The sequence below is a fragment of the Mobula birostris genome, chromosome 7, assembly GCF_030028105.1.
Source record: "Mobula birostris isolate sMobBir1 chromosome 7, sMobBir1.hap1, whole genome shotgun sequence".
In the NCBI taxonomy this organism is placed as follows: domain Eukaryota; kingdom Metazoa; phylum Chordata; class Chondrichthyes; order Myliobatiformes; family Myliobatidae; genus Mobula; species Mobula birostris.
The window spans coordinates 58,330,167-58,402,255 of NC_092376.1; the positions used below are offsets into that span (position 1 = coordinate 58,330,167).

General features: G+C 41.2%; 1 protein-coding gene across 4 annotated transcripts; it reads right to left on the minus strand.

The window, feature by feature from the left end:
* Positions 1-13,220: 13,220 nt before the first annotated feature.
* Positions 13,221-60,248, minus strand: LOC140200229 (interleukin-18 receptor 1-like). Of its 4 annotated transcripts, none has more exons than XM_072263238.1 (12): positions 59,822-60,248; positions 58,192-58,350; positions 43,468-43,680; positions 41,142-41,421; positions 33,125-33,299; positions 31,276-31,423; positions 30,022-30,090; positions 23,113-23,245; positions 22,542-22,687; positions 19,459-19,602; positions 18,442-18,603; positions 13,221-14,000 (listed from the first exon to the last, which is right to left on the minus strand). In XM_072263238.1, exons 3-12 carry the CDS (start codon positions 43,523-43,525, stop codon positions 13,963-13,965), a joined length of 1,353 nt encoding a protein of 450 aa, XP_072119339.1. In that variant the 5' UTR covers positions 43,526-43,680; positions 58,192-58,350; positions 59,822-60,248; the 3' UTR covers positions 13,221-13,962. The 4 variants fall into 4 exon arrangements, with proteins under 4 accessions (XP_072119339.1, XP_072119335.1, XP_072119338.1 ...); XM_072263234.1 differs by having other exon boundaries at positions 13,221-15,073; XM_072263237.1 differs by lacking the exon at positions 59,822-60,248 and adding an exon at positions 58,935-58,976 and having other exon boundaries at positions 13,221-15,073.
* Positions 60,249-72,089: the final 11,841 nt, after the last annotated feature.

Consider the following 72,089-nt stretch of genomic DNA (forward strand, 5'->3'; position numbering starts at 1 on the left):
GGATTAACCTATGAGGAAGACTTGATGCTGGGCCTGCACCCACTGGAGTTTAGGAGAATGAGGGGGTATCCATTGTAACCTTTCAAATATCGAAACACCTGGATAGAGCAGACATGGAGAGGAAGTTTCCTCTCATGTGGATGTCTAGGACCAGAGGGCATAGCCTCAGAATAGAAGAAAGAATTTCTTTCATCAGGGGGTGATGAATCTGTGGAATCCATTGCCACAGACAGCTGTGGAGGCCAAATCATTGGGTATATTTAAAGCTGAGTTTGATGGATTCTTCATTACTGAGAGCGTCAAAGGTTATGTGGAGAAGGCAGCAGAATAAGGTTGAGAGGGATAATAAATCTGCCATAATGGAATGGAGGAGCAGACACAATGGGCTGAATTGCCTGTTTCTGCTCCTATGTCTCATTGACTTATGGTGACCTGCTGCAATGACTACCATCCAGTAGCATTTATATCCACTGCGATTAAGTATTTTCAAAAGCTGGTCTAGAAGCATATCAACTTCTGCCTGAGGAGTGACTTGGATCCATTCCAGTTTGCCCATTTTCACAACTGGTCAACAGCTGACGCCATTTCATTGGCTGTTCATTCAGCTCTGTCAGGAAAAAGAATGGGACGGTGAACCCCTCTAGTGGGATGATAGAGGATTTGGAAGCTTTTACAAACCTACAGAAATCAACTAGAAGAATCATTAGGAGGGAAAAGGTGAAATATGTAAGGAAGCTAGTGAACAATATCAAGGTGGATAGAAAAAGCTTTTTCTAAGTATATAAAAAAATAGAAGAGAGATGAGTGGATATAGGACCACGAGAAAATGAAGCTGGAGAAATAATAATGTGGAAGAAGAAGACTGCAGATGAACTAAATGAGTATTTTGCATCAGTCTTCACTGTGGAAGATACCAGCAGTGTGCCAGGTGTTGAAGGATGTGAGGGAAGAGAAGTGAGTGCGGTTACTATTACAAGGCAGAAAGTGCTCAAAAAGCTGAAAGACCTAAAGGTGCACAAGTCACCTGGACCAGATGAACTGCATCCTAGGGTTTTGAATGAGGTAGCAGTAGAGATTTTTGAGGCATTAGCAATGACCTTTCAAGAATCTTTGGACTCTGGCATGGATCCGGAGGACTGCAAAAATACAAATGTCACTCCAAACATTCAGAATGGAAGGAGACAGCAGAAAGGAAATAATAGAACAGTTAGCCTGACCTCAGAGACTGGAAAGATGTTGGAGCCAATTGTTAAGGATGAGGTTAATGAGTACTTGGTGACACAGGACAAGATAAGACAAAGTCAATATGGTTTCTTAAGGAAAAATCTTGCCTGACAAACCTTTTGGAATTCTTTGAGGAGATTAAAAGTAGGATAGATAAAGGGCATGTAGTGGATATTGTATATTTGGATTTTCTGAAGTCTTTTGACAAGGTGCCTTACTTGAGGCTGCTTATCAAGTTAAGAGCCCATGGTATTACAGGAAAGTTTCTAACATGGTTAGAGCATTAGCTGATTGCTAGGAGGCAGCAAGTGTGAATAAAAGGATCCTTGTCTGGTTGGCTGCCAGTGATAAGTGGTGTTCAGCAGCAATCGGAGTTGGGACTGTTTCTTATGCTGTATATCAATGATTAAGATGATGGAATAGATAGCTTTGTTGCGAAGTTTACAGATGACATGACAATTGGTAGAAGGGCAGGTCGTGTTGAGGAAACAGGAAGACTCCAGAAAGGCTTAAGCAGATTAGGAGAATGAGCAAGAAAGTGGCAAATGAAATACAATATTGGAAAATGCACGGTCATGCACTTTGGTAGAAGAAATAAACGTGCAGACTATTTTCTAAATGGGGAGAAAATCCAAAAATCCGAGCTGCAGAGGGTCTTGGGAGCCCTTGTGCGTAACACCCTAAAGGTTATCTTGCAGGTTGAGTCGGTGGTGAGGAAGGCAAATGCAATGGTAGCATTCGTTTAAAGAGGTATGGAATATCAGAGCAGCGTTATGATACTGAGGCTTTATAAGACACTGGTGAGGTCTCACCTTGAGTATTATGAACAGTTTTGGGCTCCTTATCAAAGAAAAGATGTGCTGACATTGGAGAAGGTTCGGAGGAAGTTTACAAGGATGATTCTAGGAATAAAAGGTTATCATATGAGAAACGTTTCATGGCCCCTGGATCTGTACTCACTGTAACTTAGAATGCTGAGGAGGGATCTCATTGAACCTTTCAAATGTTGAAAGGCCTAGACAGAGTAGATGTGGAAAGAATGTTTCCCTTGGTGGGGGACTCTCGGACAAGAGGGCACAGCCTCAGGATAAAAGGGCATTCATTTAAAGCAAAGATGCAGAGAAATTTCTTTCACCAGAGGGTGGTGAATTTGTGGAATTTATTACCACAGGCAGCTGTGGAGGCCAGATTGTTGGGTGTACTTCAGGCAGAGATTGATAGGTTCTTGACTGGCTATGGCATCAAAGTTTACAGGGAGAAGGCTGGGGAGTGGGGCTGAGGAGCTGAATAAAGGATCAGCTATGAGTGAATGATGTAGCAGACTTGATGAGCCAAATGGCCTAATTCTGCTCCTATGTCTTACGGTCTTATGGAAAATCTGGACTGAGAAGATGCATATATCACGATACTCTTCATTGATTACATCTCAGTATTCAACAATATCAACTCCTCAAACCTTATCAATAAGCTCCAAGACCTAGGCCTTGATACCTCCTTGTGCAAATGAATCCTTGATTTCCTCACTTGCAAACTTCATTTCAGATTGGCAACAACATCTCCTCCACAATCACCATCAGCACAGGTGCATCACAAGTCTGGGTGCCTAGCCCCCCCCCCCCCACTCTACTTGCTTTATACTTATGACTGTGAATGTCAACGGGGTTCGTATATGGCCCAAGTGCAGAGTGAGAGACACTGAAGCGGATTGATAGTTCACAAACTTTAATGCGAACAGTGTTCAAGGGAAAATAAAACAATAAATGTGAGGCCAAACAGGGCCATTAACTAAAATTCTCAAACAGGAAACGAAGCCTACACTGCGGCTGATAAGAACATGTAATTATTAAACAAATACCGTGAGTCTTCAGAGTCAGTTGACTCCACAGTCCAATTTCTCAGGCAAGGCCAATGCAAAACAAAGCGAAGCATTGCTGTGCTCTGTCCAAGTCTCGACAAGCACTACAACAATAAGTATGAAGTTAAATACTATCATGATTAAATAATAATTAGCTGACATGTGCAAATTCACAAGTGCTATTGCCATATCTACTGCGCTGCCGAATCCGCGGTTGTGACAGTGGGGCTAAGCCAGCTCCAATGTCATATTTAAGTTTGCTGACAACACCAGTGTTGTTGCCGGAATCAAAGGTGGTGAGACATTGGCTTATAGGAAGTCTGGTGGCACAGCAACAATCTTTCTCTCAACATCAGCGAAATTAAAGAGCTGATTGCTAGCTAGGGGAGAAGGAAATTGGTGGTCTCTCAGCCAGTCCTGATTATAGGATGACTTTACTGATTATAGATTACTAACTTCAAATTCTTCTGCGTTATCATTTCAGAAGATCTGTACACAAGCGTTGTTACATAGAGACCACTGCAGCACCTCTGCTTTCTCAGAATTTTGCGTAGATTTGTCATGTCATCTAAAAGTGTTACAGTGGAAATTATCCTGACAGATTGCATCATGACCCTGTGTGGAAACAGCAATGTCCAATATGGAAAAGCCTATATAAAGTAATGAATATAGCCCAGTCCATCACAGGCAAAGCTCTCCCCACCATTAAGCACATCTGCAAGGAGCACTGCCACGATAAAGCAGCATCCATCATCAAGGACCCCCACCATCTAGGCCATGCTCTCTTCTTGATGCTGTCATCCTGCTTAAGGTCCACATCCCACCAGGTTCAGGTATTACAATTCAACAATCAGGCTTCTGAATCAGAGTGGATAATTTCAATCACCTCAGCAACGAACTGATTCCACAGCCTATGGACTCACTTTCAAGGACTCTACAACTTGTTCTCAATTTATTTACTTATTTATTTGTTATTATCATTTTTATTATATTTGCATATTTCATCTTCGTTTACACATTGGTTGTTTGTCATTCTTTGTATGTAGTTTTTCATTGATTCTGTTGTATTTGTTTGTTCTACTGTGAACACCTGCAAAAATTTGAATCTCAGAGTAGTAAATGGTGACATAAAAGTACTTTGATAATAAATTTACTTTGAACTTTGAGCCTGAAACTAATTCAGTGCATGAATTAAAAAATAGAAATTTTCATTAAAATTAACAGAAATCTGAAATTTTGAGGAGAATATGGCATAATTTTGGTCAAAAATAATGTTCTGTAAGCTATAAAAACATATACTTGATGGAGATAGGCCTAGAAGAATAACAGATTTTTTTTTCACTCAGAGGGTGGTTGACATCAAGAGTAGACTGCCTGAGAGGGAGAAGAAGCAAAATATTGCACTATCAATATCTATCAAGCATAGATACATCATGTTTCCAATGCAGGGCTAATGATATCTTGATCTTGTAGAGAAATTGAATGCTTTGTTTAATCCAAGCATGTTAGAAATAGCTGAAACTAAAAATTTGAAAGCAGAAGCTGAGGGAGACAGTTTCCAAATGCTTCTCCCTCATTGTCAGCAGCCAGAAGACAAGCATTTCAATGATACAGTGGTTATATTGCATTTTTTCCAAGGTAGATAGGGCAGTGAAGAAGGTAAATGGGTGCAGTAATTAGACAATGTATAGAATGTAAATATGTAACATAAAGTCTTGGTACAACTTTGGAAAATGTTGTTCAGATCACAGCTAGAATATTGTGTATAGTTCCAGACACCTTACCTGAGGACTGACATGGTTGCACAGATGAGGATGCAGAAGAATTCACTAGGATGCTGCCTGGGATGGAACAGTTCAGTGACGAGGAGAGACTTAGATTCATCAGAATCCCAGAGCATTACAGCACAGAAATAGGCCATTCAGTCAACCTAGTCCATGCAGATGTTATTATTCTGCTTAGTCCCATCAACCTGCACCTGGACCATAGACCTCCATACTCCTCCCATCCATGTACTTATTCAAACTTCTCTTAAATGTTGCATTCAGCGAGACTATTTTCCCCAGACACAAAGAGGCTGGGTATGTGTGTGGGGGAACCAGACAGAGGAATACAAAATTATCTGAGGCAGATGAGTAGGAGAGATATTAAAAAAATATCCCCATGGCAGGGGCATGGGTATAGATTTAAGGTGAGAGTAGGTGGTTTACAGAGAATTGGAGAGAGATTCACTTCACCAAAAGAGTGGTTGACATCAGCAATGCACTGACATGGGGAAAGTGAAAGCAGGAACTGACCACAGTTAAGAAGTACAGAATGAGCACTTCAACAGCCAAGGCATGATATACTATGGACCAAGTGCTGGTAACTAGGAGTAGTACCTGTGTCTGTGCTGTATGACTCCGTAGTGTTTTAAGCACCTTTGAACTATTTGCCTGGTGATGCCTTGCTGTGAGAAAGCTTTGTATAGTGTACCTATTTTGGAAGTTTGTTGTCAGGGTAATAAGATGCTGGAGAGTAGAAGATATTGTCTGACAGCTCAGTTCCAGTGGGTAGGACTGGCAGGACATTCTTCCTCCAAAATCTTTACTGTAAGGTATTCCGATTCACTGAGTATTCATCCAAAACACTGGGACTGTCATAACAAAATCAGAAACCCTTACCCGCTCAATGACTTGGACAAAGTAAAAAATGAGAAAACGTAAAAACAGATAGGTTTGTGAGAGGAGAAACTCCGACAGGAAGAAATAAACTGTTTTTCACTGGCATTTTCAGTTATAAAATCTAAGTGAGAAAAATGAGTGGGATTGTGGTTGTTAACTAGTCAAGCAGATAGTGGTTGAATATTGTCAGACACTAAGGCTGCTATTAATGACAACATGATAAATCAAACTTAATATTATATGTTACTTAAAAAGAAAATCAAAAATTAAGGGGCATAGCTATTAAAGGAGTGGAAAATCTTCACTAGAGATGGCACATGTTTGAGAGTCATTGTGGTGGGGAGAAGCTGTATCACATCCAATGAGTGCACGCCTTCCGGGTTCTGATACTCTATCGGCACAAGGCTCATAGCATAACGTGTGGAAGGATAGTCTCTTTACTCAAAACCACAGTTATTTTCTCTGGACTTACATCCATTTTGGAGAGCTGGCTGTAGATTGAGAAGGGGAAGTGGAGAGACAAAGGAGGAATACACTGGGCAAAATGAACATTTGTGAGTTGCTGGGAAGATGATTGGTAGAGGGCTGAAGACCAATTATGTGTTAGGGAGTATTGGCTATGGAAATGGACAGGGGATGGCAAAGATATATTGACAGTGCTGATATGAGGACCAGGTGGAGACCTGAAAAAGTCAGGATGGTGGTTCAGGGACACACCTAAAGGAGAATGACTATACCTAGAAAGGCTAAGCAAGGCCACTCACAAAGTGTGAAAAGACTGAACCTAGCTCGCAGAAGGTCAATGCCTTGAATGTATGGATTTATATTGGCTAATGCCCCAGAATGTGTGGATAAATTGGCTATTTATCTAATTCAGGAGCAAGTTTTAGTCTTCCAGTGCATCAGTGAATGATGTATATGTAATTCACTGGCCTTTCCAGAGCACCAATTAGTGGTCTTCTTTGTCTTCACGTGCCCTGCGCGTTACACACTTGGGCGATCATGGCTCTCCACATCGAAAGATCCCTCACAGCATCAATGATATCTCGCACACTTAGATCTGTTAGTTCTTTCACAGTGTCCATATATTTTCTTCTTTGCCTTCCTCTTCTGCGTTTCCCAGGCATGTGGCCTTGTGATGTAAGGCATTCTAGTTCTCCCTTTCTGATGACATGGCCCAGGAATTTAAGTTTCCTCTCATTTAATGTTCTCATTAAAGATCTTTTTGTACGGCCATGTTGGAGTACTGTCTCATTAGTTACCCTATCTCTATATGATATTTTCAGCATTCTTCTAAGAAACCACATTTTTGTTGCTTCTAAGTTTCCTTGGAGTTCTGGTGTTATAGTCCATGTTTCAGAAGCATACAGCAAGATTGACCAGATGTAACATTTTAGTACCCTAAGCCTTGTTGTCATAGAAATGTGTCTGTTGGTAAAAATGGGTTTCATTTTTTGGAAGTTGGTTTTTGCAATGGCAATTCTTCTTTTTATTTCTACTTTACTTCTAGCATCTTGTGATATAAAACTACCAAGGTAATTAAAGCAGGTCTTTTGTTCAATCCCTTGGTTACCAATGTACAATTGGCCGTTGGGAGTATCCTGCTGTTTTGATATTAACAGACATTTTTTTTTACAGTTGATGGTTAGGCCAAAATCTGCACTTGTTTGTACTACTTTGTCTAGGAGGATTTGTAGGTCTTCTGCAGCACTTGCTATTAGGGTGGTATCGTCTGCATATCTTATATTGTTGACGTTAACACCTCCAATTTTTATCCCATCAAGGTCTTCTATTTCTCTGAGAATCATTTCACTATAGATATTAAATAATTCTGGTGAGGCAACACATCCCTGTTTAACTCCTCTTTGAATTTTAGTCCAACTGCTTATATTATCATCAATTCTTACCGCCGCCGTTTGATTCCAATATAAATTTTGAAGCAGTTGTTCGTCCCTTCCGTCAATGTTTAGTTTAGCGAGAATTTTAAATAATTTTTTATGTTGCACTTTGTCGAATGCTTTAGTGAAATCAATAAAACATAAAAAGACATCATTTTGATATTCAATTGCCCTTAGTGGTAGTAGTGATAATTGAGAGTTGAACACTGTTTGCCCTCACTGCACATGCCCTGCAGTTTCCACCCATATACAACCTTTCTGCATGTAGAATGCAGATCAAAATCCAGAATTTTGCTGTGTGCATGCAAAGTACTCAATCATACTTTGAGGTTGAGTTTTTGATGAAATTCCTTCCTAGAGAACACATAGCCTTCTACCTCCTCCAGTGTGTCCACCTTTACCCAGCCACATGTCCCGCACTGTGCCATCTTTGACCATTCCCTTTGTCAAGATGTTCTGCAGGCATAACAGAAGAATGGCTGGACCGACAGAAAGATAGTGCCAAGCGAAGGCATAAAACATGGGGGCAAAATCAAAAAGGATAAAGTATACAGGACTGAAGGTATTATATTTGATTGCACGCAGAATACAGAATAAGGTAGATGATCTTGTAGCGCAATTAGAGATTGCCTTGCGGGCATCTCTGAGATGTGGCTGGAAGAAGATCATAGTTAGGAGGATAACATGCATGGATACACAATGTATTGAAAGGACAGGCAGGTAGGCAGAGGGGTGGGTGGCCTCTTGTGGCAAAAAATGAAATCAAGGTCTTAGAAAGTGATATGCCAAAGGGTTTCGGCCCAAAATGTTGACTGTACTTTTTTCCATAGATACTGCTTGGCCTGTTGAGTTCCTTCAGCATTTTGTGTGTGCTGATGGGAGTTATATACAGGCTTCCAAACAGTAACTAGGATGTGGTATATAAATTACGATGATAGAAAAAACATGTAAGAAGAGAAATGTTACAAAGGGCATTGGGAATTTCAATATGCATGTGGATTGGGGAAATCATATTTTTGCTTGATCCCAAGAGAGGGAATCTGTAGAATGCCTGAAGTGTCTTTTTAGAGTAGCTTGTGGCTGTGCCCACTAGGAGAAAGGTAATTGTGTTGTACAATAATTAGATTTGATTTGTAAAGGAACCCTTAGGAGGAAGAGATCATGACATGATCGAATTCGCCCTGCTGTTTGGGAGGGAGAAGATAAAGTCAGATGTATCAGTATTACAGTGGAGTAAAGGGAATTAGACAGTCATGAGAGAGTAGCTGGCCAAAGTTTATTGGAAGAGGACAGTATCAGGGATGACAGCAGAACGGCAATGGCTGGAGTTTCTGGGGGAAATCTGGAAGGCACTGCATAGATACATTAGAAAGGTGAAGAAGTATTCTGAGGGGAGGATGAGGTAACTGTAGTTGACAAGGGAAGTCAAAGACAGCATAACAGCAAAAGAGAGGCCATATGACTGGGAAGTTAGAGAATTGGGAAGCTTTTAAATAATAGCAGAAGGCAACTAAAAGGCCATAAGGACAGAAACGATGAAATACATATGAAGTTAAGCTAGCCATTATTGTAAAAGAGGATGCCAGAGGTATTTTCAGGTACATAAAATGTGAGAGAGAGGTGAGAGTGAATATCGGACCACTGGGAAATAGACTATAAAACCATGACATGGGAGCAGAATTGCTCCGCTATTTCATCATGGCTGATCCAATGTTTCCTCTCAGCACCAGTCGCCTGCCTTCCTCCCCCCCCCCCCCCCCCATATCCCTTCAAGCCTGGACCAGTCAAGAATCTGTTAACCTCTGCCTTAAATATATGTAAAGACATAGCCTCCACAGCTGCCTGTGGTAATGAATTCCACAGATTCTCCACTCTCTAGTTAAAGAAATTCTTCCTCACCTCCGTTTTAAAAGGACACCCCTCCATTCTGAGGCCGCGTCTTCTGGTCTTAAACTCTCCGACCATAGGAAACATTCTCTCTGCATCCACTCTATCAAGGCCTTTCATCATTTGATAAGTTTCAATGAGGTCACCCCTCATTCTTCTGAATTCTAGTGAACGCAGTCCCAGAGACATCAAACATGCTTCATATGACGACCCATTCAATCCTGGAATCAGTGTTGTGAACCTCCTTTGAACCCTCTCCAGTGTCATCACATCCTTTCTAAGGGGCTGAAACTACTCACAGTACACTAAGTGAGGCCTCACCAGTGCTTTATAACACCTTAACATCACATACTTGCTTTTATATTAGTCCTCCTGAATTGAGTGCTAATGTGCTTCATGGAGCATAGGAGGTGTATTCACTTTGGTTACCTGGATAAATTGGTTGTAGCAGAATCTTGCATTCGCAATGGTCACAGGATTGATGTTGATGCCACAAAACTACTGTGCTGCGCCCATGATTCCAGGATTGAAGAAATAGCCATTGAAATAAAATTAGAGGAAAAGAGTTTTAACAAAGATGAAAACCTTGCTCTAAATAAGAACTGGAATTCAATTGTAAACAAGGTGGGACAGCAGAAACCCGATTGGTTAATTTTCAACCAATCAGAAGGGACAGATGATTGGCATCTAAATACCACTGGACTAGACATATCTAGGTATCATCCCTGATGAAGACTGCAGAGTTTATCACTGAAACACCAGTTAAAAATCAATATCTATACCCAGCTGGTAGCCTGAGAAGAATTCATTTGTTTTACAGCCATTTAAACATTTTGAAAAATTTCTGTTAAGATTATATATTCATGACAATATACATAAGTAGACTGGAATAATTTTATTTTTATTAAAAACATACAATGTTAAATCAAATAACTCTTCATAATGTGCTCCACAAATAATTAATAATAGAAATAAAGACTACTGTAAATGCACTTTTTGACCTCTCCATAACTTCAGGCAGATATTAAAAGCCCTGCATAACTATCCAGTGAAGAGTAACAATTACTCCTGATGTTATGTTTAATATTTCTCTGTCAGTTATTATATAAAATACAAATTAACCCCATTGCTGCTTTTGAGACTTGCTGAAGAATTAACAGTAAACAGACAATATTAATATCTCCATATATCTGAAAACGTTATCATTACAGGACATGCACATATCATTCCTTCTAAGCATACACATGTATAAATTGGGAGCAGGAAGAGCATTCTTCATCAATACATAAAGACACCATAGATGGTAATGTTAACTTCACACCCAAGCTGACTTTGGATAACTATTTATCCTTTTGCTCATCATGCACCGAAGGACCTGTATTGTGCTGTAGGTTTTCTAAGTTTCTATGCATCTTTGTTTTACAAATATTCAACTCTGTTTCTACTGCCACTTAAGGAAGACAATACCTGCTGAAAGACTTGCTAAGGAACTAAATGACTCATCTGTGTTTTAAATAGGCAAAACCTCACCTTTCAACAGTGATCATCCGACAGGAAGGAACACATTCCAGATTTACCCTAGGAATATGCTTCAGAATCTTACACATTTCAACAAAATCTTCTCCCAGTCTGGCATATTCAAGTGAATGCAACTTAGCCTGCTCAACATTTTGTCATATTAGCATTTGCAATCCTTCTCTGAATTACTTCAGATTTACATTCTTTATTAAATAAGACCAATACTGTACACAATATTCAAGACATGAAATCATCAATGCTTTACACAACCCCCCTTCTTGTGTTCAATTCTGCTAACAGTCAACAATAATATTCTGTTAGCTTTCTGCTTGCTTGGTCTACCAGCACGTTAGCCTTTTGTGAATCAGAATACGTCATTATCACTTTGCTTCTTAGAGTTTTGCAATTTCTCCCCTGAAAGATAATATGCCTGTAAAATTTATTTTTGATACTTCCATACTACCAAATTTAGCAACTACATTTTAATCTCTTTCATCCATTAGATGGAATACTTGTAAATTCTTGAGACTACAGTAATGTCCTGTGGCAAACTAGTCATTGCTTTAACCACGATTTCCTGTTATTCAATCATTCTTCAAATATGTTACCTCCTACACCATGAACTTTTATTTATCACAATCACATTTGGTATAGTGCCTCATCAAATGCCTGCTGATAGCCGAAGTACCATACAATCTGTCTTTAACATCAACTCACATATAATTTTCAAAGAATTCTGATTAATTGGTCAAATGTGATTTCCTTTTCAGAAGCACATTGGGCATTGCCAGGTAGCCTGAATTTCCCAAGAACCATAATATTTTCAAGAATAGCTTCTAACTTCCGCAGCTGCTGTGCTCTGTGCCCACTAATATGATGATCTGATAAGAGAGACTTTGGGCCTACTCCAGGGTTCCGATCAGAGGACACAATTTGGTTCAGGATGTTGTTGTTCACTTCAATTGTTTGCATTTTTTTTTCCCTATCTCTTGCGCATCGAGTGTTGGTCTTTAATCCACTACTACCAATCTCATAGTTCCCTCACCCCGCACCTCCCATTTCTACCTCCTACCCAAGATCAAAAACCTGCTTGTCCAGGTAGACTCATTGTTTGTGCCCCACTAAATTTATATTTGCACACCTTGGCTCCATTTATCCCCCGGTTCAGTCCCTTCCTACTTACATCCATATCACTTCACATGCTCTTGATTATTTCAATGATTTCAAGTTCCTTGGCCCCGATCATCTTATTTTCACTATTGATGTCTAGTTCCTAAACACCTCCATTCCCCACCAGGAAGGCCTCAAATCTCTCTATTTCTACCAGTCCCAGAAGTTCTCCATCACCACCCTCCTCCACCTAGCGGAACTTGTCCTCAATAATTTCTCCATCGGCTCCTCCTACTTCCTTCAAACAAAAGGTGTAGCCATGGGCACTCGCATGGGTCACAACTATGCCTGCCTGGTTGTCAGCTACATGGAGCAGCCTATGTTCCAAGGCTACACTGGTATCACTCCTGAACCTCTCCTACCCTACATTGACTGCATCAGCGCTGCTTCCTGCACCCACATGGAGCTCATTGACTTCAACTTTGCTTCCAACTTCCACTCTGCCTTCAAATTCACTTGATCCATTTCTGACTAATCCCTCCACTTTCTCTCTCTCTCTGTAGACAGCTTATCTATTGATGTCTGTTATAAACCCACTGACTCTCACAGCTACCTGGGCTATACCTCTTCCCACCCTGCTACTTGTGAGAACCCCATCCTCTTCTCTTAATTCCTCTGTCTCTGCTGCATCTCCTCTCAGGATGAGGCTTTTCATTCCAGAATGAAGGAGATATCCTCTTTCTTCAAAGGGGATTCACTTCCTCCACCATCAATGCTGCCCTCAACCACAGCCCTTCCATTTTGTGCACATCTGACCTCACCCCACCACGGATAGGGTTCCTCTTGTCCTCACCTACCACCCCACCAGCCTCCACATCCAGTACATAATTCTCTGTAATTTCCACCATCTCCAGCAGAATCCCACCACCATGCATATATCTCCCTCCACCCCTCCCACTTTCTGCTTTCCACAGGAATTGACCCCTACCGACTCCCTTGTCCATTTGTCTCACCCCACTGATTTCCCTCCTGACACTTATCCTTGCAAGTGGAACAAGTGCTACAACCACCCCTACGCCCCCTCCCTCACTACCATTCAGGGCCCCAAACAGACCTTCCAGGTGAGGCAACACCTGTGGCTCTGCAGGGGTCAGCTAATTTATCCGGTGCTCCTGGTGTGGCTTCCTCTGTATCGGCGAGATCCCACATAGTTTGGGAGACTGCTTCATGGAGCACCTCTGCTCCATCCACCAGATTTCTCGGCAACCACCCATTTTAATTCCATTTCCCACTCCCATTCGAACATGTCAGCGCATGCCCCTCTACTATCACGGTGAGGGCACTCAGGTTGGAGGAGCAACACCTTATATTCCATCTGGGTAGTATGAATATCAATTTCTCAAATTTCCAGTAATGCCCTCCCCTTCACCATTCCCTCTCTTCACCACTCTCTGCTGCTCCTTCCCCCTTTTCTTTCTTCCACGGTCTTCTATCCTCACCTATCAGACTGCCCCTTCTCCAGCTCTGTATCTCTTTCACCAATCAACTTCCCGGCTCTTTATTTATTTCACCACTCCCCCCACCTGGTTTCACCTATCACCGCGTGGTTCTTCCTCCCCTCCCTCCACTTTATTACTCTGACTCCTCATCTTTTCTTCTCCAGTCCTGACGAAGGGTCTCAGCCCTAAACGTCGACTGTACCCTTTCCCATGGATGCTGCCTGGCCTGCTGAGTTCCTCCAGCATTTTGTGTGTGTTGCTTGGATCTCCAGCATCTGCAGATATTCTCATTTTTTATTTTTTTTTCTTTAGTTGGGTTCTTTCAGGTTTCTTGCTATGTGGCTGCCTGTAAATAAACAAGGTTTTATAATTTATACATTCTTTGATAATAAATGTACTTTGACTTCGACTAATGTGTTCTGTATGATGGATAGTAAGCTAACTAACTAAGCTATAGCTTCTTGCTTTCTATCTCTCCTTTTCCCAATAAGGGGGGTTGCATTTACTATTTTCCAATTTATTGGAACCATCCCAGAATCAAGGAAATTTTGGGATATTAAAAATAACACTTCAGTTCCCTCACATACGACTTCTTTGAAATCTTAGGATGAAGTACATTAAAAAAAAATCCAATGACTTCTAAATTCATAGTTCCAAATACATTTCACCACTATCTCCTTGATGATCATAATTTTCTCTATGTTTGCCCACCCTTCCTGAATTCCTGACTCATATCTACGTCTAGAATGCGTAACCTATCCTCTATAGTTCTTTGTATAGGCTGGTTCAGTTGTTGACGAAATCAGATTAAATACTGAGGTGTGATATTGTAGATTGCAGATTAGAAGGGCAAAGATTTGTCACAATACAGTACTATTTCTTGTTCCATACTTGTGTTGTTTTTTTTCTATTTGGCAAAAATTTTGCAATTTCACTTCAAAATATTAAAGATTTCACCTAACTCAAAACTATTTATTCTACCAATCTATTTGTGCCACAGAACCACAAATTTTCCACGACTCAATACCAGTAAATGCATAATCACTTGATCTTCAGATTCTGGTGTCAAAATGCAAATTGTTCTTTCACCTCATGAGCGCTTGGCTGCTTTAGTGTATTTTGCTGGCATAAGGTATCTTATCTTTTTCCAAAAGTATGAATTCTGTGGTTGAGATTCATTTGTCCACTTCACTGTCCTGTCTGATTTCAGAATAAGCTGAAGTGACAGTGGTAAAAATGTAATGTCTCTTATTGGAATATATTCAATGAGTATTGGCTTTATTAACCCCTCGACCAAGGCTTGATGAAGACCTGTCATCAAGCCATACATAGAACTGTCATTTGCTATATATTCAGCACAGAGTATTATAATCAAGGTTCTGGATTTGTTGATGTAGTAAAGAATTTCATCGACAGAAGCTGCAAAGAGAAAAAAATTGATGATCAAATAATTTAATAAAATAATCACCAACCCTTGCTACTTTACAGATCACAAACACAAGAAAATCTGCAGATGCTGGAAATTCAAGCAATACACACAACATGCTGGTGGAACACAGCAGGCCAGGCAGCATCTATAGGAAGAAGTACAGTCGACGTTTCGGGCTGAGACCCTTCGTGAGGACTAACTGAAAGAAACACGCAGCAGGCCAGGCAGCATCTATAGAAAGAAGTACAGTCCACATTTCGGGACGAGACCCTTCATCGACTGTACTTCTTCCTGTAGATGCTGCCTGGCCTACTGCGTTCCACCAGCATTTTGTGTGTGCTACTTTACAGATCATTAGCCTTGTTACTCAGATATTTAAAATATCTGTAGATAGTGCTGTGGATAGGGTGGAGGGTTGTCAGAAGTTACAGCGAGACATCAATAGAATGCAAAACTGGGCTGAGAAGTGGCAGATGGAGTTCAACCCAGATAAGTATGAGGTGGTTCATTTTGGTAAGTCAAAGACTCTTGGCAGTATGAAGGATCAGAGGGATCTTGGGGTCCGAGTCCATAGGACACTCAAAGCTGCTGCGTAGGTTGACTCTGTGGTTACAAAGGCATACAGTGCATTTGCCTTCATCAATCGTGGGATTGCGTTTAAGAGCCGAAAGGTAATATTGCAGCTATATAGGACCCTGGTCAGACCCCACTTGGGGAACTGTGCTCAATTCTGGTCGCCTCACTACACGAAGGATGTGGAAACCGTAGAAAGGGTGCAGAGGAGATTTACAAGGATGTTGCCTGGATTAGAGAGCATGCCTTATGAGAATAGGTTGAGTGAACTTGGCCTTTTCTCCTTGGAGCGATGGAGGATGAGAGGTGACCTGGTAGAGGTGTACAAGATTGATCGTGTGGACAGTCAGAGGCTTTTTCTCAGGGCTGAAATGGCCAGCACAAAAGGGCACAGTTTTAAGGTGCTTGGAAGTAGGTACAGAGGAGATGTCAGGGGTAAGTTGTTTTTTTTTTACTCAGAGAGTGGTGAGTGCGTGGAATGGGCTGCCAGTGACGGTGGTGGAGGCGAATACGATAGGGTCTTTTAAGAGACCCCTGGAAAGGTACATGGAGCTTAGAAAAATAGAGGGCTATGGGTAACTCTAGATAATTTCTAAGGTAAGGACATGTTCGGCACAGCTTTGTGGGCTGAAGGGCCTGTATTGTACTGTAGGTTTTCTATGTTCAAAATGCTTTGTTTTATGCTACTCCTCAGCTATATAATTGAAATTTGTCAAACTTCTTAGATCAGGAATTTACTCTCAAAGGCAAAAATTAATTGGCAGATTCTAGACATCTGAAATTGAAACAGAATATGCTGAAAATACTCAGCAGGCCAGGCAACATCTGTGGAGAATTTTGATGATAGATCATTGACTTGAATTGTTAACACTGTTACCTGTTAACACTGTTACCTGTGAGGAGGCATTAGTGGCCGTACAGTGCATTAAGGTGGACAATTCCCCAGTGACTTCGGACTTTGTGATGAGGCTGGAGAAGAAATTGTAGAGGCCCTTGTGGAGATACTGGCTGCATTTTAAGCCATGGTAAAGTTCCCAAAAACTGGAAGGCAGTTAATGTTGTTCCATTGTTTGACGAGGATAATGAGGACAACCCAGAGAAAGACAGACTGTTTGATATGACACCAGTGATGGAGAAGTTACTGGAGGGAATTCAGAGGAACAGGATCCACCATAATTTGGACAAAGTCTAATTTGGTAGAGTCAGTATGGCTTTGTGTGTGGAAAGTTGTGCTTTAGTAATCTTTTAAGTTTTCTGAAGAAGTAACCAAAAAGATAAATGAAGGTAGGGCAGGATATTGTCAACTGGACTTCAGCAAGGCCTTGACAGGGCTGGTCAGGAAGGTTTAGGTCCCATGGGATCCAAGGAGTGATACTTGGTTGGATTCAAAATTGGCTTGAAGTTCGGAAGCAGAGGGTGGTGGTTGAAGGTTGTTTTTCAGAATGCAGGCCAGCGACTAGTGGTATGCCACAGGTGTTAATGTTAGGACCCTTGCTATTTGTTATTTATATAAATGATTTGAATGTGACTGCACGAGATTTGATTGGTAAGTTTACAGATGACACAAAATTGGGAGGTGTTCTCAATAGTGAGGAAAGTTATCATAGGTGATTGTATGATCTTGATCAGTTAAGCAAGTGGGCCACAGATACAATATATGTGAGATGATGCATTTTGGAAAGTCAAACAAGTATAGGACTTGTACTACGTATGTTTAAAGCACTAGGGAATGTAATGAAACAGAGGGGCCAGGAGAATAATTACAAGGGATAGAGTACAGTGAAATACGTACAAGGATATTGCCAGTACTAGGGAGCCTGAGTTGTAGGGAGAGGTTGGCCCGACTAGGTCTTCATTCACTGGAACACAGATGAATGTGGGGCAACTTTGTAGTAGTACTTACATTTATGAAAGGCATAATTAAGATGGATGGCAATAGTCTTTTTCTTATAGTAGGAGAGTCCAAAACTGAAGGGCATTGTTCTAGGGTGAAAGGTAAAATCTTCGAAGGGACTTAGGCACATTTTTCATGCAGAGGGTGGTGAGTTTATGGAGCAAACTGCTAGAAGAAGTGGAAGAAGCAAGTATAGTTGTATTATTTGAGAAGCACAATATGGTGTCTACTGCACCGGAGATTCCAAGCACACTGCAGATTGTGTGATCACATTGTAGTGCATCTACATTCATTCTTCAGGGGTTAACCTGAGCTTCCAGTTGCCTGTCACTCTAATTCTATATCTACAAACGTTGTATGACCTACCTGTCTGTGGCCTCACGCTCTTTTCCAATGAGGCCTAACATTAACTTAAGAAACAGTTAAATTCAATAGTTTCAGGCAATTTGACAGGTATACTTTCATCACACTGGCTGTAATCACCAAATGAAATAATTCACCATCAGAATTTCAAGAATAAACAGGGATGTACAATTAAATCTGACACTGCACTGCCAATATCCCATGAACAAATTTAACACAATGTATAATGGGAAGGAAGTATTTACAATACTAATTAGTATGCTGTCTAGAAATCAAAGTTTTGTTGACATTAGGAGGAATGAATGAAATGAGATTAAAGAGAGATAGAAATTCAGTGGAAGGGAATGGGATGGGTCTGGCTCAACAGGAGCACACTTGAAGTATCAAACAAAAAGTAAGTGCAGAGATCGTCACAGTCTTGTTTAGAAACAAAACAAAAGGTTCAAGGATGAAGATTGCTAACAAATGTATTTTCTCATATAAATTGTACATCTTAGTACTGCAATTAAGTTGAAGAGACAATCGTACCTGTTCCAGGAAGAACATCACGTTCAAAAATGCACAAGCGATAGCCAAATTTTTGTTCTAGAATTGTGGGTAATAGTTTCAAAGCAAAAGCTTCTACCTCAGCGCAGATGAGAGCCTCTTTACTCTTAAGAAGCAATACATAGGCATCATACTCCTTACTGTCTGAAAGTCAAATCCAAAATTATTATAGTTAATACACTGATTATTATGTGTGATGACTATTGCTTTGTAAAGCAATGAATGAGCTGCACTCCAGTCACTAGTATGCATGTTGTAAAAAGTTGCTGGTCTAAATCTTTAGGCTTTCACTGATGGCAAAGAGCACCTTTAAAACAGTAAGTAATGACCTACCCATTTTCATCAAATGGGTGGACAAAATTGCTTTCCTCTGCCTACTCGATCAATTTGGGCTGCATAACATCATGTTAATTTAGACCAAATCCTAGAGCCCATAGTGAACCCAGTTTAAATGATGTAAACAAATTATTACTTAGTGTATTTGTGACAGAAATTATGTATCATCACTGAGAATAAAGAATCTGTTCAAAATAAACTCCACATAAAACAATTCCAAGGTGCCAATCACCAAAATTATTTTTGCACTTACAGGCTAGTAGATATCACTTTCCTGGAAAAGTCTGAAGCTTGTGGGGAAGGGGGAAGAGTGAAGAGCTGTGAAATTCACCAAAACTGCTAATAACACCTGGTTGCTTGTGGTTGGAATTGGAAGGTGGTTCTGCAGATGTTGTTTTTAAAAGCATTTGTACAGTGAAAGTCTTTAGGTTTCTGTGACTTATAGTGAATTTTGGTATATGCACAAATTCACAATCGACTGCTTAGGATGTGGAAAGGTGCAGGTGACTGCAACCTAAATTTACAGATGTGTTGATATCCTGGTTGGGAAAGACGTCAACCTGTCCATGAACATAATCCGTCACTTCAGTTCAGGGTTTATCTATTCAGCTTTGATATGAATCAAAATAAGATTTATGCATACATTTATTTTCAGAATTTTACCTTGTAGAGTTTCATCCATGGAAATTAAGTCCCTGAAGCAAAGGGCCAAGTCTATTTTGAACCTGGCATAGACCACTGCTATAATAATGATAACAGCCAAGGTTGTAAACAGTAGCAGGAATATTAGACTACAGTCACGTTTGCCTACAGAAAATAAATAAAATTTGTGATCAGTCTCATTAATGCAGAGTATCAATCAAAAATTGCAGTCACAGAGAACATAAAACCCCACAGTTTTCAGTTATCTTCCTCCCAATGGAAAGCATACATGTGAGAGGTTATGTGGCAATGGTTCAATGGAGTTAATTAGCTAATTTGACCCTTTAATCCCCTGAATTTAAATGATTAGAAAATTACCTCAATGAAATGTATAAATGATAAAATAGATGTTGGCATAATATTTTCTCTAGCCAAGTGTTAGATGTCACAATCTCAAATAAGGGGTCAACTATTCAGTAGAGTGATGACAAGAAATTTATTTAGCTGGAGGAACACACACAGAACACTGGAGGAGGAACTCAGCAGGTCAGGAATAAACAGTCAGCATTTCAGGCTGAGACTCTTCATCAAGACTTCGCCTAGATTTCCAGCACCTGCTGAGTCTCTTTTGTTTATCTTTACCCAGAGGTTAGAGGCTAGCGAATCTTTGGAATGCAATGCCCATAAATCCCGTAACGGCTCAATCACTAAGTACATTCAAGACAGATTGATAGGTTTTTAGGTAATAAGAAACTGAAGAGATACAGGATTTGTGAAGGACGTGCTGTTGATGTACAAGATCAGCCTTGAGTTTATTGAATGGTGGAGCAGAACAGAGGGGTGGAGTGACTTTCTCTTGCTTGTGTAGTTATGTAGTATTGACATTGTGCAAATACCACTTGGCGGGCTTCAATGATTTTGTTTATCAGTGCATTGTATTGGTGGCTTATTTTAAACATTCATGAACCTGAAATTTTGACCATTTATCTTTATATAGCTGTTATCTGCTGAGTGTTTCCAAGACTTCTTGATTTTAATACGGATTTTTGGATTTGCAAGTTCTTCAACTTTTATTTTTATCACTTATTTGAAATGGGCAAGAATTAATTATAACGTAAGTATAATTTTTGACACATTCTAATTTGCAACCGATTATCAATTTGCAGCCGGTTCTGTGAAACTCATGATTGTAGCCCTATCTTCCCACTTCTCATTCTTCCTTTTCCTGGCTCCTACCAGTAGATGCCATTATACTTGTTCATGCTGATCCAAATTTAATGCTTTACACAAAATGTAAAATTCTGCTGGAAACATGTAACAGGTCAGGCAGAAGGAATGGGACAATCAACATAATGAATGTTCCAGGTTTGGACCCTTCTATAGAAAGGGAAGAATTTACTTTGTAAACAGCATTTAAAAATGGAAAGAACAAAATGAAACAAAAAATTATCACACACAAATAGATAAACAAGAAAGGGAAGCAGCTCATCTTTGAAGTGGTGGCAAAAAATGCCATTACTGTTTAGTTTGACAAAAGAAACATTTTGCTTTTGTCTTTCAATTATCTCATGTTACCCTCTTGCTGATTCATGCCATTTTTCCACCTTCTGGTTTCAACAAGATTTTTACTGGTTTTCCTCTTCATCTGTTTCTTCCCCACCAACTACCAATAGTTGAAAGGGGGAAAAAAAACAGATGAACGTTATATGCTGTTCATCTGAGGATGTTACCAAGGTGTTCTGTGTTTATGGATTTAGACAATGGACTACAGACTTTTCTTTCAGTCTTATAGTTTTTATATTCTGTGTTTTCACCCATGCTTTCTCTTTTTTATCTGCAGGGGAAGGAGATTTGGGAGTTGATGTTCTTGTGGCACTTTCTGTGGTGGGCAGGGTCTGATGATCGATGTTGCATATTTTTTGGTTTCTTTTTCTACGGGGAGAGGGAGATTTGGCGGCTGATGTTCTTGTTGCGTTTTGTGCAGGGGGGAGGAGGGTTTGGGAGTTGATGATTGTGTTGCCTTTTTTTATATATGTGGGTTTACTGTTTCCCTCTGAACTGAATTCTATCATTTTTCTTGGTTTTGTGACTATCTGGAGAAGAAAAATCTCAGAGTTGAATACTGCATATTTGATAATAAATGAACCTTTAAAACCACAGTAACACCTTCAAGTTTTAATATGTTCTAATGCTTCTGAGATTTTACAATAAAGAACATGGAACACTACAGCAGTGTCCAGGCCCTTTAGCTCATGACCTTATAACCAACTTTAAGATGAATCTAACCCTTCACTCCTACATAGATATCTATTTTTCTAAGAGCTTCTTAAATGTCCTGATGTATTTGCGTCTGCCACCAACTCTGCTGTGAAAAAGTCTCTGGCTATCAACTCACTTTATGCCTCTTATTATCTTGTACACTGCTTTCACACGTTTAATTTGAAGAGAATGAAGAGGATAGGTAACTGCATTACAATTTTTAAAAAGAGCCTATACAGAATTGGCCTCTTTTCATATTACCATGCTCCCATTCTAATATTTGTTTCCTTTTTGATGAACTAAGATGAGTGCTTGTACAAAATTAAAGCGCTCAACAAAGGTAGTGAAATTCAACATTATGGTACATCATAAAACCATGAAGTATGATCTCAGGATAAAGGGTCAGCCATATAAAACTTGGGTGAGGAAGAATTTTTACCATTATAAATCTTTGCAATTCACTATTCAAGAAGGCTATGGATTCTGAATAATGTGGTATAATCTAAAGTGTGATGGATGGATTTTGTACTAGTGGTCTTGAGGGCTATGGAGGACACTCAGGGATCAAAGTACGATATAACCTGCTGTTGGCCCTGTTTTCTATCTGCTTATTTTCTTAACAAGTCAAATCTATCCAGGTATGGACATGCAGCAGCCACTGCAAGAGAAAACCCAAGCAACACTATTATTGCACACAGCATATTAATCTTCAATCTAAAAACAACTAATTCATCATAAAATAAATCCAGAACATTTTAATCCAGATGCTTAGTTTTCACTGATTTTGACCATCAGTAATCCAATGATCCAACTTCAATTTATTATTCTATTACTCTAATGAGTACCTTTTTCCAGAAGTGTGACAGTGCCATTTAAGTCAGTCTCTGGACAACTTAATTTACAAATGAAAGGTTCATTCAGATGCTCCGCTTCAATTCTTTTGAACACCAGGGTGTTTATCTGATATGTTCTATTGCCTTCTATGACAGGACTAAGGGGAACAGATTGTGAGAGTGTCATTATTGAAAATACAGAATTGTGTTAATTAAGCATCCAACGCCAGAGATTAACAGAAATATTCATGTTTTTAAGCTGCTTATAGAAATGGAATATGTTGGTATAATTGCACATTTACTCAAGCTCCATGGAATTTTGGATTAGTAACACTAAGAATAAAACTTACTTTCTTCTATGATTTTTCATTAATTACAGTTAAAGTAAATATTAGTTATTTACTTTAATGACAGTCATCCCGGAGGACCTTCCAGTTTAAACAACAGCCAATATTAAGCAATAAATTGGAAATTTAACACAATCAATATTTGAACTCTGGAGGATACTGCTTCCAAAAATTTATATTTGCTGCAAAAACATTGACAATGGGCAGAGTGTAATCTATATCAGTATATCTCCTACCTCTTACGGCTTTCATAGACAGGATCTTCTCCATTTACATCAAAGTCCCTCTCCTTAAATAACCAATACAGCATGCAGTGTTCATTGTTTTTGTAGCCAAGAATAGCTTTGCATTTAATTTCTGTTGCAACTCCTAAAACAAAAAAAAGCTTGTGATGGAAATAATTTGATTTTATAACATTATTAAATTAATTATTTTAACATGTTTTACAGTTCTGATTAACTAAATTCTTTTCTTATCTTGAACCTAATAGAATTATGGTCACTGGTCACAATATGCTCCCCCACTGAATGATCAGCCACTTGCAGCCTCATTTCCAAACAGGATCATCATGTGCTGTCCCCTCTCTTGTAGGGCTATCTGCATATTGCTTCAGAAAACTTTCCTGGACACACTTGATTCTTCCGCTTTCGATTTCTTAGCACTATGGCAGTCTCAGTCAATGCTGGAGGAAATTAAAATCTACTATTTGTGCCATATTTTTCCTGCACCTTTCTACGATTTCCCAATTTATATCCCCCCTTAAACCTTGCTGACTACTGAGGACCTATAGTATAATAGCATCAAAGTAATTACTTTTCCTATTTCTAAATTCTACTCATATGGCCTTGCTGGATATTCCTCCAGGAATATCCCTTCTAAGTACATTCAACATTCAAGTTTGTTTACCGTGTGTACATCAAGACATATAGTGAAATGTGTCATTTGCATTAACAACCTACACACCCTAGGGTGTGGTGGGGTGCAGCCCACAAATTCACAACACCTTCCGGCACCCACATAGGATGCCCAAGGTGCCTGGCAGACCAACACAGAACTCAGCAAAACAGAACAATATCAAACAAAAGATCAACAAAAGCAAACAAGTCCTGTTTCGTCTCAGCACAATTACATATCAATTAAATAAAAGGATGCATGCGTGAAATGGCTTTAACTGGTGTATTCTCATTGCAATGAGAGAGTGACAGCACAATGCCCATGCGCAGACAACAGCGTATGTTTAGGCAACAGATTAATACATAGTGTTAAGGGGGAGGGGTCATTGCTCTAAAAGAAATAGATCCATACATTACACTTCCTCCCCCTTTAGATCAATGTAACATAGAACTGCTTATGCACAAAACATTTAATTTCCCTTTCATAAACCCATATTCCAAATAAACATGCTTTCACAATAACAGTCCATAACTAATTTCACAGCTCTAAAGGTTCAGTCTTTCAGGTGGTGCTCTGTTTTTTTTCAGGATAGCGTCTCTGGACCTGTGGAGTGGCATCAGGTTTGGTAGGTGTCTTGTCTACATCAATGTCCTCAGTTTCCGGTGTCACGTTACTGTCAATGACATGAAAGTCTCTGAGAGGCAAGTCCGGTGACTGTAAAATGTCCGTCTTGTTGGATGCAGTCAACTCAGATGTGTTCTTCGGTTGAGCATCCAGTATCTGGTCAACGTGGCATCTTCATGTCTGATCTCCAGCACCCACTGTGCACATCAATAGTCCAGTTCTTGTGGCTATTCTACCAGATGTCCACTTGTCTTCTTGGTAATTATCCACGCAGGCTTCCTATCCAAACTCGAAGTTCCTCGCTGCTTCACTTGGCAACTGGCTGAACTGTTTACTCTGCACTTCTCTCAGAGATCTGGTTTCAAGAGGTCGATGCAAGATCTTGGATTCCTGTTCATGAACAGCATTGCAGGTGTTTGATTTGTCCTCACATGGACAGAGCTCTAATACACAAAAACAAAGTTGTCCACCTTGTGCTATAGAGAAATGTCCTTCTTGTCTATTGCTTTTATGGACTTCTTGAAGGTTTGGATAAACCTTTCATTGATAGGTGGTGAGGAGCTGACTTGAAATGTCTAATGCCATTTTTCTTCATGTACAGTCGGATTCCTCCTGGGGTGTACTGTGGTCCATTGTCACTCACAATTTGTTCAGGTAAGCCACTTATGGTGAAGATAGTCCTCAAGGAGGAGACAGTCTTTGCTGAGGTGGATGACTTCATTGGTCTAGCCTCTGGCCTTACTTGACTGAGCATCCACAGCACAGAAACACGGAGTCCATGAATGGCTCAGCAAAGTCAATGTGTACTCTTTTTCATGGTGAAGATGGCCACTCCCATGGGTGTAGCTGTGCCCATGGGGGTGCATTTTGAACTTTTTGACATCCAGAACAATTTTTGGACAAACCTTCAATCAGTTTATCTATTCCCGGCCACCACACGTAGCTCCGGGTGAGACTCTTCATCTTGACTGTACCCAGGTATCCTTCATGCAGATTTTCAAACACTCTGGTGCACAGCACAAGATCCACACATCAGCATTCTTTGACATACTGACAGTTCGTCTCGTCTCACTGAGAACTCTGGAAACGTCGGGTTACCATGAGCTAGCCATCCTTGCACGGTGATTTCATTGACTTTTGACAATGTTGGGTCATCCCTTGTTTCCTTTGTATTTCAGAATTTGTTACCAGCAACTGGTCGTTCAATGTGGCGTGGAACACTCCTGCTGGGTCACAGTATGAAGAGTTTTCTTCCTCAGTGGCCAATAGTGGAAGACATGACATCAGCGGTACCCTTGTCATAAGAGTGGGCTCCTAGGAACAGTGCCCAATGTTGTAACCAGGTAGCAGTCATCAGTGGAATTTCCTTCCTGGATTGAAAACAGACACAAGGGACTGGTAATCTGACACTAGCAAACTTTATGCATTTGCTTAGTTTTGTATATGAGATTTTTCTCTTGGTTGAGCTTTTTGTCTACCTTGCATATTCTCTCTGTGTGACCTTGTCTGTGACACTTTCTGCAGACTTTTTTTTGAACTAACAGTCAGTTGCATCAAGGGAGGATCTGCCACATCAATAACATCTTTGGCTTTTTGCTCCATTCAGGGACATTTTGTGCATTTCACATTCTAACCTCCTTTTCTGCAGTTCTGCTGTATCATTTGCTGCAGTCTCAATTCCCATTCTAAGGTTAGGTCTCTTTCTGCCAAAAATCTCGTTTTGAGTGTTTTGACTATGCATGCCACGTAATCTCTTAATGCGTTAGTTAAGTCCATCTCTAAAGTCACAGTACTGGGAAAGTACGCAGTTCTGCAATGTATTCAGAAATGCTTCCATCTTTTGACTGGTTCCTTTTAGTTTCCGGTTCAAGTGATTCTGCAAAATCATAATCTCGTCGAACGTCTTGCTTGCTGGCTTTGCAAGGGTTACTAAGTTGCATAAGGACTGTACCTACTTAGGCCAATTAAGCTAGTAAGTGTAGGGGCTTCCTTTTGCTCCTCCACGTTTGTTTGATTTACAATACATTTCCACCCTCACAATATACGACTTCCAGCCTTCATTCGCGCTATAAAATTCGTCAACTTTCCCGACTGAAGCCATTCCCACGTTATTTTCACTTTAAATTCACCGTGTTTTTCACTATTACTAACGTCCCTTTCGGCTTTCTCGTACTGTTTAACCCTTGCTGTTCCGTCCCGTAACTGTTGATGCAGTTCGTGATATTCTCTGACAATTCAGGTTCGTACTCGTCGCCAATTTGTCGTGTCTGTGCAGAATTACATCTCAATCAATTAAAAGCACGCAGGCGGAAGATAGCTTTGCAGCAAGAGAAGAGTACAATCGCATGCGCACGCAACAGATCTAAACGTACTGCTGGGGGGGGGGGGGTCGTTGCTCTAAAGGAAATAGGTCTATATATTACAAGTCCCGTTCTTTCACCTACCCTTGGCACGTTATCAGTACTATATCCCTAGGGCACGCCATTTCCTTTGGTCTCCAGCAGACTCGGACTTGTTACATTGACTTTTGACTTCCCCAGCGGACACGCGGAGATTCGCGGACTAAGGGCTCCGACCTCCCGATTCGACCCTTAAGCTCCGATCCTCGGCATCGACTCCGATCACCCACCTATCACCGAACACTAAGCCTCGAACTCTGGTCTCACCAATTTACAAACCCAGGTGTTATCGCATATTGTTTCTCCTGTTCACATGGTACTCTGACTTCCATCACACCCCAGGCAGCCTTTCTCAACTTTTTTGCCCCGGAGGAACCCTTTAAATAATTTTCAGGTCTCAGCACACGATACATTAGTGTAATCAGTAAGTTGTAGACATAATAATCCAAAAATAATTGTCAATGCTCTTTTGAGTAAAGAATGAATTTTTAGCTGACCTTTCTTGAAATGAATCTCTTTCCCTTTCATAAATTTTAAAAACTCATAAGACAAACATAACAAATTTCTCAAATCTGGGTGGAATTTGAGATAAGCATACACGGATTTCACCTTCAACTGAAATTAGACTATTTCTATCCTTGCTCTTGATGCTTGTTAGATAAGATAATGCTTGCTCACACATGTAAGAAGTTGAAAACTGCAGCAAAATGTTCATTGTTTTCCTATGAATGGCAGAATACTCCTCACTCACAGAAATCCAGAACTTGTTCAGGGACAGGTCAGTAAATCTCATCTTGAGTGCATGATAACAGTGCAGCTACTAAGTTCTCCCTCTTCTCTCAAGGTTAAGTTCTCAGGCTGAGCAGAAGATTCAGAGAAAGAGTTCCTCACCCAGTCGTACACTAGTGTTGATAGGGAGGACCTCAACCCTTTTGTATCTATATTGTTAATACCAATGCGTACAATAACCTTTGGCTGCTTGTCTTTGTCCTTCCGCATGATAATTGGTAATTGGTTTACTAATGTTAAAAGGTACCAAGGAACAGTGAGAATACTATTTGTATTCCATCAATACAATCCATACAAAGTATCTCAAGATGGTAAAAGAACAAAAAAAAAGATACAGAATATACTGTTACAGTTACAGAGGAAGTGCAATGCAGGTAGATATTAAGGTGCAAGGGCCATAATGAAGTACATTGTGAGGTCAAGACATCATTGTTATCTTGATGACCATTCAATAGACTTACTACATCAGAATAGAAGCTGCTGTTGAGCCTGGTGGTGCATCCTTTCAGTCTTTTGTATCTTCTGCCCAATGGGATGAAGATAAAGAATGTGCAGGGTGGGAGATGTCTTTGATTATGTTGGCTGCTTTGCTGTGCAGAGAGAGTCCATGGAAGGGAGTTTGGCTTTCATAATGTACAGAGCTGTGTCCACAACTCTGCAATTTAGAGTCATAGAGAAATACAGCACAGAAACAGGTCCTTTGGCCCAATTAGTCCAAGCTGAAACCATTTAAACTGTCTACTCCCATCAACCTGCACTGGGACGATAGCTCTCCACACCCCTACCATCTATGTACCTATCCAAACTTCTCTTAAACATTGTAATGGAACTCACATGCACCACTTGTGTTGGCAACAACTCATTCCACACTCTCACAACCCTCTAAGTGAAGAAGTTTCCCCATACGTTGTCCTTAAACTTTTCACCATTCACCCTTAACCTGTGACATCTGGTTGTGGTCCCACCTAACCTCAGTGGAAAAAGCTTGATTGCGTTAACCCTATCTATACCTTTAATAATTTTGCTTACCTCTATCAAATCCTTCAATTTTCTACGTTCTAAGGAATACAGTTCTGACCTATTCAATCTTTCCTTATAACTCAGGTCCTCCAGACCCAGCAACATCCTTGTAAAGTTTCTCTGTACTGTATCAACTTTGTTTACATCTTTCCTGTAGGTAGGTGACTAAAACTGCACACATTCTCCAAATTAGGCCTCATCAATGTCTTATGCAGCTTCAACATTAAATTCTATCTCCTATACTCAATACATTGATTCATGAAGGCCAATGTGCCAAAAGCTTTCTTCACAACCCTGTCTACATGTGATGCCACTTTCAATGAATTATGCATCTGTATTCCCAGATACCTTTGTTCTACCACACTCCTCGGTGCCCATTTCTTGTGATCTTCCGCAGAGCAGTTGCAGGAGCAATCCTAGCTGCTAAACGTGGTCAGTGAGGGGCTGCAGCTGGACATATTTCCTACAAATGTTCGCGGCACAGACATAGGCAGTCTCCCTGATATCCCATATCCTGCAGGAGACTGTTCTGACCTTATCACACCACTGCTCAGCATCCTTACCAAATCACATTGCAACAAGGCCTCAGCACTTATATCTCACTTCAGGTTCCAACAGTGAGGTAAATGCATTCTCCTCAATAATCCAATAGTCTGTGATTAGCTGTTGTAAATCCAGCATGGGAGCACAATAGGTTCTGCAGACTGAGAAACAAAAGCTATAAGGCAGGTAAGGTGAACTGAAGATGAGATCATTACAAAATGACCAATCCATCAGCTTCTACAAAGTGCCAAGAACCCTGGCACTGGTTCTCTATTAAACCAGTTTCAGTGAAGTGGTCACATCAAACCAAGACTTTCCTGGGTTCACCCTCAGGGGAACCAGGGCTGGTCTTTCTGGCTTCTGTAATGAGGTGGTAGCCAGCTGTCTTGTTCTGCTACTCCTAGAGTTGAAGTGTGACAGGTTATCATGCCTGAGACCCCCCTCAAATAGCGACAGCATGCCCATATATACTGTTCCATCTTCTCCTGAGGCAAGTCACCTGCAGCAGACTAAAGGAAATATTTCAATGGCAGGCAGCTGATATATTTGTTCAAAAATAAATGAGCTAATGCTGTTAAAAAGTACCACAGAAATCCTGTTTATTAGCCTCTAAACCCATATAGGATTGCAACTGGTAGTTTAGATTCTTGGTCGTTGGTTTTAGTAGCAGATCTTAGCTTTCCACCTGGAATTATAAAGAGAAAGTAGAGTTCGCAGTCCAATCAGTCTTTTGGCAAGTAAACATAGGTTCAGGAGGCTTGACAGTGAGACCAGCAGTCTTGAATAACACATGTGGAATGGTACTTGAGTAAGGTCTTTCATGAGCCGCACTTTCAACAGGTGTTGTTTTAAAAAGTTATTCTAAATTACACATACCAAGCTCAACATCAATTTGTTCTCTCCTACCAGGATAAATTAATTTTGGTATAAATCGTTCAATATGATCTGTGGAAAAAAAATAAACATGATAGTTATTTAAAGATGTTAATTTTTAATTAAAGGTCATTATATCCCATTTAAGCAGCAGACACACTAGATTAAACAAAGGCCAAAATACTCTAACATTGCAGTCAGGGGAAGGGATCCTGTCCAGTCATGAACCATGACACAGTCTTGAACCAAGTTGCTAGAAGTGAGCTCTCATCCTGTCTTACAAGATGAATTTCAAGCAGAAGAATGTGAGTTGCTTTGGGTCTTTAGAACAAGTTAAGAATTATTTCTGCATGTGCTATCCCAGAGTTAATGCAATGTGGGGTCTTTCAAAACCATCCAAATGGAGTTTACATTGGATTTCAGCAGGCAAATGCTCTATATCACGAAACTCTTAGAATCCCTTCATTAGATTTGCTTAGGAGTTTCTGAGTAACCCTGTCATAATGCTGAATTTGGTATTTTTATGTCATTATTAAAATGAGACTCCAATTATAGAAATAGCTTGTGCTTTAAATGTTGAAACATCAATAACAAGCTTTTGTTTGATAGATACATAATCTCTCAGATGATTATTGAAAAATGGTCAAGAGGTTTTTGGCTCTTACACTGCCTTTGAGCCATACCAACGAACAACTTAAACACAGAAAGGTATGCAAGAGGTTGAAACTTCAGATCTGATATAAACTATTGAAATCTTTTTGTCAAACCCTGTGGTAATGAGGTTATGAAAATGGGCACTTGAGTTTCTCTTTTCATGTTGTTTACTTTAGTCTGGCTCCCTCTGAATTTGCAGCCTACGTCATTCTTTAACTTTAATTCTATCATCATTAAGTGAACCAGAAGGTAGAGGATACTGTTTTTACCACAGGTTTTAAAGCTTTTCTAAAGGCAAGATTTTGGTTCTACAAACAAATAGCAATTCAGGTACGATTATTTTAATATTTTTAAAATCCCAAAGCCATTTATCTTCGAACTTGTTCATTTCCAAGTTTAATAGCAGAAGTACCCTTATCCTATCAAAGAATACATGTACCCTCCAAAAGGAGGCAAGCTAGCAATTTGCACATAAGTGAGGCTGACTTCCTCTTTTTTAACCTGTGTAAGCCTCAGAAAAAGGGCATTTGAGAGGAATGGGGATGGCTTCACAGAGAAGAGCAGACAGCATTTTACTTAAATTGTATTAGTTAGTAATCATACCTCTGGTCTTCAGTCTTATTGTTCTTGTAACATTATATTGCATTCCATCTTTTCCTAGGGTGAGTACACATGTGTAATTTCCAGCATTCTTTTCCTCTACTTTGCTAATGGTGTATGTATTCCCTGTGTGAACTTTGTCCTTGCAGTTCTGAAAATTACAAGAATATGTTGGTGGTGTTTTCCATCTGCACTGTAAGGATAGATGCTTGCTACACACTGAGGAAGTCAACGATTTTTCATTCCTTTGATACATAGTGATCGATTTCTACAAGTGATAAGTAACATAACCTGCTCGACTACCTTCTGAAGAATAATGGTGGCTCATTCCAGGCTGCAGGAGTATGCCCTGATGATGCTCTGAAGCTTGGTGCAGCCACTGCAAGAGTCCGGTGGAGAAGCATCACAGTATAGGGTTCTTCTGCTACTGGGCAGGGAGGATCCAGCTTGGATGAGGAAGCTAATCACAAACAAGAGAAAACCTGCAGATGCTGGAAATCCAAGCACACACACAAAATGCCGGAGGAACTCAGCAGGCCAGAGAGCATCTATGGAAAAAAGTACAGCCTCCCTCTGGTGTTCCTCTTACCTTTTCTTCCTTCCATGGCCTCTGTTCTCTCCTGTTGGACCCCTACTTGTACAGCGCCTTACGTCTTTCACCAATCAGCATCCCAGCTCTTCATCCCTCACACTCCCAGTTTCACCTATCACCTTGCATTTCTCTCTTCCTTCCCCCATGTTTTCAATCTACTCCTCATCTTTTTTTCCTTCAGTCCTGCCAGAGGGTCTCGGCCCGAAACATCAACTGTACTTTTTTCCATAGATTCTGCCTGGCCTGCAGAGTTCCTCCAGCGTTTTGTGTGTGTTGCTTGAATGAGGAGGCTGCTCAATTATTGTAGTAGTGTACCTCCCTAAGGAGCTATAGTGCTATTGGTTTTCAGAAATGTAATTGAACATACTTAATGCATTATCTATGAATGTAAGAACGAAAATGCATTGCACAATTTATTCTTGTGAATATTTTTATTATGAATAATGTTTATTTTGATACATATTTTCCTTTGATATAGTTTAATAATCTTGCAAATGGCATTGTAAATTTACTAAAGGTCAAAAGAGCTGACTCTAATGGGTCAAGAGTGGGTGAAATCTTCTGTTTCTTTGTTATTGACAGAGTGCTATTATTTTTTAATGACCTTATGCCACCTCATTAAAAGCAATAAAAAACTTTTAAAAATGTGGTTCTATTGCATTCATAGTTTTATGTGTTTAACACTTCTTAGTATGCTTTTATTTTGACTTGTAAGTCCTTCAAAACTTTAAAGTGATATGAAATTATCATCCCTGTTGATAACTTGCCTCCTTTCTGCTTGCTCACCAGGCAGGATTATACATCTACTAAAGTGTGCAAAGTTAATGTGTTAAATTGCAGTAATATTAGATTGTGCTTATTTTCAAATTGAAGTTTAAAATAAAAAGCTTTTTTTTGTGGATATAGTAAATTATTGAATGCAGAAATACAATACTAATATCATCAATAGACCAAAGAGGGAAAAGATTGAATGATCATATTTATATTGAACTGTAACTCATCCTCAGGTTAGTCCAAATTCATTTAGGGTCAGTGAATGTGACTTTACATTCTCTTATTTTAAATAAAACCATAACTTCCAATAGACATGTTTTGACTACAATATTGTTAAAGACTGGATTTTCCATTTTGTTTGAGAATATAATTCTTCTAAGTAACATGAGTTTTAGAACTTTTGCACATATATTACTCATAGACCATTAAATTAATATCCAATCAATAGGAATAAATTGGTACTTGAATTTGAAGTATAATTTTTACCTTCACCCACATAATATTATCTTCATTGCTGTTGTAAATTTCCAGATTTGGACAGGACAGCTTATGTTCTTTTCCAATAGTTTCCACATGATCAAAGAAGTGGACATCGCATAATTGTTCATACTTGTGTACGTTCAAAGATGTGACGGCACTACTAACATTATAAGTTCTATTGCTGCAAACAGAAAATCAACAACATATATGAAGTAATGTTACAATAATTATTGATGTACAACCACAAATAAAATGCTTAATCTCTATCATTTCTAAGTAGTTTTGGATATTTCCATCTGCCTCATCCTAGTCCAGATCATCACTTTTTTCACAGTCATTGGATCTAAATACCGGAATTCCCTACCAACAGCACTTTGGCAGAACTATTCACCGAAGACCTACGGTGCTACAAGAATGCAACCCACAACTAACTTTGCAAATGCAGATAGAGCTGACAATAAATGCTGTCCTTTCCAGCAATGCCAGCATCCCAAACAGAGAGACAGAAACAAATACAGTCAAATATAATTAATCTTCACCCTTGGTTTATTGGAGCTAGAAGAGAGTGGCAGGGAGATCTTTGGATGGGAAGTTCAGACTTATGCTAATATTCCACAGACAGCCCAATTTCAGATCCAGAATCAGGTTTATTATCGTTCTCTTATAGGGTGGAAAATTTGTTGTTTTGCAGCAGCGGTACAGTGCAAAGACATAAAATTGTTAAAAGTTTGACCCTATGTCACAACAGGTTCACAGCAGATGCCATTTTATTTATATATTTATTTATTTCAGCGATACAGGCCTTTCTGGCAGTTTAAGTCATGGCACCTGCAATCTGATTTAACACTAAGCTAATCACGGGACAATTTACAATGAGAAATTAACCTACTAGCTGTAGATCTTTGGACTGTGGGAGAAAACAAGAGTGCTCAAAGGGAACCCATGCATTCCATGGGGGTGGGTATAAACTCCTTATGGAGGACGCAGGGAGTGAATTCCAAACGCTGACGTCCTGAGCTGTAATAGTGTCACACTGACAGCAATGCGACCATGGTGCCCTTGTCTGTCATCACAACAGATCTACAGCAGATGCCACTTTATCAGCTCTTCACTGAACTCTGGAACATCTGGACTGTGAAGACGCACATATCAGGGTGTTCTCCATTGACTACAGCTCTGAATTCAATATTATCATCCCTCAAAAATCTAATAATGTACTCCATGACCTAGGCCTCAGTATATCCTTGTGCAGCTGGATCCTTGATTTCCTCACTTATTTTAGATTGGCAACACCATCTACTCCACAATCACCATCAGCACAGATGCATCACAGGGCTGGGTGTATAGCCCCCTGTTCTACCGGCTTTGTACTGATGACCGTGATGCTAAGCACAGCTCTAGTTAAGTTTGCCGAAAACACCACTGTCATTGGCTAATCAAAGGTGGTGATGGGTCACCATATTGGGTCCAGCGTGTAGCTGCCATTACAAAGAAGGCAGAGTAGTGCCTCTACTTCTTAAGAAGTTTGTGAAGAATCAGCGTGCCATCCAAAACTTTGACAAACTTCTATAGTTGTGTGTTGGGGAGTATATTGACTGGTTGCATCTCAGCCTGGTATGGAAACACCAAAGCCCTTCCATGGAAAAGCTTACAAAAAATAGTGGATACATCCCAGTCCATCACCGGTAAATCCCTCCCCACCGTTGAGCACATCTACAGGGAGTGCTGTCACAGGAAAGCAGCATCCATTATCAAGGTCCTCCACAATCAGGCCATGCTCTCTTCATGCTGCTGCCATCAGGAAGGAGGTAAAAGAACCTCAGGACTCACACCACCAGGTTCAAGAGCCGTTATTACCCCTCAAGCATCATGCTCTTGATCCAGAGGGGATAACGTCACTCATCTTCACTTGCCCCAACACTGAACAGTTCTGAGAACATATTAACTCACTTTCATCTTATGTTCTCAATATCTACTGCTTATTTAATGATTACTGTATTTTTTTTTCTTTTTGTATTTGTACAATTTGGTATCTTTTGCATAGTGATTGTCTTGTTTGGAGGTTTTCATTGATTCTATTGTGTTTCTTTGCATTTACTGTAGATGCCCACATTGACATATATGTACTTTGATAATAAATTTATTTTGAACTTTGAAATTACAAAATAAATAGTGTAAAAAAAAAGGAAGAGGTAGTGTTCATGGGTTCATAGACCATTCAAAAATCAGATGAGATGAAGAAAGAAGCTGTTCCTGAACCACTCAGTCTGGGTCCTCAGGCTGTGAGGGGTTTTTTTTATTAAGTGCAATCGTGAACAATAGCCAGATCAGAAATGCTGATCAAGTCAACTAGATCCCAAAGAGAACTCTGATAAGCCAGTTAGATGGTTCACTGCTGCTCAGCGATAGAACACAAAAAAATCATATGTACAATTAAGAAACATTAAAAAATAGTAGAAATACTGGAGTCATGATGATCATGATGAAGTCTACTGGAGAGACACATTTATACACACGCTGTCCTCCATAATTCAAAGAGATTGAAGGATAAGGTTGCAGGGTGACAAAACGTGGCAGGAGCACTTGGAACTAAAAACTAATCTCTACCAGGAGAAAACAGCACCTGTTCTTTCCGCACTGTTCTCCAGCAGGAACATAAGGACTAAGTCCAGCCGGAACATAACTCACAAGTGCTCTTGAAAGTCAGGTATTAACCCTACCTACCAACAACCAAGCATTGCCATCCTGGTCCCCTTCATGATAGCTTATGAAGAAGCATGTGACTTCCCTCCCAGAGATGGAGCCCGTCGTCGCAAGTGTTTCCAACCATGGCATCTAGAAGGCTGTTCCAAATTCTGATAGCACAGTGAAGGAAGCTTCTATCCAGTGTGTAGGATCTCGCATCAGGCATAGAAGCAGCGTGAGCAGGAATAGATAAACTTAATCGTGTGGTGCGCCGTCTCTCATAAGATGAAGGCAGCATGGCGCGAAGGTCTGCAGGGCTGTGGCTGGTGTGCATTTTGTATAGCACAGCGGCTGCAGCAACCTGTCGTCTGTGGTGTAAGCTACTGATGGGTAGCTTCTCACGAACTGTGGCTTCATCTACACCTATAATCCTGAGAGCCTTTCTTTGAACGGAATCAAGCTGGCTGAGGACATTCTGTGAGGCATTCATCCATGATAAGCAGGCATACTCCATGATAGCAACACACAAAAAAAATGCTGGTGGACGCAGCAGGCCAGGCAGCATCTAAAGGAAGAGGTACAGTCAACGTTTTGGGCCGAGACCTTTCATCAGGACTAACTGAAAGAAGAGATAGTAAGAGATTTGAAAGTGGGAGGGGGAGGGGGAGATCCGAAATGATAGGAGAAGACAGGAGGGGGAGGGATGGAGCTAAGAGCTGGAAAGTTGATTGGCAAAAGGGATATGAGATTGGGGAAGGGAGAGGATCATGGGATGTAAGGCCTGAGGAGAAAGAAAGGGGGAGGGAATTCCCAAGGATGGGCAAGGAGTTATAGTGAGAGGGACAAAGGGAGAAAAAAGAGAGAGAGTTAAAAAAATAAATAAATACATACATAATGGATGGGGTACGGAGGGGAGGTGGGGCATTAACGGAAGTTAGAGAAGTCAATGTTCATGCCATCAGGTTGGAGGCTACCCAGAAGGAATATAAGGTGTTGTTCCTCCAACCTGAGTATGGCTTTATCTTTACAGTAGAGGAGGCCGTGGATAGACATATCAGAATGGGAATGGGATGTGGAATTAAAATGTGTGGCCACTGGGAGATCCTGCTTTCTCTAGCGGACAGAGCATAGGTGTTCAGCAAAATGATCTCCCAGTCTGCGTCGGGTCTCACCAATATATAGAAGGCCACATCGGGAGCACCGGACGCAGTATATCACCCCAGCCAACTCACAGGTGAAGTGTCGCCTCACCTGGAAGGACTGTCTGGGGCCCTGAATGGTGGTAAGGGAGGAAGTGTAAGGGCATATGTAGCACTTGTTCTGCTTACAAGGATAAGTGCCAGGAGGGAGATCAGTGGGAAGGGATGGGGGGGACGAATGGACAAGGGAGTCAAGTAGGGAGCGATCTCTGCGGAAAGCAGAAAGGGGTGGAGGGAAAGATGTGCTTAGTGGTGGGATTGCGTTGGAGGTGGCAGAAGTTACGGAGTATTAAATGTGGGACCCGGAGGCTGGTAGGATGATAGGTGAGAGCAAGAGGAACCCTATTCCTGGTGGGGTGACGGGAGGATGGGGTGAGATGAAGGAGATGGCCTCCTTTTTTAAAGAAATGGCTTCCCTTCCTCCACCATCAACTCTGCTCTTAAATGCACCTTTCCCATTTCACACACATCTGCTCTCACCCCATCCTCCTGCCACCCCACTAGGAATAGGGTTCCTATTTTTTTAATTTTATTATTTTATTTTATTATTTTGTTTCTCTCTCTTTTTTCTCCCTCTGTCCCTCTCACTATAACTCCTTGCCCATTCTCTGGGCTTTCCTCCCCTCCCCCTTTCTTTCTCCCTAGGCCTCCCGTCCCATGATCCTCTCCCTTCTCCAGCCTTGTATCCCTTTTGCCAATCAACTTTCCAGCTCTTAGCTCTGTCTCTCCGCTTCCTGCCTTCTCCTATCATTTTGGATCTCCCCCTCCCCCTCCCACTTTCAAATCTCTTACTATCTCTTCTTTCAGTTAGTCCTGATGAATGGTCTCAGCCCGAAACGTTGACTGTACCTCTTCCTATAGATGCTGCCTGGCCTGCTGCGTTCACCAGCATTTTTTGTGTGTGTTGCTTGAATTTCCAGCATCTGCAGATTTCCTCATGTTTGCGTTTTATACTCCATGATACTTAGTACCTTTGCTTTGTAAACCGTGGCTCTGCCCTCTTTGTCTAGCTTGGATGCTATTTTTCACAAAGCTCCAAGCCTTTGTCCAGCCTTGTTTGAAATAGTGAAAAGGTGTTTATTTCACACCAACTTGTTGTCAATATTAACACCAAGGATTACTAGCTCCTTCTTTAAATCCAGCTTGCCATTCCTAAAATACAGGTCAGGGTTAAATGGATTCCTCTTCCTAGACATCACCATCACCTTGCACTTAGTAGGCTCAAAGGTGACATTCCAGTTGTCTGCCCAGGCTTTCATCCTGTCAAGATCCCTATTCAGGCCTGCTGCCACTGTATCACTCTCTCCTGCTCTAATTGGTGCAAATAGTGTGGAGTCATCAGTGTACAGGTATAGCTCGTTACTGCATGTATCAACCAAGTCGTTAATAAAGATGGAAAACAGAAGTGGCCCAAGTATTGAACCCTGTGGTACAGACACATTGATGGTTGAAGAATCTGAAGCCTGATAACAACTTTGATGGTCCATCCATGAAAGTAGCTGTGGAGCCATCTAAGCAGCTTTCCAGATATTCCTTTGGATCTCAGCTTAACATGGAGTCTATTATGCCAGACATTGTCAAAAGCTCCTTTGATATCCAGGACTATGACACACACTTCCCCACCTTTGTCTAAGAAGGTTTTCCACGTTTGAGATAAGGTGGTAAGGAGATCGGCTGTACTGTGATCAGGTCTAAATCCATACTGCCTACTTGAAATTAAGTTGTTACGGAGTAGGTGGTTCTGAACTTGTGGACTGCTGCTTCCATTACCTTGCTGATGACACTGAGTAAGGATATGGGGCGGTAATTTGTAGGATCAGCTCTGGAATCCCGCTTGTGTACTGGTGTTACTGATGCTATTTTCCATTGTTCTGGCAATACACCACTCGAGAAGCATAGCTGGAAGAGGCGGCAGAGAGGACTTGCAAGTTCTGCACTGCATTCCTTTAAGACCCTAGTTGGAATCTGGTCAGGGCCAGGTGCTTTATCAGGCTGAAGCTGTTGCATTATTTTTCGGATGTCTTTAAGTTTGAAGATGATTTTGTTTAGCGAGCTGGTAGTAAGCTGCTTGACATCTGGTGGCTGGTCATTAGCATTTGTGAGCCGACATTTATCTGCAAAAGCTCGACAGAAAACATTGGCCTTATCCTTTACTGTTGTATGTACAGACCCATTGTGCTCAATGACAGGGATGTCAGAGTGGCCTGTTCTTCCAGAGAGGGAGTTCACAACATTCCACCAATTCTTGCTGCTAAGGTTACCACTGGTTAAGTCATTTTTGAGTTTGATGTTATGGTTCCTTCTGGCCTGTCTTTCAGCTCGATTGTATGACTGCCTAGCCTGTGCAAACTTCTCCTTATTAGCAGGGGTGTTGCACTTCTTTAGATGGCGGTAGAAATTGCGTTTCTTCTTTGCTGCTCATCCACTTGTCATCAAAACATACTTTATCGCCAGTCTTCTTAGTAAGAATTTTGCTGGGAACGTGAATGTCCGTGGCCTCACATATAACTTCTGTAAGCTTGGTGCAAGCCTTCTCAGGGTCCTTGTCTTTGAGAATGCTAGACCAGTCAGTTGATGAAAGATGACCACGCATATCCCAAATTTGGCTTTGTCGTAACACCAAACTTTCCTGTTATATGGCTGGTCACGGTGAACTGGAACATCCAACTTCACTAGCGCGGGGTTCTGGTCTGAAGAACCCACTAGAGCCATAGTTGTTGCCTTAGCGGGTAGGTCTGTCATAACAAGGTCAAGGATATACTCCCCCCTTGTTGGGTCTGACACAATCTGCTGCAAACCAAGACTATCAGCTGGTTGTGGTGTGCGCCAGCCAGCACTGTCAGTGGTTCTGCTGCTCAGCCAGTCTTGGTGATGGGCGTTGAAGGTGTTACTATCCAGGTATTCAAGGATGTCATTGTTGGCACTAGGAGATCGGTAGACGGCACCAATTAGTAGTTTCTGTGATTGAAGAGCCACGGTGAACCACATGAGTTCAAGGTCTTTCGGATTTCTCCTAGGGTTATGTTGTATCGCAATACCCTCCAAACAGTAAACAGCAATGCCACCTCCTGATGTTCCCTCCCGATCTCTGCGGCAACACATTGAATAGCCAGGGATGGTAGTGCAGTCTGCTCCACCTGGGACTGATGAGTCGAGGAATGTCTCAACAACAATAATGATGGAAAGTTTCTCTTCACTACACAGGTTGGCAAGGTCACCTATATTTGATCGGAGTCCACGTATGTTTACCTCCATGATTCGCAGCTCCTTATCATGTAGGTGATGGGTAGGCGTGGGTCATTTCCATTTAGATCCATCTGTTTGAGGCTTAGATTTATAATTCATAGCAAGTACATATGTCCCAGATGGTGAAGATCCTTAATGATAGATAGCAACTTCTGGAGGAACCACCTCTTGAAAATGGCATCAATGGTGGGGACGATTATGCTCACGATGGAGATTGATTAGCTGAGTCTATAACCTTCTGCAACCTCTTCTGATCCTGTGCAATGGAGCCTCCATACCAAGCAATGATGCAACCAGTCAGAAAGATCTCCACCATACATCTAAAGGAACTTTTGGTGACATCCTAAACTCCGAATGAAGTAGAGCCAGTGGTGTGCTTCCTCGTGATTGCATCAATGTATTGGCCCCAGATCCTCGGAAATGCTGATACTCAGGAACTTATAGCTGCTCCTCGATTTTATTATATTAACAACATTGTGATCTCATGTGTTAATCTCTTCCTGCTTATTGATTTCACTGAATATGTCGATTACTTTTCAAAATTAGATACAAACTGAAAAGCTAATTCAATCCAAGCATGACTAGCACCAAAATATTTTCCATTATTCCAGCTGAGTTCATTAACTCACAAGAAATGCTTAACATCTCTTACAAAAATTTTTTACAAACAATATCTATGCATTCACGGTGCATTTTTGTCCTCAAATATTAAACTATATGTCCCTGTCTGTTTGACGAATGACCTCCAATATACCTAATATTTAGTCAAAGAAAACTATACTACAAGGCAAAAGTAGTTGCGCTAGAATGTATGGGAAATTTTGTTAGGTTACTTGAGTGTTTCAACATGCAGAAAATCTGAACAGTAAACAAATACTCTCATTGCTACTTACAAGACAGAACAACTATAACTCCCAGTGTCATTCACAAAGACAGGCCAAAATCCTAATGAGGTTTCTTCATATGTAATCCTGCCTGCTTCTCCTAAAATGTTTTTATGACCGCCTTCAGAAGTATGTTTGTACCAGGTGATGTTAAATCTGCATGCTTGAAGGCTGCTCATATCAAGTGGAGTGGATGCATTACACAGATTACATGCTAAACGGACATGCTGCCCTTCAGTAACGAATACTCGTGCAGGGCTTTTTGAAAAACACTTGCCAATCAGACATCCTAACAACAAAAAGAAATAAACGTTAATCATTTGCAGAATTTACAGTAAATGACTAGAAACTGTGTGCTAACTATGTAACATAGATTCAGCCTTTAGACATTTTACTATGAGTTAATGCATTGCAAAACATTTCCTTTAATACTAAAAGCAGATTGCATGAGATTTGATAGAGTCTAAATGTCCAAATAATATATGCCTTAAGTCCCATAGTAGATTGGGTTCCTCTCCTGTAAATTAAAGTGATTAGAATAACTTAGGAAGCCCTTTATAATATTTAATATGTCCAGTGATTATTATAGGTTGTAATAGCTGGGGTGGTCATAGGGAAAAGCTTCACCAATTATTAAATGCTTCCAATGGCATGTGCCTCAAATAGCTTCTGACAACCAAGTCCAGATACTAGTGTTCACACAGACAAGGGGTGATTGATAAGTTCGTGGCCTGAGATAGGAGGATTTTAGAAAACCTAGCACATTTATTTTTCAATATAGTCCCCTCTTACATTTACATACTTAGTCCAGCGGTCGTGGAGCATATGGATCTTGGACCTCCAGAAAGTGTCCACAGCAGGGGTGATTGATACATTCGTGGCCTAAGGTAGAAGGAGATGAGTTCTACAGCTCTCGTTACATGTATGTGTAGTTCAACTCTTTCAGTGATTATGCAGAAAGTTTGAAGTTAATAACTCATTTCCTTCTACCTTAGGCCACAAACTTTTCAATTACCCCTTGTAGCTTAGCTTCTCAGCCTGGTGGAACAGTTTCTACCAACAGCAGAAGGGGCAAAGGTGGATTACTGATGCCTTAAAACCAGTCACTTTGGGCAGATGGGGCTCATCAGCCAAGGTAGGCAGCTCATCTAGGAGAAGGAAAACTCTGATCTCAGTCCTCCGCTGTCTTGTGGCTATACCTACTCATGGGGTGGGCTTCAGGAATAAACAAACCCAAGGAAAAGTCAAGAGCTGGAGTCCCTAAGGCAGTCCTATGTTGAGCTCAACGCTGACTGGCAACTCCTGCGACGCCACTGGTGACAATCTGTATCGGTCTCTGCCGTTCCTTTAGTTTCATCAGATGCGTGGAGAGGGGGAGCTTGCTACATGGGCAACAGCTTGTTCTCCATATCATACTGTCCAGGCTTGCTTATCTCTACAGCTAGCAACACCCATGGTCAACCCTGACCGAGGAAAGCCTCCTCCTCCAGTGATTGTCTTAGGCTCTTCCCTGGGTTCGATATGCCCTGGTGGTTTATCCTGTTTGGACAAATCTTACTCAATCAGTAACAGACAAAGACCTCCTATTAGGCAAAAGCTAACTGGGAAATAACTGCATTTTACCTGATTCTTCCAGTCAAACTCAGCTAACTGGGTTGTTTCCTCAGATTTCCTCTTGTACCTCATGCTTCAAAAAAAATTAATTTATGAAAATGTTTTTACAATTTTTGTCTGAAATTTCAGCTGGGCACAAAGGGAGAGTTTTCCCAGTGAATATTCACTTCCATCAAGAGTCCAATTACAATCAAGTTACAACAACCTGATTCTCAAAACTGGTGGTGCTGGACTGGAAGATTTTCAAAACTATGAGTATTACTCCTACTAATACACCAACGTACTCTTAGTTTATTAGATGTCATTTTGTACATTAAAGTATCCTGAGAACCAGTGAACTTTATGTGACTGCAATAAACAGAACCCTTGTGAGCCAGATACCAAACAATTAGTGTTTCTAGAAAATTGAACAGTCCATTATTGGTGTTTTACTCTGTTCTAGAGGGCTTCTAAAGATGACATGAGAAGCTACTGTACTACTCCAAAAATTTAACCACTGATCATATTCTTGGGCTCAGTGAAACTTTTTCCAACTAAGAGCTGGTGTAAGTTTCAAATGAGCCTTTTAAAAGGCCTCCCCTTGTACCCATCTGTGATCGTGGATTCAGAGACTGCTGGAAACCTTTTCAGTAGAGTCTACATGGCTCTTTTCAGAATTATCTTATTTTATTTGGGCTAGATATAGTACACTTGAGAGAATACAGATGACAGGTCTGCTTACCTTGAATTCTTCCCAAAATATAACAGAATATTATCAGTGCCAAATATTTCGCGTCCATTACCAGGATCTGATTATAGGTCTCTCCCTCCCTCGATGCTGTCAGATGATGGAACCGAAGTTCTAGGTCTGTGGTTTGTGTATTGGACTGTAGTTCCTGGTCGTTCCTTTTTCTGTTGCTATTTTGCTATTTTGGCGACTTTGAATCAGGGCGGCCTGCAGATAATGAACACTGAGCTGAACTGAATATGGACTCTTTTGATTTTGTGTGTTATTTTCTACATTTTCGCTCGGCTTTTCTTGTTCCTTTTTTTTGCAATTTGTTTATTGCGTGAGGGGTGGTTGATGGTCTTGTTGCTATTTGCACAATTTGTTTTTTTTTTGCACGGGGGGGGTTGATGTTCTTGTTGCCGCATGTGAGATTTGTTTATTGCGTGAGGGGTGATTGATGGTCTTTCTGCTGTTTGCGCGATTTGGTTTTTGCATGGGGGGGCTGATGTTTTTGTTGCAGTTTGCGCAATTTGTTTATTGCACGAAGGGGTGGGTAATGTTCTTGTTGCCATTTGCGTGATTTGCGTTACCGGGATTTTGACTTTTTTTTAATCTTTGAAGGGGTTCCATGATTTTCTTTGTTTATTTGCTGTCTGTAGAGAAGACGAATCTTACGAGTTGTATACTGCACACATACTTTGATAATAAATGTACTTTGAATCCTATGACACTGCAATGACATATAACTATTGTTAGAAAATGTTAATTTATCAGAAAGTATCATTACTTCCATATTTGAAATTGCATTGGTGAAAATCACCCTATTTTGGACATTCTGGCCTAATATTCTGCTCCACGGATGTTTGTTCCTAATCCGAACATCCCTCATCAAATTCCTTTAATCTTAATGTACAGTATTTACCTAACTTCTCTATAAAACATGTTTTATTCTCCTTCAATTACTTAAAGGAATTGTAAATTTCTCTCTGTTACTGCTTTGAGTAAAGAAGCTTCTCCAACTTATTATATTTATTAGTGACTCACGCTCCCTGCTTCGCTCTCACATACTGAAGGACAACAGAAGGGGAAATAACTGTTTCACTATTCAACAAACCACGCTGAATTCATGTGTCAGCCAGCTCCTTATAGCCATGTTTTCTAATATTCTTTAACATCCTTAGTTCAGCAAAATCCATCATTCCTAGACCTATAAATATCAACTCATTTAATGTCAACTTGTTTTGCAGGAGGGAGTTCCAAGTATGTACCAAGTTCTGCAATGTCAAAGTGTTTTCTAACTCTATGCCAGAAAGGCTTGGCACCAAACTAAAATTTGCTCCTACATCTAAGTAAAATGTTCCAATAAACAGAGATAGTTTCTCCATCTACCAATTTGTTCCCATTACTAGGTAAAAAACAGTAATCAAATTGAAATTTTTGAAGCTAAATTATAAGGTTTACCCTGGGAATGCAGCTGGGTAAATCATGAAAACTGAAATGCAATATTTGGGGCAGTTTCACATTAGTGTTGCTGAAGTTAATAACTGTTCATGATCATTTCTACTTTCATTTGCTTAGATGTCTGTAAGGTGCTGATATTTTCCTTTCTAATCAGGTCAAGTCCCAATTCTAAAACTTGGTTTAGACACCTCCAACAGTGTTTTATTACCTCATGCAGTAATAGCTTGAAGATTTAGTGTGATTCATTGTAGGTGCCACCAATTAGCTCCTCTATTTTCTAGAAATCGTAAAGATTCCACCCCCTCAACATCCAACTGATGTGAATCTGTGGCAGCACATATTGCAGTTCTATGTCTAATTCCTTGGCAGCGATCATTCTACAGCAACCACAGTGCCATCTACACTTCAGCCACCAAGGCAATTTTCATTGACGATACGGTTTCTGATTTTGTATTGGAATATAAATCAGGAATTCTGCTCTGTCTTCCAAGCAGGAGATCACAGATTGAGCTGGAGACAGTTCCTTGTGGACCTGACACGCCAGTTTTAAAAAACGAGTGGGGCCTGTCAGGACTTGTCCACGGAGTGAGATATCTCTTGGGTTAATAGTAACTTAGCAAGGGCCAATAAAAAAGAAGCAAGGTTTAAGGGGAGCAACTACTGTTGGAGTGGACAATGCTAGAGTGGTCAGACTTTGGCTCAACAGGCTTAGGCAAGAACAGGCACAGGCTAGAACCGAAACTTGAAAATTTAGAGGTGTAACAAGTGTAGGCAGGATGATAGTTCAGGCAGTAAAATGCTCCTCCTGTGGTCTGTGGGATTTTAGGGTACCGAACAGTCTCTCAGGTGACCACATCAGCAGGAAGTGCTCCCAACTTCAGCTCCTGACTGACAAGATCAAGGGACTGAAGCTCGAGCTGGATACACTCAGGACCATCCAGGAAGCTGGAAACTTCATAGATGAGACTTTTACTGAGGTGATTACACCCAGATAATAGATAGATGACCACCAGGAGAAGTAAGAGGAGTAGCAAGTCAGTGCAGGGTTCCCCTGTGCCTATTCCCCTCAGCAACAAGTTTAACCCTTTGGATACGGCTGGGCGGAGGAAGCGCGATGACCTATCAGGGCACAGCAGCAGCAACCAGGTCAGTGGTTCTGTGGTTAGCTCTGAGACAAGTCAGGGTAAGGTCAGGCAGCGCAGTAGTGAAATGAATCATGATAGTAAGGAGGACAGGCAGCAGGTTTCGTGGTGGTGAAAGAGAAGCCAGGATGGTGTGTTGCCTCCCAGGATGTCTCAGAGCTACAGCAGAAGATTCTGAAGGGGGAGTGTAAGCAACCAGAGATTCTGGTGCACATTGGCACCAATGACAGAGGTAGAAAAGGGGAAGAGGTCCTGCACAGTGAATATAGGGAGTTACAGAAGAGGCTGAAGAGCAGCATCTCAAGGGTGTTAATCTCTGGATTTACTCCCAGTACTATGTGCTAGTCAGGGCAAGAATAGGATCACAGTACAGATGAATATGTGGCTGAGGGAGTGGTGCAGGGGGCAGTGTTTCAGATTTCTGGATCATTGAGATCTCTTCTTGAGATGGTATGACCTGTACAAAAAGTACGGGTTACACCTGAACTGAGGAGGGCCAGTATTCCTGCAGAGAGGTTTGCTAGAGCTGCTGGGGAGGGCTTAAACTAAGTTGGCAGTGGGATGCGAATAAGAGTGTCAGGGCTGAGGATAGGAAAGTTGGTATACAAGTTGATGCAATACGTAGTGAGACGGTGAGGAAGAACAAACAGATGATAGGGCAAAAGTGCAGTCAGTGGGATGAGGTGAAGTATAACATGGGGGCAACGTTGAAAAGGCTGATGAATAAAGGACTGAAGGCATTATACATTATACATTAGTGCAAGTGGTATGCGGAATAAGGTAGATCATCTTGTAGCTCTGTTAGAGATTGGCAGGTATGAGGCTGTGGGCATCACTGAGTTGTGCCTGAAACAAGATCATAGTTGAAAGGTTAACATCTAAGGATACACCTGGCAGTGAAAGGACAAGCAAGTAGGCAGAATTGGTGCAATGACTCTGCTGGTAAAATGAAATCAAATCCTTAGAAAGAGGTGACATGGGATCAGAAGATGTAGAATCCTCGAGAGTAGAGTTAAGAAACCGCAAGGGTAAGAATACCCTGATGGAAGTTATATACAGGTCCTGAAACAGTGGTTAGAATGTGGGAGATAATTATCAATAAGAAATAGAAAAGGCATGGAATAAGGGCAATGTTGTGATAGTCATGGGGGTTTTCAATATGCAGGTAGATTGGAAAATTCAGGTTGGCGCTGGATTCTAAGAGAGAATGTATGAATGCCTATGAGGTGGGTTTTTTGAGCAGCTTGTGGTTGAGCCCAATAAAGGGAAAGGCTATTCTGAATTGAGTGTTGTGCAATGAACCAGATTTGATTTGAGAGCTTAAGGCAAATGAACCCTTGGGAGACAGTGCTCATAATATGATAGAATTCACCCTGCTGTTTGAGAATGAGAAAATAAATTCAGATGTATCAGGTACATGGAGCTTAGAAAAATAGAGAGCTATGGGTAACCCTAGGTAATTTCTAAGGTAAGGACATGTTTAGCACAGCTTTGTGGGCCGAAGGGCCTGTATTGTGCTGTAGGCTTTCTATGATTCTATGTTTCTATTACAGTGGGGTAAGGGGAGTTACAGAGGTATGAGAGAGAATCTGGCCAAAGTTGGTTGGAAGTAGACACCATCAAGAATGATGGCGGAACAGCAATGGCTGGAGTTTCTTGGGGCAATCTGGAAATCGCAGAGCACTTACATGGAAATCGCAGAGCACTTACATCCCAAAACTGAAGTAGTATTCTAAAGGGAGAATGAAACAACTGTGGCTGATGAGAGGAGTCAAAGACAACACAAAACCAAAAGAGAGGGCATAAAAAAATGCAAAATGCAAAAAAAAAGCAAAAAAAGAAGGAAAATTACAGTAGAGGATTGGGAAGCTTTTAAAAACCAAAGAAGTCAACTAAAAAATACCATAAGGAGAGAAAAGATGAAAAATGAAGATAAGCTTATCAAATTATGATCTTATGATAGTGGGAATATCAAAGAGAAGCCAAATATTTTCCAGGTATATAAAGAGTGAAAGAGATGAGACTGGATTTCAGACCACTGAAAGGTTATGCTGGAGAAGTAATAATGGGCGATAAATAAATGGCAGACAAATTTAACAAGTATTTTGCAACAGTCGTCGCTGTGGAAAATATTAATGATATACCAGCAATTCAAGAGTGGCATGCTACTATTAAGGAGAAATTGCTTGGGAAGCTGAAAGATCTAAATGTACTCCAGATAAGTCAGCTGGATCGGATGGACTACAACTTAGGGTTCTGACTGAGGTAGCTGAAGAGATTCTGGAGGCCTTAGTGATGATCTTTTAAGAATAGTGAGAGTTTAGAATGGTTCCGTAGGACAGGAAAACTGGAAATGTCACTCCACTCTTTAAGAAGGGAAGGAGGCAGAAGTAAGGAAACCATAGGGCAGTTAGCCTGACTTCAGTAGTTGGGAAGATCTTGGAGTTTATTATTAGGATGAGGTTTCAGGGTACTTGAAGGCACATCTTAAATAGGCTAAAGTCAGCAAGGTTTCTTTAAGGGGGAAGTCTTGTCAGCAAATCTGTTGGAGTTCTTTGAGGAAATAACAGACAGGAAAGGCAAAGGAGAGTCGGTGGATGTTGTTTACTTGTATATTCAGAAGGTCTTTGAGAAGTTGCACACATGAGGTTAATTAAGAAAATAAGAATCATGGTATTAGGAAAAAGTACTGGCATGGATAGAAGATTGGCTTACTGGCAGGAGGCAGAGTCAGAATAAATGGGGCCTACCCTGGTTGACTGCTGATGACTAGTGGTGTTCTGCAGGGTTCGGTGTTGGGACTGCTTCTTTTCACTTTATATGTTAACGATTTGGATGACAGAATTGATGGCTTTGTGGCCAATTTGCAGATTATACAAAGACAGGTGGAGGGGCAGGTAGTGCTGAATAAGCACGGCGTCTGCAGAAGGACTTAGATTGTGAGAATGGGCAAAGAAGTGACAGATGGAATATAATTCAAGTTCAAGTTTAAATGTTATTCAAACTTACATGAATACGGCCAGACGAAACAGTGTTACTCCAAGGCCAAGGTGCAAAACATTGTACCAACAGTCATACACAGCACAAGGCACACATAGCACGTACAAGGGAGCAGGAAAATACAGTCACACAAAGAAAACATACAGTAGCCCAAGTCCCTGAGTCCATCAACGTTGCAGCAATCTGCAGTTGAACACATTACATCTCGTTTTCTGCTGAGTGAGGACCAGAGGGCAGCACTGATTTCAAGTGTACACATTTGCACACCCCATCCGGTACTTGAATGGAGTGCACCAACTCCGACACCTCCCTCCTGGGTGGCCACAGACAGACAACACTACAGAATTAGGGCTAGCTCTCGCCACAATCAAGGCCACACAGCTACCCTGTTATCCACCTCCACCATTCCCCAACAAATCAGTGAGTTGGGTTTGCAGCATTCCACATTAACAATGTCCAACAGGGTCTTGCAATCACAAGAAAATCAACCAAAGCAATTACTCACTGTTAGACTGCACACCTCCTTCAGCACTAACTTTGACTCTCTGATGCAGACAGTAGCATTTTCCGCACAGAATACAGCTCCTTCAATTTCTCCGCCAATGAGCAAATGCTAACAGGGTAGTAGTGCAGTACTTTGAGTTCTTAACATTCAGCAGGATCTTGCGGTCATAAAAAATGCATTTAACAAAGATAGGAATACCTTTGGTTGGTCCCGTAAAAGCCTCTGCATCCAAGCATACTGCCATCTTACTGGAGGCTAGTATAGGGAAATAGATGGTATTACACTTCTATAAAAGGAATAAAGGTGTATACTATTTTCTAAACTGGGAGAAAATTCAAAAATCAGAGTTGCAAAGGGTCTTGGGAGTCGTGCAAGATTACTGAAAGATAAACTTGTAGGTTGCGTCAGTGGTAAGGAAGGCACATTAACAGAGACATAGTGGAGAGAGTGTCCAGTTTCAGGTCTCTGGGAATACACACCTCAGAAGACCTTACATGGTCCACTAACACCACAACAATAGTTAAGAAAGTACAGCAATGCTTGTTTTTCCTCAGGACGCTGAAGAAAGCTGGTCTACCTGAACAGATGCTGGTGACCTTTTACCGCTGCACCATAGAGAGCATCTTAACTTACTGCATCTCAGTGTGGTATCTCAGTTGTACAGCAGCTGATAGGAAAGCATTTCAGTGGGTCATCTTTAGCACACAGAAGATCATTGGGACACAGCTCCCAGCCCTGGAGGACACCTACAGCTCACGCTGCCTAAGGAAAACTACAAGCATCTGTAAGCACAATATACACCCGTGCAATTATCTGTTTGAACTTCTTCCATCTGGCAGACGTTATAAGATTTCCTATGCCCACACTTCCAAACTGAAAAATAGCTTTTTCCCCAGAGCTAAAATTGCTCTGAACCAATCGATCAAGCATCATCCATAAATTTGTTATATTGCTACATTAATTCTGGTTTTATGGCTGTCATGCATCTGAGTTGCGCTTTTGTACTGCTGGACATTGCTTGTACTGGCTGGTTACTTGATTTTATTTATTGTTTATTTATTTTATTTGTTTTATAGCACTGAGTATGAGAGTTGCAAACTCATTTTGGCTGTATTGGTGCATGGCAAATTGTACTAAGCAATGACAATAAAGATATTTCATTTCATTTCAAATGTAATGTTAGCATTTTTTTTGAATGGACTAGAATACTGTTGCACTATTACAGATTGTCATGTACGATGCTGTGGCCATCACTGAATCATGGCTGAAGGATGGCTGTAGTTGGGAACTAAGCCTCTAAAGCCATACATTGTACTGGAGGGATAGGAAGGTGGGAAGAGGGGATGGAGTGACCCTGCTGGTAAAGAATAGCATCAAATCATTAGAAAGATATGACATAGGAAATGGAAGATGTTGAATTCATGTGGGTTGAGATAAGAAACTGGACCCTAATGGCAGTTATATACAAGCCTCCTGAGAGTAGCTGGGATGTGGACCACAGATTACAACAGAAAATAGAAAAGGCATGTAAAGGGCAATGTTATGATTCATGGGAGATTTAAACATGCAAGATGATTGGGAAAATCAGCATGGAAATGGATCTTTTGTTGAATGCCTATGAGATGGCATTTTAGAGCGGTTTGTCTTTGACCATACTAGAGGATTTGCTACACTGGATTGGGTGTTATGTAATGAACTGGAGATGATTAGAAAGCTTAAGGTAAAAGAGCCCTTAGGTTCTTCATGTGATTGAGTTCAATTTGAAATTTGATCGGGAGAAAGTAAAGTCTGATGTAGCAGTATTCAGTGGAGTAAAGGAAATTACAGTGATACAAGAGAGGAGTTCGCCAAAGTAAATTGGAAGGAGATGCTAGCAGGGATGACAGCAGAGCAGCAGTGGAGTACGTGAGGAAGGTGCAGGATAGATATATTCCAAAAACAAAGAAATACTCAAATGGTAAAATAGTACAACCATAGCTGAACAAGGGAGGTCAAAGCTAATGTAAAAGCAAAAGATAGGGCATACAACAAAGCAAAAATCAGAGAGGATTGGGAAGCTTTTAAAACCCATCAGAGAGCAACTAAAATAATCATTAGGAGGGAAAAGAGGAAATACGAAAGCAAACAAGTAAACAATATCGAAGTGGATAGTAGAAGCATTTTCAAGTATGTAAAAAATAAAAGAGAGATGAGACTGGATATAGGACTGCTAGAAAATGAGCCCATAAAATAATAACAGGGTCAAGGAGATGGCAGATGAACTAAATGAGTATTTTGCATCGGTCTTCACTGTAGAAGACACTAGCAGTGTGCCAGATGTTGAAGGGTGCGAGGGAAGAGAAGGGAGTGCAGTTACTATTACAAGGGAGAAGGTGTTCAAAATGAAAGACCAAAGGGTAAATAATTCAGCTGGACCAGGTGAACTGCACCCTAGGGTTCTGAAAAGGTAGTGTTAGAAATTGTGGAGACATTAGCAATAATCTTTCAAAACTCATTGGACTCTGGCATGGTGCCAGAGGTCTGGAAAACTGCAAATGTCACTCCACACTTTAAGAAAGGAGGAAGGCAGCAGAAAGGAAATTATAGACTAGTAAGCCTGACCTCAGTGGTTGGTGGAGTCAGTTACGAAGGATGAGGTTATGTAATACTTGGACACACAGGACAAGATAGGACAAAGTCAGCATGGTTTCCTTAAGGGAAAATCTTGCCAGTTGAACCTGTTGAAATTCTTTGAGGAGATTACAAGTAGGATAGGTAAAGGGATACAGTGGATGTTGTATATTAGCACAATTGAGAAGGCCTTTGACAAGGTGCCACACATGAGGCTGGTTACCAAGTTACGAGCCCATGGTATTACAGGAAAGTTACCGACATGGTTGGAGCATTGGCTGGTTGACAGGAGGCAGTGAATGGAAATAAAAGGATCCATTTCTGGTTGGCTGCCAGTGAGTAGTGGTGTTCCACTGGGGTTGGTGTTGGGACCATTTCTTTTTATGCTCTATATCAATGTTTTAGGTGATGTAATAGATGGCTTTGTTGCCAAGTTTGTAGATGATATGAAGATTAGTGGTGGAGCAGGTGGTGTTGAGGAAACAGGAAGGCTGCAGAAGGAATTAGACCAACTAGAAGAATGGGCAAGAGAGTGGCAAATGAAATACAATGTTGGAAAACACATGGTCATGTACTTTGGTCGTAGAAACAGATGTGCAGGCTATTTTCAGAACAGGGAGAAAATCCAAAAATCTGAGATACAAAGGGAGCCCTTGTGCAGAACACCCTAAATGTTAACTTGCAGGTAGAGTCAGTGGTGAGGAAGGCAAATGCAATGTTAGCATTTATTTCAAAAGGTCTAGAATATAAGAGCAGGGATGTGATGCTGAGGCTTTATAAAGCACTGATGAAGCCTCACCTTGAGGATTCTGAACAGTTTTGGGCCCCTCATCTAAGAAAAGATGTGCTGGTATTGGACAGGGTTCAAAGGAAGTTCACAAGGATGATTCTGGGAATGAAAGGGTTATCATACATGGAACATTTAAGACCATAAGACCACAAGATATAGGAGCAGAAGTAGGCCATTCAGCCCATTGAGTCTGCTCCACCATTCAATCATGGGCTAATCCAATTCTTCCAGTAATCCCCACTCCCCTGCCTTCTCCCCATACCCTTTGATGCCCTGGCTAATCAAGAACCTATCTATCTCTGCCTTAAATGCACCCAGTGACTTGGCCTCCACAGCTGCTCGTGGCAACATTCCACAGATTTACCACCCTCTGACTAAAGTAATTTCTCCACATCTTTATTCTAAATGGATGTCATTCAATGTTGAAGAATAGATAAATTCTGGCATTGTACTTGATGACTAGAAAATTGTAAATGTTACTCCACTATTTAAGAAAGATGGGAGGCAGCAGAAAGGAAACTATAGACCGGTTAGCCTGACAACAGTGGTTGGGAAGTTGTTGGAATCGATTTTTAGGGATGAAATTACACGAGTTCCTGGAGGCATATGACAAGATAGGCCAAAGCCAGCATGGTTTCCTAAAAGGAAGATCCTGCCTGACTAACCTAGTGCAAATTTGAGGAGATTACAAGCAGGGTAGACAAAGGAGATGCAAAAATGTGGTGTACTTGGATTTTCAGAAGGCCTTTGACAAGGTGCTGCACATGAGGCTGTTAGCAAGTTAAGAGGTCATGGAATTACAGGGGAGTTACTAGAATGGGTGGAGCATTGGCTGTTCGGCAGAAAACAGAGTGTGGGAATAAAGGGATCCCATTCTCCTGACTGCCAGTTACCAGTGGAGTTCCACAGGGATTGGTGTTGGGATTGCTGCTTTTTCCAATGTATGTAAATGATTTGGACTATGGGATTAATGGGCTTGTGGCTAAATTTGCCAATGATACAAAGATAGGTGGAGGAGCGGGTAGTGTTGAGGAAGCAAAGAGCCTGTAGAGAGACTTAGATAGTTTAGAGGAATGGGCAAAGAAGTGGCAAATGAAATACAACATCGTAAAGTGTATGGTCATGTACTTTTGTGGAAGAAGTAAACGGGCAGACTATGATTTAGATGGGGAAAGACTTCAAAATGCAGAGATGCAAAGTGACTTGGGAGTCCTTGTGCAGGATACCCTAAAGGTTAACCTCCAGGTAGAGTTGGTGGTGAAGAAGGCAAATCCAATGTTAGCATTTATTACTAGAGGTATAGAATATAATTGCAGGGATGTGATGTTGAGGCTCTATAAGGCACTTGTGTGACCACACTTGGAGTATTGTGAGCAGTTTGGGCTCCTTATTTTAAAAAGGGTATACTGACATTGGAGAGGGTTCAGAGAAGATTCACGAGATTGATTCCAGGAATGAAAGGGTTACTGTATGAGGAATGTTTGGCAGCTCTTGGGCAGTATTCCCTGAAGTTCAGGAGAATGAAGGGGGATCTCCTAGAAATTCTATGAGAATTTCTATGGCAGCATCTATGGAAGTCAATAAACAGGCAAAATTTGGACCAAGGCCCTTCATCAGGACTGGAATAGAAGGGAGACGTTGCCAGAATAGGAAAATGAGGGGAGGAGAAGGAGGATGCGATAGGTGAAGCCAGGTGGGTGTGGGAGGGGGGATGAAATAAGAAGCTGGGAGATGATAGGTGGAAAAGCTAAAGGGTTGAAGAAGAAGGAACCTGATAGGAGAGGAGAGTGGACCATGAGAGAAAGGGAAGGAGAAGCACCAAGGGAAGGTAATAGGCATGTGAGGAGAAGAGGTAAGGTGGGGGGGTCCAGAGACGTGAATTGAGGAAGAAGGAAGAGGGAAGGGGGAAGGTGAAGGGGTAAAAATTAACGCATTAGAGAGATCAATGTTCACGCCATCTGGTTGGAGGCTACCTAGATGAAATATGAGGCATTGCTCCTCCAACCTGAGAGTGCCCTCTTCATGACAGAAGAGGAGGCCATTGACCGACAATTCAGAATGGAAATGGGGATTGGAATTAAGTTGGTTCTCCACCAGGAAATTCTGCTTTTTTGAAGGAGTGAAAGTGCTCGACAAAGGGGCCCCCAATCTACAAACGCACATTGGGTCTCACCGATGTACTGAAGGCCATATCAGGAGCACGGTAGAAAACCCCAATAGATTTATCAATCAGAAAATCTCTTGTGTGCACAATCCTAATCCTACCTCAGCAATGGAACAGGACTGCTCAGCTCTTTCACTACCATGGATTTGTCTCTGCCTCTGTTTATTTTTCAATGTCTTTTGGTTCACTGTCTGGTGTAATTTAAGTATAATTTATGCTCTGTATGTTGCCTGATTCTATGGGTCCAATATTTTGCTGCAAGCAAGACTTACATTGTACCTATCCCTCATTGTACATGTACATGATAATAAAGTTGACCTGACTTGATACATAATTCAATGGAATATTACACCATAAGACCACAAAACATAGGAGGAGAATTAGATCATTCAGCTGAGTAAGACCGGTGGGAAAGGATTGGGGGGAACGAATGGACAAGGGAGTCACATAGGGAGCAATCCCTGCAGAAAGCAGAAAGCAGAAAGAGCGGGGTGGGGAAAGATGTGCTTGGTGGTGGGATCCCGTCGGAGATTTTTAAAGAAAGGGGCTTCCCTTCCTCCACCATCAACTCTGCTCTCAAACGCATCTCTCCCATTTCACGCACATCTGCTTTCACCCCATCCTCTCGCCACCTCACCGGGGATAGGGTTCCCCTTGTCCTCACCTACCACTCCACCAGCTTCTAGGTCCAACATATAATTCTCCGTAACTTCCGCCACCTCCAACAGGATCCCACCATCAAGCACATCTTTCCCTCCCCCCCCACCCCCCGCTTTCCACAGGGATCGCTCCATACGTGACTCCCTTGTCCACTCGTCCTCCCCATCCCTTCCCACTGATCTCCCTCCTGGCACTTACTCTTGTAAGCGGAACAAGTGCTACACCTGCCCTTACACTTCCTCCCTCACCACTATTCAGGGCCCCAGACAGTCCTTCCAGGTGAGGCGACACTTCACCTGTGAGTCGGCTGGTGTGATATACTGAGTCTGGTGCTCCCGGTGTGGCCTTCTATATATTGGCAAAATCCAACGCAGACCGGGAGATCATTTCGCCGATCACCTGTGCTCTGTCCACCAGAGAAAGCAGGTTCTCCCAGTGGCCACACATTTTAATTCTATGTCCCATTCCCATTCTGATATGTCTATCCACGGCCTCCTCTACTGTAAAGATGAAGCCACACTCAGGTTGGAGGAACAACACCTTATATTCCACATGGGTAGCCTCCAACCTGATAGCATTTATCTTTTTGATCTGAGGCTAAGAAGGACCTGGACAGATTAGGAGAATGGGCAAAGAAATGGCAGAAGAAATACAATATCAGGAAGTGTATGGCCATGCACTTTGGTAGAAGAAATGAAAGGGTTGTCTATTTTCTAAACGGAGAGAAAATTAAAAACTGAGGTGCAAAGGGACTTGGGAATCCTTATGCAGGCTTTCCTAAAGGTTGCTTTGCAGGTTGTGTCTGTGGTGAGAAAGGCAAGTGCAATGTTAGCATTCATTTCAAGAGGACTAGAATATAAAAGCAAGGATGTAATGTTGAGAATTTATAAAGCACTGCTGAGGCCTCACTTGGAGTACTGTGAGCAGTTTTGGGCCCCTTAGAAAGGATGTGCTGACACTGGAGACAGTTCAAAGGAGGTTTATGAAAATGATTCTCGGATTGAATGACTTGTCATATGAAGAGTGTCTGATGGCTCTGGGCCTGCACTCACTAGAATTCAGAAGAATGAGGGTTGACCTCATTGAAACCTATTGAATGGTGAAAGGCCTTGATAGAGTGGGTGTGGAGAGAATATTTCCTATGGTGGGAGAGTCTAAGACCAGAGATCACAGCCTCAGAATAGAGGAGTGTCCTTTTGAATGGAGATGAGGGGGATTTCTTTAGCTACAGAATGATGAATCTGTGGAATTCTTTGCCACAGGCAGCCATGGGGCCAAGTCCTCACACATATCTAAGGCAGAGGTTGAAAGATTTCTGGTTGGTCAAGGTATGAAGGGATACAGGGAGAAGGCAGGACATTGTGGCTGAGAGGAAAATAGAATCACCTGTGATGAAATTGTGGAGCAGATTCGAAAAAGGCCTAATTATGCTCCCATGTCTTATGCTTTTATGGTTGTATGGTCAATTATATGTCTCAAGAAGCAACAACTATTCCTGCAAAGTTTCAGAAAAATATCTGTGAAAACGAGGTATCACAAACTTATGACGTAATAATTTAGAAACCTTCATAAAGATATTTTGAGCATGATTTACCTACTCAGGAATTAAGCTTGTATTAACAAAGGCAATAAATCACTAAAATAGGTGTGTCAATATGGGAAAATATTGTTTTACTAATTATTCTATTCTAATATCTGTTCCTTGAACATATATTTTGGCAACACCAGCAAACTTACAGAAGTTTCAAAGTAAGCTTGGGGTTACTTAACCATGACTTCACACCTATATTTTACACGTTTGGTTTTATCACATTTTAAGAGCTGTTCATACTTACTCTCGGTATACTTTTGACATTATGGTTCTCGCATATGCATCTATTTTTTCACACATTACACACACACACAACAATCGAATGGCAGTTTTGTTACTGAACATTCAAATCATTACAATTTTTAATAAATTAAATATCTGTCTAGAATTGCTGCAAATGTCAACCACTGAAAACAAAAGAGCTGATGGAAAACACCAAACTCTTCATTGGAAATAAAGTTCCATCAACACCGCACAGATTTTCTGTAGTTTAAAGGTAGCATTTCCTTTTTTTCTCCTTTTTTTGGCAGAATTGTCTGGATCACTAATGAATGTAAGTCATACTTAACAACAGAAATTATTTCAGATATTTGTATGGCAGAAAAATACAAAACTCTTGCTTTAGAAAGAATTTGATTTTAAAACACCTATACTATTTAAATAATGTCTCAATTTAGGATTAAAATAAAATTATGCATAAACAATTTTACTTAAATCATCTTAGCACAATGTAATTACATTATTATAAAGCTCTGATTTATTTCTGCATTTACTTATGGACATTAAAAAAATAATGGAATGCAATCCCATTACCTTTTTTATTATGGGAGCAAAAGGTAGATGCGGCGGTGATTAGTAGATGGGTTAATAATTCTGATTCTTGATCCTCGTTGTATCATTCGCTAGTGAAATCAATTCTGGAAATCACCACCAATCCAGTTGGACAAATGGATAAGTTAAGTTGTGAGATACCTAACCATCGGGAAAGAAAAACTGGCATGAGTTATTTTTGGTTCCTATATATGGTAAGTTAAATGCTGTTGTTAGTTAGCACATTTATTTGATTAACTTGGTCCTCAGAGATCCCACCTCCACTCCACAGGTACCCAGCAGACTGAAATGTCCTGACGAAGGGTCTCGGCCTGAAACGTCGACTGTATCTCTTCCTAGAGATGCTGCCTGGCCTGCTGCGTTCACCAGCAACTTTGATGTGTGTTGCTTGAATTTCCAGCATCTGCAGAATTCCTGTTGTTTGTGTCAATACTACACATTTATTTCTCGTATTTACAATCAGCGTGCGCAGGGATTTAAAAAGAAGACTCCGGAATCCCGCAAATCATTGATGGGGTGCAGTTGGACAAATGGATAAGTTGTGATGTAATTTTCTTAGACAGTTGTGTACCAAAACTAACCGTACACACCATCACAATAACCGTGCATTTAAAGTAGACGGAAGAAGGTTCGACTGGTGGGAGGGAATAGAGAATTCAGTTCTGAGAACCGACCCAAAATCACAGGCGAGGTTGTCAGTTTCTTTTTGCTTTTTTAAAACTTACCAGACAACAGAACTCGATGCGAGGACGATGCTTCTGGCGCGGCGACCAAGGAAGGACGTGGCTTTGTATTGAGGAAGCGGAGATAAGGAGGGGTGGAGAGATGCCTGACATTATCAAATTCTTCAAACGGAATACCAGGAATTTGTCTGTTCTTGGACTCTAAGCTACCGCCGTGGAATTTAATGAACTGCGCAGGATACACCGAGCACAGACCTTAAATCCGAGCAAAGATTCGTGGGAGCATTGTCTTCTCACAGTTTTTGTACTTTCTTTGTCGTTTGTTCAGTGTGAGGGGGAAAATGCAACCCAATCGTGATAAGTAGCTAGCTTTAGAAGTGTCAGTGAAGGGGAAAGATCGCGCCCTTTTGTTGTCTCGGTAGGGTCCTAATTAGATAAGTTTTTCTTTGCTTGTAAATGCTTGTTCTGACTTGGGACACAGAACATTCACTTTAACGATTGTTTAATGGTGTCTCGTCAGATAAGATAAGCATTATTTGCACCTTTCTTTCCAGACCTAAACTGTTTTGACCCGAAAAAAATCGACTGTTTCTTCGTTCCTATTGATGCTGCCTGACCTGCTGAGTTCCTGCAGCGTTTTGTGTGTGTTGCTTTAGATTTCCAGCATCCACAGAATTTCTCCTCTTTTCTCATCTTTGCTAACTTTCTAAACTCACGGTATTAGCACAGAGTGCTTGAAGAATTCAGCGGAGCACGCAGCATTAATAGCGGGAAACATATAGTTGCCTTTACGGGTCATGACCTTTCGTCCGCACTGCGATAGATAAAGGTCTCGACAAGACTTCGACTATCCATTGCCCTCCATAGACGACTTCGCCCATCGCTTTGTGTGTTGATCAAGACTCGAGAATCGGCAGTTTTCTACTCACCGTATTTCTCCTCCTCAGAATTTTCTTTGTGAGTCGCTCGAGATCCAGGATGATTTCTTTCCACTATGGGGCACCATGTTCTCGGGAGGTTGGTGAGGCCGATGTGGAAATTGTGGATTCCTGCACGGATGGGGAAGAGGCTACCTAATGGGTTGATTTGTGAGGCAGTGCGCTTCTTCTGCTTCTTCCACTGTTTACACTGGAATGCTGTGAGATCCGGAGGTATGAGTTGGAAGCCCTCAATACCATCCCAATTCCTCTTATCCACTTCAAACGGCCATGGGTCAGAGATTCCCGGAGTCAATGGGGGATAACGTATTTCATTCAAGAAAAGGTTTGAGTATCTTTGTAATATTTATCTCCCTCTCTGTCTGGTAACCTCCTCCCACACTGAGATCAGAATAGGATGCTTACTGTCCAATAGAATTAGGAGGTGTAATGATTAGTAATTAAAGAAAGGAAAATATAAAAACAACCTGTGAAACTGAGTTATGTTTATTTGTATTGCAATTAGAAAGGGTGATCATGAGTAATACAGACATAAGGGAACCTCACTTCCTCTTCTCTTCCTCCTCTTTTTTATTTCCTGTGTTGCTGATAAGCACTGAATAGCTGGCAAGAGAAGATTATGTAGCACCACCACATGTGTTGAGAACCAGTGTGTGGAGCAATGCATGGTGATGGTATGAGTATGTTATCGGTCTGCTCTAGTGCGATTTGTGAGACAAACTAAGCAATTATTCAGATCATATTGTCCACTTATGTATAGGGTGCACTGAATTTGCTAACTAATCTAGGTAAAATAACAATAATACTGAATGAAAACATGTCAGGGATCTACATGGTGCACAGCGCTTGGATTCACAATAGTGGTACTTAAAGGGAGTAAAATCCTTTCCTGAAGGGGGGGATGGGAACCAAAGTGATAGGGCTGAGGATGGGGCAGTTGGCATCCAAGTGAATGCAGTATGCAGTGAGACTGAGGAAGGACTGTGATGACAGGGCAAAATTGCAGTCAGTGGAATGGGTTGAAGTGTAACATGGGGGCAAAATCAAAAAGGCTGATGAATACTGGACTGAAGGTGTTATATCGCAATGTACTCAGTATACGGAATAAGATAAATGATCTTGTACTGCAGTTAGATATTGGCAGGTATGATGTTGTGGGCATCACTGAGTCATGGCTGAAAAATGATCATAGTTCGGAGCTTAATCTCCAAGGATACACATTGTATTGAAAGGATTGGCAGGTAGGCAGATGGTGTGGGGTAGCTCATTTTGTAAAAAATAAAATCAAATCCTTGGAAAGAGGTTAAGTAGAAAATGCAGAATCCTTGTAAGCATAGTAAAGAAACTACAAGGGTAAAAAGACCCTGATGGGAGTTAAACCAGGATGTGGGAATAAATTACAATGGTAATCGAAAAGGTATGTAAATAGGAGAACGTTACAATAGGCACAGAAAACTTCAATATGTGGGTAGATTGGGAAAATCAGGTTGTTGCTGGATCTCAAGAGAGGGAATTTGTAGAATGCCTAACAGCTGACTTTTTAGAGTAGCTTATGGTTGAGCCCTCTGCAAAAGACAATTCTGGATTGGGTGCTGGATTGGATGTTGTTCTTGAGTGGATGCAGTTTGCAGTGAGACTGTGAGGAAGGACTGTAAAAGCCAACTAAACCAGATCTGATTAGGGAGCTTAAGGTAAAGGAACTTTTAGGAGACAATGATCATTGTATGATAAAATTCACCTTACACTTTGCAAATGAGAAGATAAAGTCAGGCCTATTAGTATCACAGTAGAGTAAAGGAAATTACAGAGGCATGACAGAGGAGCTGGCTAAGATTGATCAGAAGGGACACTATCAGGGATAATGGCAGAATGGCAAAAACTGAAGTTTCTGGGGGCAATTCAGAAGGCACAAGATATATACATAATGAAGAAGTATTCTAAAGAGGGAATAGCACAACTGTGGCTGATAAGGAAAGTCAAAAACAGCATAATAGGAAAAGGGAGGGCATACAATATAGCAAAAACAATTGTGTGAATTTAGAGGATTTTGAAGCTTTTAAAAATCAGCAGAGGCATCTTAATAAACTATAAGGAGAGAAAAGACAAAATGTAAGACACGGGAGCAGAATTATGTCATTCGGTCCTTCAAGCCAAGTTGGCTAACTTATCTTTAAATATGAAGCTAAGCTAGCTGATAATATAAAAGAGGATACCAAAAGATTGGCAGACTGGCAAGAGGCAAATAGTTGGAATAAAGGGGAGATATTCTGGTTGGCTGCCAGTGATTAGTGTTCCACAGGGGTCATTATTGGGACCACTTCCTTTCACATTATAGGATGATGGAATTGATGGCTTTGTGACCAAAACTGAGGATGATACAACTGTAGGTGAAGGGCAGATAGTGTTGTGGAAGCAGGGAGCCTGTAGAGGACTTGAACAGATTGGGAAAATGAGCAAAGAAGTGGTAGATGGAATACATTGTCGGGAAGTGTATGGTCATGTACTTTGGTAGAAGGAATAAAAGCATAGACTATTTTCTAAATGGGGAGAAAATTCAAAAATCTGAGGTGCAAAGGGACTTGCAGAATTCCCTTAAAGTTAGCTTGCAGGTTGAATCGGTGAATGCAATGTAGACATTCATTTTGAGAGGACTAGAGCTTAGAGCAAGAATGTAAGGCTTTATAAGGCATTAGGCAGACAGCACTTGGAGTATTGAGAGCAGTTTTAGGCTGCTTATCTAAGAAGAGATGTGCTAGCATTGGAGAGAGTCCAGAGAAGGTTTACAAGAATGATTTCAGGAAGCTGTCATGCATTGGAAGGTTATTGTGTATACATCGACCCATCAGCATTTGGGGTGGTGAAAGGCCATAAGAGTTTTGTGGAAATCCTCTCATCCATTTTGTACTTTCTTCGTGCTTGACTGAACTCTCTGATAGGCCATTAGGGTTTTGGGTGATGTGGGCTTGAAGTTATATGTTGAAACCCCCAGATGTTGGCAATGGACTCAAATTCACAGCTTGAAAGTTGTGGACCATGGTCTGATACCAGTTCACGTGGAACTCCGTGCCTCATAAGCACAGCTTTCAGGAAGGTGCTGCCCGCTTTGCTGAATGTTGATTGCAGTGTTGCAACCTCTAGGTAATTGGAAAAGTACTCCGTTACAACAATATGACCTTTCCCATCCACTCCAACTTTGAATTCCAGCCTGTTTGGTACAAGGTGTGATGTAAGCAGTTCTGCTCTCTGGCCAAGCCATATCTCACATGAGGCAATGGTCTGGCTTGGTTCATTCCAGGCCCGTACATCACTTCACAAGCTCTACACTTATATTTTTCCTCAGCAAGAACCTTTTGTGTACATTCTGAAGCATTTTTTCTGGAATCACAAACCTTTTCCCTTCAAAGACCATATCTTCCACTGCTGACAATTTAGCTCTGCTTGCCTGATAATCATGAACACATATTTGACAGTCATTCTTAGCTGCTTTCCGTATTGAATCTTTGAGTTCTTTCATTGTTTCATCTGTCACTGCTGCTTTCCTAACCTTCTCTGTTCTATCAGGAAATACTGGAATGGAGGTGACAATCATGTCAACATAGGTCTATATATCTGCATTAACCTCTTGGTCACTCTACTTTCTTGTCGACTGCTCAAGATGGTGCATCAGCAGCAAACATATTTTGCAAGTATGTTGATATTCTTCACATCATATTTCTGCACCCTTAGCAATATGCACTGTATCCTCATGGGACAGTCATTCAGTGGCTTGGACATAATTGGGACCAATGGTTTATGGTCTGTTTCCACTTCAAAAGCTTGTCCGTAGATGTGCTGATGGAACGTTTCATATGCATTTGTTCTGGCGAGAAGCTCTTTCTCTATATATGCATAGATGGCTTCCACAGTTGTTAAAGCCCTTGATGCAGAGGCCACAGGTTGCCATGTGTCATCATGCTGCTGCAATAGTACTGCTCCAAGGCCACGCTGGGACACATCAGCCAAGATTCTAGTACACCTTTCTGGATCATAAAACTTCAGCATGGGCTCTCTAGTTATGACTCTTTTCAGTGTCTGGAAATACTCCTCTTGCTCGTGAGACCAAATCTACTCATTCCACTGCTCAAGGAGTGACCTAAGTGGTGCTGACACAGTAGACAGTCAAAGGATGAACTTAGCCAAGTAAGGCACCATTCCCAAGAGCCCTCTCCATGTTTTCAATGGCTGATGTCTTTCTTGGGTCAGGCTTCATTTCCTCTTGAGACATGACATCTACAAAGATCAGTGTCTTAACAACAACCTCATATTTCTCTTTATTTTGTTTCAAATTGATATTCCATGTCACACTAAGAACTTGTCTCAATCATGTATCATGGTCATCTTTGGTCAACCCTCAGATGATGATGTCATCCATCATGGTCTGGACACGAGGTATGCCCTCAAAGATCATGTGCATGCTTTTAATGGTAGACTTCTGGTGAGGACAGAATCCTAAATGGTAGCTGAAGAAAATGATAGCTCCCCATGCTGTGTTACAAGTACACAGTCTTGAACTTGCCTCATCAAGCTTCATCTGCCAGAACCCAGAGGATCTGCTTAGCTGGCTAAACCACTTGGCAGCTGCAGTCCAGGACATGATCTCTTTCCATGGTGGCAATTTAAAATGCTCCCTCTCAATGGTTTTATTTGAGATCCTTTAGGTCTGGACATATCCGCAGGGCTCCATTTTTCCTTTGCATAATGTCTAGTGAGCTCACCCAGTTTATTGGTTCATCAATTTTCTGTATGGTATTCATCCATTCCATGCATACTTGTTTTTTTTAAGTTTGTCTCTAAGTAGAAACTAAACTTTCCTGCATGAATGGACATCAGGAGCCACTGTCTCACCTATATGAATTTTGTGTTCATCAGGTAAGCATCCGAGTTCCCCAAAGACATCTGCGTACTCTTCCATGAGTGTTGTGTGGTTATCTTTGGTCTGTGAAGCCATTATGAAAACTGTTTTTACTGGATTGAGCTTTTCACATCTGCTCAGACCTAAACTTGGCTGTACTCTCATTTCTACAATCAGTAGCTGTGACTTTAGGTGCTACCCCTCTTACTGGAGTGCTCATAACTCCAGTAAAAACACCTGTCACTTTAAACTTAGCTGGGTACATCTTGCTCTTTACGTTGAGAATGTATTCCCCATGAATAATAAATTCATTTGGGCTCCAGTGTCAAGCTTGAATGGAATTACTGTCTATTCACAGGCACTGGAATGACCCATTCTGTTATACCAGCACTAGCAGTTTGTAGAGAATCCACTTCCTCATCAACCATGTGCAACTTTCTCTCAGTAGCCCCAGCTTTACAGCACTTGGCAAAATGATTCTTCTTCCCACAATTACTGCAGGACTTTCAGTAAGCAGGACACATCTTTAGAATGTGACAACCTCCACATTTACTGCATTTGCTATTTGAGCCACCTTCTTTGCATCGCTGACACCGCGGGAAACACCTTGTATACTGCTCCTCTGTGTTCACAGAATGAACTGTTGTGTCTGTCTTGTGCAGCTCTTTAGCCTGTGCTCATGTGGTCTCTGCTGCTGTACACATATTCACAGACTTCTCCAGCATCACATCTTTTTCTGCCCCCTCCCCCAGCTGCCTATCACCTCCCTCATGGTTCCGCCTCCTTCTACTACCCATTGTGCTTTCCTCTATTCGTTCTTCACCTTTCTTGCCTATCCCCTCCCTGCTTCCCCTCCCCCATCCCTTTACCTTTCCCCTTACTGGTTTTTCACCTGGAACCTACCAGCCTTCTCCTTCCCACCCTCCCCCCACCTTCTTTATAGGGCCTCTGCCCCTTCCCTCTTCAGTCCTGACGAAGGGTTCCGACCCGAAACGTCGACTGATCATTTCCATGGAGGCTGCCGGACTTGCTGAGTTCCTCCAGTGTTTGTGAGTGTTGCTTTGACCCCAGCATCTGCAGAGTATTTTGTGTTTGCATCCTTTTCATGCACCAATCTTTCTCTGAGTCCGTAATCTGGAATTCCGCAAATGATTCTATTTCTAACTAGTGAGTTTCTCATCTCTTCAAATTCACAGGACTTACTCAGTCTGTGAAGCTCAGTGAAGTATTGGTCAAAGCTAACACTTAATTTCTGGTCAAAGGAAAAAAGCTTATTTCTTCAAACTTGATGTTTTTACTTGGGACAAAATACTCCTCCAATTTTGTCATCAGTGTCCAACATAAACGCTGTGTCATCAATTTAAAAGCTGCTATAAATGTCCAGGGCATCTTCGCCAATTACATGCAGGAAAATTGAGCCTTTCAATTTTTCATCAGCCCCTCCCACTCTGCTTGCAGGTAAATATATATTGCTGTTTGAAGTGTTTCCAGTTATCAGTTAGATTACTGGAAAACTGCAAAGGTGCAACAGGACTTAGCTTATTCATGACAGGAACTTTCGGCCTCTCACCTGAATTTCTTGGTGAACCTGGTGATTGCTGAACTTCAGGAACAGCATGCTCTCTCGCCTCACAGGCCACTTCTCTCCATTGTAACTTCTCTTGCTGCTAGCATCTTTTGTACTCATGCAGTCTCTTTCTAAGTACGATATTCATTTACTGTCCGTGTTTAGACCTTACACTGTTCTCTGACACCATGTTATGTTTGTTCGTAATAAAGACAAACTTGGCATGGGTTTATATTAGAACACTTTATTACTGAACTTCTGCTCAACCCTGTGCAGACACAACCCTGTCACCATCGTAACTTCCGGCTCCGAATGAACCCCTCGCCTTGCCCACTGAGAACTAATGTTCTTTATTATGCACATATAATAATACACCCTCAAGCTACCCATATCTGACAGCCACAATCAATTCCTTGATCTTACTGACATTGAGTGCAAGGTTGTTGCTGCGATACACTCAACCAGATTATCTATCTCACTCCTATATGCCTCCACCCCACTTGGCCTGAAATTCTGCAAATGATATTTGTGTAATCTGCAAATCTATAGATGCAGTCATAGGTGTAGAGAGAGCAGAGGGGTAAGCATGCATCCTTGATTGTCAGCGATGAGGAGATGTTATTTCTGATCTGCACTGACTGTGGTCTCCTAGTGAGGAAGTCAAGTCAAGGATCCAGTTACAGAGGGAGGTACAGAGACTGAGGTTTTGGAGCTTGTTGATTACAAATAAGGGCATGATTACATTGAATGTTGAGCTGTAATCAATAAACAGCAGAACATAGGTATTGCTGTTTTTCAGAAGATGCAAAGCCAAATGGAAATCCAGTGAGATTGCATCTGCTGTAGACCTATTGTGGCGATACATGAGTTGCAACAAGTGTAGGTTTTTGCTAAGGCAGGAGTTGATTCTGGCCATGACCAGCTATTCAAAGCACTTCATCACAGATGTGAGAGTGACTGGACGATAGCCATTCTTTGCTCTTCTTGGGCACTGGTATGATTGTCACCATTTGGAAGCAGGTGGGAGCCTCCAACTGGAGTATTGAGAGATTAAAATCTCCAAGAATACTCCTACCAGCTGGTTGGCACAGGTTTTTAATACATTACCTGGTTCACCCTCTTGAAAGACATTCCAGTGTCAGCCTCTGAGACAGATATCACGGGGTCACCAGTTGCTGCAGGGGTTTGCACAGGTGTAGTTTTATTCCCCCTTTCAGTGCATGCGCAAAAGGCTTTGAGCTCATCTGGGAGTGAAGCATCACAGCCATTCATGATGTTAGCTTTCACTTTGTAGGAAGTAATTGCCCGCAAACCCTCTCAGAGCTGACATGCATGTGATTCCTTCTCTAACTTCAATCAGAATTGTTTTCTTGCTCTTAAAATAGATTCCGAAGGTCATACCCGGATTTCTTGTATAGCTCTGGATCATTGGTTTGAACACCACAGATCTAGCCCTCACTGAACCGCGAATCTCTTGGTTCATCCACGGCTTTTGGTTTGGGTATGTCCGGTATGTTCTTGAAGGCACACACTCATCCACACCGGTCGTGATGAAGTTGGTGACAACTGTGTCATATTCACTCAAATTCAAAATGATTCCCTGAATATTGCCCAGTCCACTAATACAAAGCAGTCCTGTCAGTGCTCCTCCACTTCCCTCGACCATTTCTCTTGGACCTCAGCACTGGTGCAGCGGTTATATTCTCTGCCTGTACAGCAGGACTAGAACTACAGCCAGGTGGATCAAACTTTCCATTGTGTGGGTGTAGGATAGCATGGTAAGTGTTCTAGATGGTGGTATAACAGTGGTCAAGTATGTTGGCTCTTAAGACCATAATTAGGCCATTTGGCCCATCGAGTCTGCTCTGCCATTTCATCATGGCTGATCCAGTTTGCCTTTCAGGCACAATCTCCTGCCTTCTCCCCGTATCCCTTCATGCCCTGACCAATCAAGAATCTATCAACCTCTGCCTTAAATATATGTAAAGACTTGGCCTCCGCAGCTGCCTGTGGCAAAGAATTCCACAGATTCAACACTCTCTGGTTAAAGAAACTCTTCCTCATCTCCATTCTAAAAGGACACCCCTCTATTCTGAGGCTGTGTTCTCTGGTCTTATACTCTCCCAGACTAGAATACATCCTTTCCACATTCACTCTATTAAGGCCTTTCACTATTTGATAAGTTTCAATGAGGTCACTCCACATTCTTCTGAATTCTGGTGAATTCAGGGCCAGAGCCATCAGACGCTCTTCATATGACAAGTCATTCAACTTGGGAATCATTTTCGTGAACCTCCTTTGAGACCTTTTCTAAGATGAGGGGCCCAAACCTGTTCTTTGGGTTCTACAGGTGATATGTTGATGGTGGTTGTTCAGAGACGTCTTCAAGCTGGCCGAGTTGACATTCCCCCCCAACGATAGGGAAGACCACAGGATGCATTTTTTTGTGACCTCTGATTATGGTGCTCAGCTGTTCCAGAGCCTGTCCGATGTTGGCCTGAGATGGAACATATACCTACCTAATGCCCTAACCCCTCCTACACACCTCCACATTTTCTAAAAGAGAAACTGCACTCACAACCTGTATTTACAGTCCAGGATTCACTTATATCACTAGATTTGAGCATCAATAGATTTTTTAAAAATCTTAAAATGATGTTGCTTGCTGATGTACCCATGGCTGCATCTATGGATTTCAACTGTAGTAGTCCTAAACAGGATTATTTAATCATTCCCATTGGAACTGCATGCAAAGATTTTCCACTTATTAGTGTCACCTTGAGGAAAATCAGAAAGTGATATGCATCCAGTTAATAGCCTACACTGAGGAGGAGCCAGCAATTATTGCAAAGCAATTCACCTGTGGGTCTTTCACAATGTAGAAACATACTTAACTCACTGAAATAGAAAAGGTTCCGAGGGATATGGGCTAAATTCAGGCAGATGGGATTAGCTTGGATAGACATCTTATTTCTTGGTTGGCAAGGACAAGTTGGACTGCAGGGCCTGTTTCTGTGATGTGTGACTCCATGAACTTGTTCACCACATCCTAATTTACAATAATTGTTCAAAGTTGCTATCACATCCTAATGCTGTCATGCCCTCCTAGGGCTATAATCCTAGTTCTGTATCCATTCCCCTTCTGTCCTTGATTCAGGGAAAGATCCTACCTGCACCCAGCCACATGAGTCCACTCAGAATTGTGTACCTTTCGATAGTATCTCCACTCATTCCTTTAAATTCTATTAATCACAGACTCAGTCAACCCAATTCTTCCTTGTGTCATCACAGGTGGATATTCATTGCTCTCCCATTGTGACACGCAGATAATTTCTTCAGCAAGTAAAACCAAATTATTTTGATATAATTGCATGAAGACATCACTGCACCTGGACTGAAAACCTGTTGGAAAGAGGGCTAACATATCTTCTTAACTGCTTCCTGGATCTGTATGTTTGTTTGCAGTGAGGTGTGCACAAAGATAGCCAGATCCCTTTCTATATCGTTTTCCCTATCTATCACCATTTAATAGCACTCTGCTTTTCTGTTTTACCTGCCAAAATGGATCACTCTACACTTATCCCCATTATGCTGCATGTGCCAACTTTTTAAATCACTCAATCAAATTGTCTGAGTTGCCCTGAAACTCTTGTTTCATCATATAATCTGCAGGTCCAACTCAATGAGTCAAAGAGTTCTGTGGGAGGTATGGAATTGTCAACCTTTGAGCAGAATGTTTACTAAACTGATTCATTGTTCAAAGTAAGTTTATTATCAAAGTATGTGTACCACATTTAACTTTGAGAATCTTCTCATAGGCACCCACAAAATAAAGAACACAATTGAATGCACAAACAAAAACAAACACAACTGAAGACTAACAAACATTCAATGTGCAAAAGAGGAAAAAACATGCAAATAATAATAAAAAATAAGTAAATGTAATATCAGAACAGAATAAAAAAATAGAATATCAGAATCAGGTTTATTATCACCGGCATGTGTCGTGAAATTTGTTAACTTAGCAGCAGCAGTTCAATGCAATACATCATATAGAAGAAGAAGAAGAAAAAACTAAAATAATAATTAATAAATAAATGAGTAAATTAATTACAGTATACATATATTGAATAGATTAAAATCATGCAAAAAAACAGAACTAATATATATTTTAAAAAGTGAGGTAGTTCACGGGTTCATTGTCCATTTAGGAAGCAGATGGCAGAGTGGAAGAAGCTGTGCCTGAATCGCTGAGTGTGAGTCTTCAGGCTTCTGTACCTCATACCTGATGGTAATAGTGAGAAAAGGGCATGCCCTGGGTGCTGGATGTCCTTAATAATGGACTCGGCCTTCCTGAGCCATATCCTGGGTACTGCATGAGACTGCAGAGTCCACAGCCGCAGAAGCAGTTCAGTGCCGAGGGAAGTTAAGCTGCTCCAGGAGCCAGAAGGCTGCAGGGCAACAACTGCTCCCGAATGTAGGACCCAAGACTCCTGCACATCCAGCTCAACGGTAGTAGCGAGAAGAGAGGGGGATGTGTCAAATGTAAATAGACAGTACTGCACTGCATCTATTTATGCAAAGATAGGACTGTTGGACAAGAAGGAAATGGGTTGACTAGGGTCTTGATGCAGGGTTTTGGCCTGAGACATCAACAATTCCTTTCCTCCCATAAATACTGCTTGACTAGCTGGGTTATTTGTCACTCTAGGTTCCAGTATCTGTAGTCTCTTGTGTCTCCAGCATTTATTGCATTCTCCTCTCAATTCACAACCCCACCCAGTATTGATTCAATGGCAAATTTTGTATGGTTTACAAAATGCTAGTGCACAAGTACAGTATAGGAAACCTAACGGAATGTTATCTTTTACAAAAGAAATGGGGAAGACCTTAAATTTTTTGCATCTGTATTTACTCAGGAGACAGACACAGAGCCTTTAGAAGTGAGGCAAAGCAATGTCAACTTCATAGACCCTGTACAGATTACAGGGGAGGATGTGTCTGCTGCCCTGAGGTACAAATGTTTGTAAATTAGGGTGAATAAATCCCCAGAACCTGACAAAGTGCTTCCTCGGACCCTGCAGGAGGCAAGTGCAGAAATTGCCAGGCCCCTAGCAGAGATATTTAAATCATCCTCAGTGACAGGTAAGGTACTAGAGGATTGGAGGATAGCCAATGCTGTCCCACTGTTTAAGCAAGGCTCTAAAAATAAACCAGAAAATTATATGCTGGTGAGTTTCCCATCAGTAGTGGGAAAGTTATTGGAAGGTATTCTAAAGGACAGGATATATAAGTACTTGGATAGACATACACTGACTAAGGATAGTCAGCATGACTTTGTGCGTGGCAGATTGTGTCTAATCAACCTTTTTTGAGTTTTTCAAGGAAGTTACCAGGAAAGTTGATGAACCCAAGGCAGTGAATGTTGTTTTCATAGATGTTAGCAAAGCAATTGATAAGGTCCCACATGGGAGGTTGGTCAAGAAGGTTCAATTGCTAGGCATTCAAGCTGAGGTAATAAATTGCATGAGACATTGGTTTTGTGGGAGAAGCCAGAGGATGGTAGTAGATGTTTGCTTCTCTGACTGGAGGCCTGTGACTAGTGGAGTGCTGCAGGGATCAGTGCCGGAAACATTGTTGTTTTTCATCTATATCAATGATCTGGATGATAATAAGTTTAACTGGATCAGCAAATTTGCAGATGACACCAAGATTGGGGGTGTTGTAGACAGCGAGGAAAGCTATCATGGCTTACAGCATGATCTGGAAAAGCTGAAAAAAATGGGCTGAAAAATGGCAGA

What these genes read in the sequence shown, in the direction of transcription:
- LOC140200229 (XM_072263234.1), bottom strand. Translation starts at nt 43,525, where the DNA reads ATGGACGCGAAATATTTGGCACTGATAATATTCTGTTATATTTTGGGA. An exon ending in AATAAGACTGAAGACCAGAG is followed by an intron (nt 30,091 to 31,275) that starts GTATGATTACTA and finishes TTTTTTCCACAG; the next exon opens with ATCATATTGAACGATTTATA. An exon ending in ACAAATTGATGTTGAGCTTG is followed by an intron (nt 23,246 to 30,021) that starts GTATGTGTAATT and finishes TTTTTGTTTTAG; the next exon opens with GAGTTGCAACAGAAATTAAA.